Source organism: Panthera onca, chromosome D2, assembly GCF_046562875.1.
Source record: "Panthera onca isolate mPanOnc1 chromosome D2, mPanOnc1 haplotype 2, whole genome shotgun sequence".
Taxonomy (NCBI): domain Eukaryota; kingdom Metazoa; phylum Chordata; class Mammalia; order Carnivora; family Felidae; genus Panthera; species Panthera onca.
Window position 1 is genome coordinate 4,212,694 of NC_138349.1, and position 72,089 is coordinate 4,284,782.

Sequence of the window (72,089 nt, forward strand, 5' to 3'; positions counted from 1 at the left end):
GAGATGTCGCTTCATTCACGGTTTTTTCTTTAAAGGATTTTAGGTAACGGCTGCACGTCAAGGCTGTGAAATAATTTAATTGTTCCTGACGTCATTGATTTTCTTCTTAATAAATGAGGTTCCATGATTTATTCGGTGGTATCACATGTAATGGAAAACTTTGCAAAGGCTTTACTTGGACGGTAATGGTGTTTTTATTGTGTCCGTTCCCTTGAAGATCATTTTTCTTTGACAGCCAGCAGGAGGTCTGAGTTCTCCGAGTGAAGATTTTTCATTTCTTGAAAACATCACCAAAGTCTGGTGGCCGGGCTTCAGTGGAAAGGCAGCATCTTCCAGAAAGGATTTGGCGTTTGCGAAGTTCTAAGCCAGAGGGGGTTAAATTAGACAGTCACTTGCCCTTTTCAACAAAACAAAAGCCCAGGAGGTCTGCAAATGTAATCCATAGCCTCCCCATATGACCCTCTGCTTTCCTGCCAGAAGTGGATTGTCACAGAGAAGCACGGTCAGCCAGTGTCTTTGAGTCAAGAAATCGAGAAAGCTGGAACTAAAAATATTCTTCATCTGCTAAATGTCCAAAGGCAGCCTCTTCCCCCCACCTTGTTTTTTTTTTTTAATATTGTTTTGGCTGTTGTTGTGGGAGTTAGTCAATAAGGAAAAGAAATTACTGGTGAACTTGATCCTGAAAGTTTGGCCAGGCTGGTTGGATGGATAAGCAGGCTGGTGGCCAAGAAGACCAGTCCTCTGCAAACAGGGCGGATGTGGTTCTGACTGCCTGGGAAGTGGATTTGGATCCGTGGGAAGGTCGGTGTGTGGCCCCATCCGGCCATGCTGCTCCCATCCTGTGACCCCTCCCCTCACCAACATCTCCTTTCCCAAGACCCGGGTCTTCAGAGGTTCCATGCTGTGGGCGTTTCCTCCTGCAGACTTGACTGTCTCACAGTCTTGGGTGGAGTCAAGGCTGATGGGCACCAGCCCTGCTGACATGGAGACCTTTACCAGGCTCTGCTCTGTTGTCTCTTCCCCACCTGGAAGTTTCCTCCAGGTTAAGCATGCCCTTAAGAGACATTACTGCCATGGACACACCTGAGTTCCCCTTCAGACTCCCCTGGTCACAGGAGGGCCACTCTGTGACCCACCAGGTCTGCCTGATTGGGTCAGAGGATGTGTTTAACTTAAACCTGGCACCAGAGGGCCTCCCTGCCCTGGCTGCAGTGACACACGCCTGTCCATTGTCATAAGCTTTCAGCCCCATTTAATCTTCTCTTCTCCCCTGACCCCTGATTTTGCTTTGGCCAACCCAACTCCTTCCGCCTCCTTCCCCGAGATCTCCGCGTGGTGCAGGGCACCTTCGGTAGCAGGGCTGTTTCTGCCTGGGAAGCCTAATTAATCAGCCCACCAATTAGCGGCAAAAAAGCAAACCCCATAGTTCAGGTTTAGTTTATGTGTTTTCTTCTCATGTGACCGTGACTGGGAAAATCAGAGGCGTATGATCTGGTGGAGTCGCCCGAATGACAGGAACCTTTCCAGAAGGCTCTGGGCTACGTTACTCATGTTTCTGCTTGCTCATCACCCCCACAGCCATTAACGTTCCCTTCAAAAACACCGCCTCTGCACCCTGTGGCTGAACTTTTCACTCGTCTTTGATGAGGACAGTTCTGACCTATAGGCAATCACCGCCTTTGTTCCTCAGAATGTTTCTAAGGCCGTAGCCCGCTGTTAGGTTGGTTAGCCACTTTGTGCAAACACTGGTCTTGAGGGCATTCCTGGGTGAGTGGTGCTCTGCTCAGCCATGTGTGGCATGAGGCACACAGAGGGGACCCTCCAGGCTAACTGGGACCTGCCGTGGCCTCCACCAGGGCTGCGGTCCCAGAGAAGTCAGGAAACCTCATGCACGGGCCAGGGTCCGGGAGGAAGCTGAAGGCGTACTGTGTGGGTGGCTTTGGGGGAAACGTCCCCCTGTGGTCCCAAATATCCCACCATCCCAGGAAAGCTTCTAAATGGCAAGACTTCTCCAAAGCAAGACCAGGCAGTGTCACCTGCCTGACAGGGTCCACATGAGCTACGCATTGCTTTGTTTAAATGTGCTTTGTGGACACACAGGTCGCAGAGACTGTAGGAAGTTCAGGGCAGGAATTGGAAATATTCTCAATGTCTGCCTTAACAAAACGCTGGGCCTACAGGCCAATGGACACCCCGTTGCTATAATAAAAGCCAAGAACAAGCACCAGCCAGTTATAATTTGTTTGTAACAAAATAGGAATACAGCCCCCACCCCCCTCAATTCTTGGTGTCAGGTCAAGTTTGTTTCCGGAGTCCCACAGAAGAAATAGTAAACACTTTGTGAAACGTTTAGAAATCAGTAATAAACTTTGGAACAGCGGGTTGTTGATATATTACTCCCAAAGTTTTCCAGAGTTAAGGGACCAACTTGGGAAGAAGAAAATGACTTTCCTTAGAAGCTTTCCCCAGATGTTTCTCTCTGGGGATGACCAGGTCTAGGTCGGGCGAGCTGAGTGTCAGAAGCTGATTGTGACGATTGGATTCTGCAGGGAGAGAAGCCAAGTTATTGCAACTTTATATGCATTCAGATGAAAGCAGGTAATAATAATGGCTTACTGTAAAATGAAAACAACACTAATGATTGTATTCATTAGCAAAACGATATTTGCTGGACCAGCCGCAGCAGTCATTGAATTGCGGGCAATAATAGGAATGCGAAATTAATTTCATTGAAGGAATTGAAGAATGATTTATTTACAGTGAATATCCATTCTATTTGAAACTTCACTGACTCCATTAAAAAAAAATACAGCTGTATCCTTCTCAGAATGTGCAGCTCAAAACTAACATTCCACGATCTCGTTATTTTGTTTTTATTTTTTTAAGCCTACATAAATAAATCCCTACCATAGTGCCAACTGCACTTTCATATGAGGATGTTTTGCAAACATGTGAGAAATGATAGTTTAAGCTACGTGACTTTCCTCTGCTTTGATTGGTCCGGTAGCTGTGCGTTGACACTTGCACCCCACCGGGTGCAATTTACAGAGAAAAGTGAGCAACTCCCAAGGGTGGAGCACGATGGGTGGTTTTGCATGTGTGCCCCCGTGTAGCCACAACCCATGTACGGACCATGCATCATCCCAGGGAATTGCTCGCCCCTTGAGCAACACCTACCCCACGAAGGGCCACTATTTTCATTTCAGCAAAATGGATTTGTTTTGCCTGAGTTTAAGCTTTTTATAAATGGAATCATACCCTTTTGTATTCTTTTTGTTTCTGGCTCCCTTCCCTCCGCAAAGCAGTCCTGAGATGCATCAATGTGTTGTCATGTATGGGTAGCTCATTCTATTTTTATTGTCCCATTTCAGTTTTTACATCATTCGCTTTGATTCTGTACGTGATCGACTTTGTGACTAATTGCCATTGAGTAAATTGGCAGTGAACTTGTTCATCTCTGGTAAGAGCTGAGTATCGTGGCTGAAAGGAGCCGAAGACAGGAAGTCAGGCGACATCGCGCGCCAGGGGAACTGGGGTGATTCGCTTGACTTCTCTAACCTTGGCCCCTGTCTGTGTAGGGTGACCATGGATGCTGGTCCAACAACTTTGAAGGGTCCCCAGGCAGATGAATGATGAGGAGGCCCTGGGGACTGCCAGAGGCACCGAGGACGGAGCGTCGGACAGCAGGTTCTGGTGGGCCATCCAATTTCTAAGCTCTGCAATTGTGCCCTACACAAAATCATACTTACCGCTGATTTTTTTTTAAATCCGATCTGAGTTCTGGTCGCAAACCTTAACTTTCATTTCTTGCTACAAACATGCGTAATTGTCAGCCTCCATGTTGAGACACACCACACACACTCACAGAAAGACATCCTCTGCCCTGTTCATTGATGTAGTTCCGTGTCTCCTCAAAGAGCTTATTATTTTAGGGAAGTTCTCCTAGGGACATGGGCTCCAGCAGCCTGTCCTCTGTATTTATTCATTAATTAGTTAGTTGGCTGCATGGGACATCGTGCCCTTTTCTAATGCATTGTTTTTTAAGGACTTGAGCTGATTATCTAAATAAACAGTGCTCCTTAAATTTTCCCTCAAGTAGAATTGCTAATCCCACCTTCTGGTTTTGCTAAAATAGTGTACGACCCATCTCCCTCTGAAAAGTCGCACTTTTTCATTACTTCCTCAAGGACTGGCCGAGATTGGGCATGGATGAAACGCCCAAATCCAATCTCCTACCTCCAAGTGTCCCAGCGAGAAATTCAAGGGAAAAAAGAAAAGAAAACCTGCTTGCTCCACGGAGAATAGGTGCTCACAGATTTAAGGAAGTGCCCATCAGGTATTAGCTGCAATCCAGAACTACTTCTAGAACAGAAAATGCAACGTGAAAGTCTACTTGGCCAGTTAAACATCTTGAAGGGGAAATAACCCGCAGGTGTATCCCTGAACTTCTCTCTCAGGGGGGGAAGAGTCAGAGGTGATGAAATACTGTACATATCATCAAAATACAGCAAGGCCACGTAAGATAGACAGCGTTCTCTAACTCACGGTCGTAATAAAAACCAAAGGGGGAGAGAATCCACCCCCCCCAGACAAGATCATTTATGTTTGTTACAAAAAGAAGTGTGGCTCTGTCCCATGAGCATTTGGGCTGAACACTGATCTCAGACCTGTAGCCTCTAGGACTGCAAGAGAATACATTTCTGTCGTTTTGAGCCACCAAGTTCTTGGTAACTTGTTATGGAAGCCACAGGAAACCAATACACAGAATGCCCAGACCACAGGAAGAGCTCCAGTCAAACCCCAGAGACTCTCACGCAGGCGACATCAGCAGGGTGGCCCTGCACCCGGCCAGTGCCCTGTGCCCAGTGCAGACAGATTCTAATTCCTGACTGTGGCCTGCGGTGCTGGACAGCAAGTGGCAGAGGGGAACGTGCTGGGGACAGACAGAGCTCAGCGGTTATTATCAGCATGTGGACGCTACAAGCTGGAGTGCTCTCCCAAGTCCTAACAGGGGTGGGATAACTTCAGGTCACCAGTGTTGATGCAGGAAGCAGAGGACAATGAGCCAAGGATTCACCTTGAGGGCTAATGAGGAACAGACCTTATACTGGGTATTTGCCGTATGGATGTCACCACATTTCGTCCTCATGAAAAGCCCCAACGGGCCCTTTGCATCCACTCCTGGTTAGAGATGAGGGGGCTGAGCTTTACAGGGGAGATCATTGGCTAAGACGGCACCCACCCCCCGGCGTGAGGACAGGTCTCCTGCCCGACATGCCACATCGTGCCATGTCGGTCTGCCTCCGAGACCATCAGGAAGTAAGAGTCCCAGAGCTACCGCGTTGCCTTGTTAGTGTGGACTGACTTCCCGTGGATTGCATGGCAGTTCCAGTGAGAAAACTTTAGAGTGTGCCTTGAGCCTTCCTTCACCCTGGAGGGTGAAAGGTGGCAGCAAAGCCAGCCCAGAGAGAAACCCAGCTCTGGCACATCAGGGTGACTGTTGAAGCCCGTGAGCTGCTCCTGGATGCACACAAATACCTTTGTGAATCGGTCCTACCTGATCCCTGACATGTTCCTAAAGGGTCCACATAGGTTCAACATCACAGAATTCTGCTTCTAATAAAAAATTCTAAATAAAACTCTTGGATATAAAAAATTAAAAATAGAACTACCCTGCAACCCAGCAATTGTACTACTAGGTATTGATCCAAACGATACAAAAATGCTGATTCTAAGGGGCACATGCACCCCAATGTTTATAGCTGTGCTATCCACAATAGCCAAACTATGGAAAGAGCCCAAATGTCTACTGACTGAGGAATGGGTAAAGAAGATGTGGTTTAGATGTACAATGGAGTATTACTCGACATGAAGTCTTGCCATTGGCAACAACGTGGATGGAACTAGAATGTATTATGCTCAGTGAAATAAGTCAGTCAGAGAAAGATATTATGATTTCACTTATATGTGGAATTTGAGAAATTCAACAGATGGACACAGGGGAAGGGAAAGAAAAAGAAGATAAAAGCAGAGGAGTCAAACCACAAAAGACTCTTAAATACAGAGAACAATCGGAGGGGTGTTGGAGGGGAGGTGTGTGGGGGGATGGGCCAAATGGGGGATGGGCACAAAGGAGGGCACTTGTTGGCATGAGCACTGGGTCTTGTATGTAAGAGATGAATCACTTGGTTCTGCTCCTGAAGCCAAGACAACACTACACGTTAACTAACTTGAATTTTAAAAATAATAATAGTAATTAAAAAAAAAATAAACGTGAATTAGATTATAAAACAAACAAAACTCGTGAACACATTAATGAGTTTCCCCAAGAGTCAGCCTCATGTGTGACCCTCCATCCACTATATACAACGTCCAGGGACGGCAGGAAAGTAGCCTTGTCCACATACATGTGGTCACGCACTGGGACCACTGGTAACTTAAGACTGTTTGTGACAATTTCCACATATCTATTGACCGGATTGAAACATCTTATGCATTTCTAGGGGCTGATTTACATAATCCGGGTTTAAGAAAGGTGGACAAAGTTCAGGAAGAGAGAAAGCCAAGCCTGCATGTTCCCATCACGTGGGGGAGACTCTCCCAAATGGCTTGCCTGAGCCCCAGCACGGGACTTTGGCAAAACCGGCCTAAGAGAGTGCCGAACGTCGGTGTGACCGCAGCCGGGGTTGACCCCCGTGGGCCACAGAGGGACACACAGCTCAGATCAGGACACAGAAAACTTCAAAGGCAGGAAGGAAGACCAGCGTGAGTGAAACGCAGCTGGCTAACCACGTTGAGATATTGAATTCAACTGAGCAATGAGGGTAACCTGCACGGACACAAGTTAGGAAATAGAAATCAGCTGTGAGTGCTGCAAACACGTGGGGAAGGTGCCAGTAAAGGCGTGGAAACCAGATGTCTAAGTGACTTTGGTGGTCAGAAGATGACACCGTTGGACTTGCCTTTGTCATAACCTCAGGCAGGTATGGAGACAGGCTTGATAGAATCAGCTCAACCTTCTAGAACTTTCCACCAGTCACCCGTGTTATTCTCTCAAGAGTTGAATTGCTGGACTCATGAGGCACAGTATCCAAGATGAAAGGTGTTACTGATTAAATTTCCAAATAAATCAGTGCATTCCTATTTTTTAAAGGTTTATTTGTTTATTTTGAGAGTGAGTGTGTGTGTGTGTGTGTGTGTGTGAGAGAGAGAGAGATAGAGAGAGAGAGAGAGCAAATCCCAAGCAGACCCCATGCTGTCAGTGCAGAGCTCAACATGGGGCTCGATCCCATGAATTGTGAGAGCATGACCTGAGCCAAAATCAAGAGTCTGACGGTCAACCGACTGAGTCACCCAGGCGCCCCTGCATTCATACTTGATTAGTGAAGATTAAAATCTAAAACAACCTGAGCATACTGGATATGGCCATCTATCAGGCAATAAGATGATGAGAAACTACTGAGTTGCTACCAAATATTGAAACACAAAGTTTGTAATAACCTGAAATTCTTATAATAACTCCAAACAGTATGGATCTTGACATCTGACTTCCTTAAGAACAAAAGACATTGTCAAGCCCCAACCAAGATGGAGGGTCGGAAGAGGTGGCCCAGGGGCCTCCGTGAGGTTCGGCGAGCCCGGATCTTCTTCGCTTTGCAGGGCACGGTTCACAGGTCCAGCCGTCTTCAGCTGGAACAGGGTGCCGCTTGGTTTCCCAGGCTTCCCGGCCCTCCTGCGCTCTCTTTTACCCCCAAGGACCATCCCGGCAGCCATCGCCGGAAGTGATTTCTGAGCCTCTCCATCATCACTCCAGCAGGAAAACTCATTGCAATGAAATGAGAGCCGCTGGCCCGATTTTGCAGCTCCTGTCCCGACTTAGCCTCGTCCTTCCGAGGCCTGACCACATCTTCCTGTTCTTGCTGGCGGGATCCACCGGTACAGGTCTGCATTTCTCAGTGAAAGCTGGAAATGTGAGCAAAACACCAGCAGCTGGAGGCTAGCTTTGGTGTGCTTTCAGCCCGGCCAGCAGAGGAAATACTGTTTTGTTTTGTTTTGTTTTGTTTTACCAGAAACCCATCTTCGTGGCACTATGAAATCCAAGTCAGGAGCTGGACTTCTAAGGGTTTTAATAGACGGCCCTGTGGCATCAGAGTCCAGGGCATTTAGTAAACTCCAGGTCAGTCCTGGAGTCCCGAGGCATCCCTGCCCCCAAACGACAGAATTCATCATGCATTTGCACAGAGTTATAGGTACGGGTTTTATTCTTCGTAATGATATCATAAAATAGCAAAAAATACAGACTTTAAGCACAGTCTTGGGAACACATGCATTGCAGTGATGGCAGGGAAGCAGTCTTCTGTTTCTTGTGAAATGCTTTATCTTGAATTAAAAAACGAAAGACTCGAGTGTCCTTCTCTGCCAGTGCAACATTACACGTCATATTTAAGATATCGTAGGAATTTATTGGAAAAATAGGAAACCGCAGTTGTAGAACTTTCCGTAATTGGAGGCACCCAACCCCGCGTAGCCTCACAGCCTCGCGGTGCGCATCCGCTTGCTAAGAAGCCTCCGGGGGACCCTCTCCCTGGGACCCACTCGCTGCTGTCACTTTCCCTTTGCTCTTGTTGTCACTAACTTTGCTTAATGACCTTGTTCTCTGGGACGAGCCATTTCTCCAGCGGAGAAACAGGCCTAGGTCTCCGAGGTTGGAGTTGGGGGAATTTGCTCTCTGGCTGAGACCCCAGAGTGCAGGAGCTGAGCTCCACGTGGTGTGATGGGACCAAATGTTCAGTACACTTTTTTTTCTAAATGGATGTTCAATATTTTAAGTGGCACATCAGTTACTCTGGGGTACTCTTATCCAGTTCACTCCATCAGCTTCAATAAATGCCAAATTAAAAAGAAAAAAAAAGGAAAAAAGAAATAGCATGCATGTCAGTATGTGTATGTGGCAGAGAATTCAAACTTCTGAATGAAAAACAAAGGAAATTAACAAGGCAGTGGAACAGAAAACACCCAGAAACCAAAGTCAGCAGGGCTCTCCCCAAAAGCCCACACTTAACCACCTCCTTTGGCCACGTTGCTACCTCTGGTAATGCCCCCGCCTGCCCTTGGCTATGCCTTCATATTGTGGCACCTTTTTGGTAGGCAAAATAATGCCCCCCGAAGGTTTCCACGTTCTGTCCCTAAAACCTTACTTTACTCGGCCAGATGGAAGGGGTTTTGCAGACGTGACTAAGTGAAGGGTACTGAAGAGGGGAATTATCCTGGGTGACCCTGGCGGGCCCAGCATCATCACAATGGTCTTTGTAAGTGGAGAGGGGAGGCAGGAGGATCAGAGTCAGGGATGGAGACTGAAGCAGAGGTTGGAGTGATGCGGGCACCAGCCAAGGAAGACAGGCAGCTTCGAGAAGCTCAAAAAGGCAAGGAAAGATACTCCCCGAGAGCCTCCAGAAGGAACACAGCCCCGCCAACAGCTTGATTATAGGCATGTGGGACCAATTTCCTGGTTCTGACCTTCAGAACTATTCGTGTCCGTGTGGGCTGTTTCCAGCCCCTGCGCTGGTGGGAGCTGTTAGAGCAGCCACCGGTACGCCTACGGCCTCCTGTGCAGCCCATCTCAGAAACCTGCCCCCATCCATTTACTCACCATGAGTGCTACAGTGACCAGAGCTAACTCGGGTCATCACACGATGGAACCCGCGTGTGTCTGAGACCAGAGCTCCGTGGGGCAGTGCCCAGGTGAGGGTACAGCCTCTGTGTTGAGGCCCCTGAGTCCATACAGGGCACAACTAACTTACCTTGGCCAGCCTGGTGTCTACGCCGTTTCAGCTTGTGCAAGGTATGAAAGAAAGTTCTAGAACCACTGGTGCCCTCAGGGAACTTCCCATCCTGGCTGGAGAAAGAAGGCGGGGATGTGTGAATGAGGGCCAGCTGCTGGAAGGGGCAGAACACAGGAGCCAGGTTCCTGCTCTGGAAGGGAGCACGCAGACACTGATGGGGCTCAGAGCATGCTGGGGGAGGGGCAGGGCTGCGGGCAGTGCTCCTGCAGGACGGTTCTCTCCCCTCACTGGTCCTTAGAGAGAGGGGGTCCCCCTGGCTGGCTGCAGCACACACCCCGCCCAGCCTCTCTCTGCTTGGCATGAGCTGGAAAGGGAGCTCTCATTTCCAGAAACATCCCAATGGGCAGCCTCCGGGGCTGGGCTGCCCGGATGCCATCAGCCACGCAGGTCTTTCGGACTTTTCCAACGGGCGTCTCCGGGCAGGGAGGGCTTTCCCCCCAGCCAGGGCCACACAAGGTTTCCAAGAGCTACCTGCCACGTTTTCAGAGAAAGACCCACGACTGCAGAAAGAAACGGTGAGTCAATAGATTTCATCACGCGTGGGACCTCTTGGGGCTACAAGACGTGAGCAGGGTGCCTGTCGGTTGGAATCTGCATGCCAGAAGGACCAGCCCGGCCACGTCTCTTCACCTGGTAGCATTTTCCACCGGAAGGCAGAGAGGCGAGCTGTGGGAGAGGCAAGAACAGACCTCTGGTGGCCTCAGAGGACACTCTCCTTACCTCTGCTTAGGGCTGGTCCTCAGAAACACCCCAGGGAGCCAGTGTTTCCATAGCCCGGTCTGTTCCCTCCCCACCCCCACCCGGTGGTGCCCCCTGGAGGTGAATCTGATTGCCAGCGTCTAGCTGTGGGCTCTGAAGTTCAGCCCCCGTCATAGATTGTGTCTCCGTGGCCTGTTGGAGGAGGGGGGCAGGGCGGCTTCACGTGTGGGCTCCTGGTAATGCCGCAGCGTGGACGGGAAGTCCGTGTCCGCACCGCGAATGAGAAAGGGGGAGAGGCAGGGGGAGGCAGAGCAAGCTGGAGGAACCCTCGGCCGCTGTCGCCCAGGGTCCAGAGCGAGTGGTCTGCTTGAAAACAAACCGCGCCTGGTTTGTCCTCGAAGTAAAATAACAGCAACAAAAACGACGAATTCTTGTGCCGAAAGTGGGTCAAGAGTCAGGAAGGGACGGTCACGCCCCAAATTACCCGGCAAAAGAGACTCCGAAGCAACCGCCATTAGATTTCTCCTCTCGGATGCCCCCCCCCCCACCTGCCCCGAACTCTCAGGAGGCCGCCCCTGCACCCAGGATGTGAGCCTCAGCTTGGAAGCCACAGTGCGCCGTCTGAGCACGGAGCTGGGACTTTCCCAGGCCTCCAGGACCCTCGAGTCGCAGAAGCTCACTGGGCATTATAAGGTTTGCAAGAGGCAAGGCCGATCATCCAGGGGCACGTGCTACACACGGGGCGTCAGGAACGAACACTTAACGTTCAGCCTTTGATGTTTTCCAAACGGTCTACAAGGGGGCTGTCAGCGCAAAGACTTACTTTATTACGTTTTCAGATGTAACTGGGAAATCTCGTTCGGGGCCACCGTTTGGAGGTTAAAACAGCCCAGGCTGATTTTCTGTAACAGGGGAAACGAATTGATCCCAGCAAACCTGGCACAAGGAAGTGCTGTGAGCAGCCGCAGGGAAAGAAGGGAGAGCCGTCGGGGGCCCCTGGGTGCACTGGGGCCGCCCCACCCCGAGCCTGGTGCCCCCCTCCACACTGACGTGCGGGTGGGTCTCCTCCCTTGCCCGGGCCTCTCCTTGCTTGCAAAATGAGGGCTCCAGACTAGCGCTGGGCTCTAGAGGCAGAGGGAGAAGGATGTGTGGAGAACACAGAATCTTCTCCTCGCTGCGGTGAGCAAAAACTCGGGTTTCTATAGAGACAGGCAAATATTTGGATTCAAAGACAACCATGTTTAGCCCCCTGCAAGGTGTGGCCCAAGCATCCCATGTGTGGGGTCGTGTAAATTGTGGTGCACCTTCCTGGCTGGCTGATGATTTGAAATGGTCTGGAGAGAAAGCCTCTCTCCCTCCTCACACAGAGCTCAGGGTATTGTGGTATGAAGAGGCCAAGAATGGGGCTGGAGACTGGGCCATACCTGTGCATGCATGTGCGTGCGTGCGTGTGTGTGTGTGTGTGTGTGTGTGCAAGGTACATGTGTGTGACTGTGCTGATGCACATGTGTGTATGCGTGTACAGGTGTGGCTTCTATGTTTGCATCTGTGCGCACGTGTGTTTGCATGTGTCGGTACGTGTGTGTGCACGTGTGTGTTTACACACTCAGGTGTGTATGTGTACACACAAGCACTGTGTCCAGGGAGCGTCACCCCACCTCCAGCCTCTTCTTTGTTCTCAGGTCTCCCTGGAGGGGCAGCGCTCTCCACACAGACCCGGTGCTTCCTCAGTGGTCAGCGTCCAGCCCAGCCAGAGAGCCCTCCAAAGCCACCGTATTATTAAGAAGTCCACCAGCCGGGGGCACCCGGGTGGCTCTGTTTGTTGAGCGTCCGACTCTTGGTTTCAGCTCACGTCATGATCTTGTGGTTCATGAGTTTGAGCCCCGCATCAGGCTCTGTGCTGATGGCACCCAGCCTCCTTGAGATTCTCTCTCTCCTTCTTGCCCTGCCCCTCCCCTGCTTGTGCCCTCTTTCTCTCTCTCAAAATAAATAAATTAACTTACACAAAAATAAATCAACCAGCTCCTGCCACGTTCCCTTCAAGGAAGAGAAAAAAAGAACCTGGCTGGAGACTGCTCGGCTCCCCAGGATGAGACCCTGTTAGGGCACGCGTGAGTCCACCTTGCCACAGGCACCTGTTTTCACGTTGGCACACACATGAGGCTCAGACTAACAACGAGAGAAACCTAACCCTTGGCAAAGTCCACGTTGAAGGGTTGATGCAGAAAGTTCCCTCCAAGGGGTCGGGGGGCAACAGCCTTATTAGTCTCTACATGGAGGGAAAAGGGAAGCCGGACCACAAACACTCGTGCCCACTGCAGGGGGAAGGCAGGAGGCATCAGCCTTCTGGGGATCTGCGGGCTGCTGTGCACAATTGCAGGGATGGGGCAAGTGTCTAGGCGGGGGCTGACCTGGGGCAGAACGCAGGGCCTCACAGACTGCGGTTTGGACCTGACCCTGTAGGCAGGGAAGGGGCCTGACTTGGACGGACCCTGCGGGAGCCGGGCTGGGTCCGACGGCCAGCAGGGCCCTAACTGTGCCCTTGCTCACAGGGACCTGCCTGTGAGTCACTCCCTTCTCTGAGACTCAGTTTCCTTGTTGGTGAGGTGGAGATAAAAAACCGCAAGGAGTGGGAAGGATCCGACGGCGGGGATCCCCGAGAAACTTCCAGCAAGTCTCCTTCTGAGAAGGAACTATCCGCAAAGCCTGGCATTACGCTGGCACCAGAGCCGGGGGCCACCCTCAGGGCCTGTTTGAGGGGGAGCAGAGCCCAGCCCCATCCTGACCCCACGGCCCGCTCAGTTCCTGGAAAAGTCAGCCAGTGGAAAGAAACGTCAGAAATAGATTTGCCATCACGGGGGTGGGGAGACAGCTGGCCACGCTGGGGGATGAAATCATGCACCCTGCTCCTGGGCAGCGGCGGCCCGCTCACCTCGCCCACACTCTGTGCAGAGACACGCCCGAGGGGGGATGTGAAGAGGGTGAGGAGGAGGAACCTGACACCCTTTGGGGGGAGGAGCTCACACGTGGTACCGGACGGGATGGCACAGCATCTCCATGATGTGCCCCAAAGCCGTCTGTTCTTTGCTCCTCTAGAAACGCTTGCTACCTCTAAGTTTATCTCACTTTCTGCCTCCAAATTGCCGTCCTAAACACAATTCCTGAGAAACTTGATGAAGCTCTTGGGCAACCGTCAAAGAAGCAGGGAGACCGTCACCAAGAGCCGTGGGGCCCTGGGTGGGAGGCCGCCCCCCCGAATCAGAACTGCCGCAGAGGCCCGCACAGCCCCTCACCAGCAGGGACCCCCCGTGTCCAGAGCAGACAACACATTGGCTATGCCACCGGCCAGACCGTACGCACCTGCTGCACGTGCAGGGCCAGTCCGGGCCGAGCGAGACCTGTCAGCGGGCCGTTTCCCGCGGGGACAGAGAGAAGCAGGGCCCGCCCCTCCTCTGGGTCCTGCAGGGCAGGGGACCCTCCTGGACACGCACAGAATGCACCAGAATCCCGAGGAGCCTCGCTCACGTGCACGTGCAACATGACCGTCCAAGCAGCACCGGACAGCAGCACCTGAGCCTGACCTAACACAAAGAAGGATCTGGAAGACATTTAACAAACCCCATAGCCCCGAGGACGTTGTCTTAACCAACAGCTCAGCACAGAATGGGTTTCATCTCACTCCTCGAAGCCCAGGAGAGCAGAAACTTGCCGGCGAGGTCCTGAAGGGAAGAGGAAGGGATTTGTAAACCAGTAATTACCAGAGAGGGATATGCGCTCGGCATTTCGCTAAATTCACAATCGACTGGAAGAATCAAAAGAGTCGCCTGAGGTAAAAGTCTACGTTTGAGGTGTGAATTTGACAAAAATCAAATGGAAGATTATGGTGTGCAATTTAGTTGTGCCAGAGCTTAAATTTTCAAGGAAAGCTTTCTTTCTGAGGAAAAAAACAAAAAACAAAAAACAAAAAAACCACTAAGAGTCAAAGGGAGGTGGGGGTGCCTGGATGGCTCAGTCGGTGAAGCATCGGACTTCGGCTCAGGTCGTGATCTCACGGTTTGTGAGTTCAAGCCCCAGGTCGGGCTCTGTGCTGACCGCTCAGAGCCTGGAGCCTGTTTTGGATTCTGTGTCTCCCTCTCTCTCTCTGCCTGTCTCTCTCTTTCTCAAAAATGAATAAACATTAATATTTTTTTTAAAAAAAGACTCAAAGTGAGGTGAAGTAAGTGAACACACAGCCTCCCTGGTTCCTGCTCCTCTGGAGAAGGGTCTGCCGTTGCAGAGCGGGGCACGAAAGAAGGGGTCCCCACTCGAGAGCGCCTTTCAATATCGAATCGACGTCATGGACCGCCTTGACCAGAAGAAAATGTCTCGGGGAACCGTGAGCAAGACATCTTGATTCCGGTCTTGTCACGATGGCCCTGAAAGCTAGACATAAATCATCAAAACACCCTTTGAACGCTGGTCCATTAAGGGCTTCAAAGAGAATTTGGAATGCCACAGAAAAAGTGGGAAATCACCCAAGACCAAGACCCGTGACACGCAGGCTGGGCGCTTGCCTCGCTAGACTTCCCGCTTCATCGTGAGATCGCGCACTTAGCGCGGGGCGGGCGCGTCGCTCACACACCCAAGGAAGGGGTGTTCCGTGAACATCAGCCGGAGACACACCTCTACCCCCCTAGCAGCTCCCCTCGGTATCCCACCCACGTCCCCAAACAGCCGGAGGGGGTGCGTCTCCTCCCGATCCCAGACTCTGTTTCCAGCTCTTGGCACAAGCCGAACCCCACGTGGCTGGGCTCACCTGAGGCTCCCAGCAAATCTACATGAAATTGGCTATAGGTTGGTGGTCTTGCCCCCAGGCTGCTCTCCTGCATTCGGCGAGTTAGTCCCTTCTCTAGGAGAGAGGCACACACAGAGAGCAGGGCCACGAGAAAATCACAAGGAGACTGGCTTCTGTTCCTCCAGTTTCCTGCAGGGCTGCTGGGCTCAAGGGCTTAGGACAGTGCTCCTGGCAGTGGGGCCTCTCTGGAAAGGTGTTTGTGACCTCAGGACACGTCTGGGGCGCCGGGGACAAGGTGAGAGGCTCGGAAGCCGGAAGCAGAGTTGGCCTGGCAGACTCTGCTCGAGGAGAAGGAGCGGGAATGAGAGGCCTGATGGAAAATGTACAGAAATTAACAGATGCCTTCGCATGAGATTTTTGCCTCTGCTTTTCTCTCCTTGCCACTGGCAATGGGGAACAAGAGACCCGGTTCTGCTTGGCTGTCTGATGCCAGATGCACCGGACTGAAACCCAGAGCAGGCAGTCGGGGAGATGCCAGGAGGGGGGCGTCTAGCCTGGGAAGAGCCCAGCGCCGTGAAGCCAGACCCACATCGCGTCCTGCTCCCCAAGCCCATCCCCCTTCCGAATTGCCAAGTGGCTGACCCAAGTCAGAAACCCCGGCGGGTACGGTGACAGATCCCACGTGTCCACGCAGACATGCACAGGAGCTGTTACACCGTGCATCCAGGTCTTAATTTGATGGGAGATAAAGGAAGCAATGGGGAGGCATGGTCTCTAAACTCTCAGTCCATCACTGCCCACCAGCTACCCGCAGGTCTCAGAAAAATAACATCGAAGATGTGATCTGAATATTCACACGCATACAATAGGCAAATTGCCACCACCATCATCATCATCATCATTATCATCATCATCACCATCAACATTCTGCAAATTGTCTTTCCCCCCATATCCTGGGGTGTAGCTTGGAATAAAAGATAAATAATAATACAGTGACCTATTACCAGCGAGATCTACACATTGACTAGTTTCCAGCATTAATGAACTGGGAAGTTTAGGATTATTAAGCATCTAGTTAATACTGTGAGTGTTTCCACTCATGTATTAGAAAATGTTAAACTATGAGAATAAAATAAGCCTCCAGCAAACTGATACTGAATATAAGTGCACCGTTCAATGATTTAGAGAGCCATTCAAGACAGCTGTGGATTAAAAATAGAAAGAAAACCAGGGTCGGAGAGGATCGAGTAGATAAAAACCATTCTGGAAGCAACTAGGCAACGTGTCTGAGGGACTCAGAAATATCCTCACCTTTTGATCCAGTAATTTAATCTCTAAGAATCGTGCCTCCGGAAATAATAAAAATGCGTGAGCCAGGTTGCCCAAGGATGCTTGTGACAGCATCATTTAGAACAGTGGAAAGTCAGCAATAACTTGTGTCCAGCAATTAGGGAGACTTTTGTTATTTTTATTAAATGGAATACTATATCGCCATTAACAACCATGCTGTCAAAATATTTTTAGAATTACATTCATAATATATTTAAAAATGTGCTTACTATGTGTATAATGTAATCCCAGTGTTGTTACAGGGATAGTTTTTTTTTCTATGCGCCTGTGTGCCATATAGAGACTATGAGTTAGCATAGCTTTTTCCTTCTTCATCACAATTTTTGTATTTCTCAACTTGCCATGGTGATCATGTATTATTTCGGAAGAATAACTTATTTTGTTCATGGCATATTTTTTATTTTTAATTGTGAAATATTTAAAATCTATTTAAAAGGGAAAAAAAAAAGCAATAAAGATGCCCACACACTGACCTCCTTCCTAGTTTAACATAATATGATCCTATTTCTCCATATTTAATGCATGTAACATATTTGTACTGAAACATATTTGAAATAAATTTTTACAGCTTCAGCTGCAGCCACGCCCCAACCTGACCGTTACCGTGAAGTGAATGTGAGCCTCACATAGGCTTTTACGCTGTTACTACTATTTATTTTCCCATCAATCATGTGCACTTTTCGATGAGTCTTTTAACCATTTACATAAAAGTTATTATTTGTAGTTTTTAAAAAAATCACTTGATTTTTTTTTAAGCTTGATTTTGCGTGTTGCTTGTTCACACCGAGGCGTGTGAATCTGGTTCATTAATTTTTGACTCGTGTATGGTTTTCCTTCGTGTGCGCAAACCATGATTCGCTCCCTTGTTTCCCTGTGGATGGAGAGCCAGACTTTTTTGCTGATACAGCGATAAAAAAGAACACCCTTTCGATGTCTCCTTGGACACATGATGAGAGAGAGTTTCTTTGGAAAGCTGCCTGGAAGCAGAGGGGCTGGGCTGGATGGTGGAGACACCTGCACTTCCCCAGGTGTTACCGAATCACTCTGTCAAGTGCATGTACCAATTCACACTCTGTACTAAGCACAAAAGAGGCCTCCCAAAGACGTCCTCGTCCTAATCCACAAAACCTTCAAATGTGTTACGTTCCATGACAAGGGGGAATGAAGTTTGTTAATAAGCTGACTTTGATAAAAAAAAGAGATTGCACTGGGTTATCCAGGCGGGCCTGTGCAATCACCAGGGTCCTTTCAACACGGAAGATGGGGCCGGACAGTCAGTGGCAAAGTGATGTGATGTGAGAAAGAACCCGCGCGCCATTGCTGGCTTTGCAGGTGGAGGAAGGTGCCCGGGAGCAAAGGAATGTAGGGCTAGAAGCCGCGAGGGGCAACAGAGCCCATTCTCTCTTAGAGGCTCCTGCCCAGGCTGATCCTAGCGGGGTGAGACCCGCTCCGGACATCTGGCCCCCAGAAGTGTCAGATAACAATGCTGTGCGGTTGGAAGTCCCTAGGTGAGCGGTAACTCCTCTTGGCAGAGACGGGAAGCCCATCCCCTCCTTCACCCCAGCAATACTTGCTAGATCAATAGTTTTCCTATATACGGAAAATAATCAGATAGGAAATCTAATCCACTTTCCCCACATCCTTGCAAACACAGAGACATGTGCAACTTAGCAGCATTTTCCCCGCTAATGGGTAGGAAGACATCTCACTGCAGGCCTACGCTGCATCACATGGTCACCTGAGTCATTTTCCTCCGATATTCGTATTTTCCCAATTTATACTTTTTGCCCATTTTTCCATTGGGTGGTTCATCTTTTCCTTGTTAACTTTTAGGGTTTATTACTTTCTTTAATGTTTTTTAAAATGTGTATTTATTTTTGAGAGAGAGAGAGAGAGAGAGACACCCAGAGTGACTGGGAAAGGGACAGAGAGAGGAAGACACAGAATCCGAAGCAGGCTCCAGGTTCTGAGCCGTCAGCATAGAGCCCGACACGGGGCTCGAACTCACATACTGTGAGATCGTGACCTGAGCCAAAGTTGGACATTCAACCGACTGAGCCACCCAGGCGCCCCAGTTTGTGGGATGTCTTGATATGTCCCAGACACCGATCATTTGGAAAGTATACATTACTGTAATCATTTCCTAGGGCTGCCGTGACAAAACAATACAAACTTTGTGGCTTAAAACAACAGAAACTTGCCCTTACGGTCCCGGAGGCGACAAGTGCAAAGTCAAGGCTCAGGGCCACACTGCCTCCAAACCCTTCCCAGCCTCTGCAAGCTCTGGGCAGCTCCAGGTACCCCCTGCTTGTAACAGCATCACCACACAATCTCTGCCTCTGTCTTCACACGGCCTCTCCTCCTTGCATCTGTGTTCAAATCCCCCTCTGTTTACAAGGACCGCAGTCATATGGGATTAGAGCCCTGCCCTCCTCCAGTCTGAACTCAGCTTAACTAATGACATGTGAAAAGGCCTTATCTCCAGACAAAGTACATTCTGAGGTACTAGGGGGTTAGGGCTTGGACATCTCTGCTTCGGAGGGGACATGAGTCAACCCGTAACAGTTGCAAACACCTTTTACCAAATTATAGCTTATCTTTCACATTTTTTATGAAATCGTTTGTCGAACAAAAATTTCATTTTAACACACCCACATTTACCAATTTTCTTTCATTGTAAATTTTTTTGTATTTTTTTAATAAAACCCTTCTACCTTCCAGATGTCAAAAAAGAATTCGTCTATAACCATTTAAAAAAAAAAAAAAAAAAGCAGTGCCACAAATATGCCTCATATCACTCAAAAGAATGACAAAGGTCCAGAAGGTTTTACTTCTATAGTTCATAAGATCGGAAGGACAGGCAATTCATATCTTATTCAAAGTATTCTAGGAAACAGAAATAGAAAGAAAAATCTCAGCTCATTTATGAATAACCTTGAAACCAACATTAGCAAATAACACTCGAGGAGAAGAAAATTGAACTGTCTTGTTTATTAACAGACTCGAAATCCTAAGTACAGTATTAACCAATGAATACTGTAATGTATCAAAAACATGTCTTGGCTAAGTAGGATTTATCCCAGAAATATAAGATAAGAATGATTTAGTTTTATCAAAGTTGTTACTGTTATTCACCTCACAAACAAATCATAGAAGGAAAACCATATATATATATATATATATATATATATATATATATATTCATTTCACTAGAAGCTGGAAGCAGAACTTAGAAGTCAATAAAATTGCAAAGCCCTTCAAAATTCAAAACTACAAACTTGTAACAGATTAAGAACTGAATGCCAAACAGCCAACCAAAATCGTATGGCAAAATTAATGCTGAAGCCTGAGATGTTACCCCGCAATCATGCCTTGGCATTAACTTTATAAAGAATTCTTCTTTTGTAGTTTCTCTTCAACACCCTAAAAGAGATTAAGCAGCTTGAGCAGTTTCTTCATCAATAAAATAGAAAAGACAGCAATTTCCTTCTCTTGGACCTCCTGCACTTTTGCAAAATATCGCCTGCGATACATTTGGCAAAATAGAGATTCTGTCTCACCACTGCCAGGTCCCGGCACCCAGTACAGTGCCAGGCACACAGTAAGTACTCTGTACAACCGTTTTACTGGGGCCATCGATGCCTCCCGTGGCTGGGAAGCTGGTAGTCTTGATTTGCTCCTTATACACTGATTGAGTGTCACCTCTGGGCCAGACAATGTACCAAGCCCTGGGACACTTTTGTTTCCCACAAGCTTATTTGCTACTAAAAACAAAATCAGAGAGTCATGTCACATTGTTTTGAAAATATCAATGCAATAGAGAGGTAATAGACAAAAGACAGAAAGGAGAAGGTAAAGTTATGGTTATTTGCAAACAGTGACTATATACCCGAAAGAGCCAAGGCAAACAGCTGTTAAAACCAATAGAAGTAGGAAGAGAATTTAGTCCAGAGGCTAGTGAAAATTGCCATATAAAATCAATAGTTTTCCTATATATGGAAAATAACCAGATAGGAAATCAAATAGGGGAGGGGGAAACAGCTTCTTTGATATTAGCAAGTAAGTGACCAATAAAATAAAACACCATTTGAAAGACATACAAGAAGTCTTGAGCAAATTTAAACACATATTTGGTACTTGGCTATAGGAAGATTCAATACCATAAAGTTACAGTTATTGTGGGACGCCTGGGGGGCTCAGTCCGTTAAGCATCCGACTCTCGATTTCAACTCGGGTCATGATCTCACGTTTCATGAGTCTGAGCCCCACATCGGGCTCTGCACTGAGTGTGGAACCTGCTTGGGATTCTCTCTCTCTTTCTCTCTCTCTCTGCCCTTCCCCCCTGCTCCCTCTCTCAAAATAAATAAATACACTTTAAAAAAATCCTTAAAAAAATAAAGTTATCAGTTCTCACCAACTTAATCCATAAATGCCCAATAAGATATTTTGTGGGGAAGATAAGAAGTTATTCCAAAGTTCATTTAAAAAGACCAAAATACTATAAATAGTATAAAAGCCAGAGAAATTCTCAAAAAAATAAATCACTATATACTCATTGTAGCAGATATTAATGTGCATGTGAAAGCTTCAAAACTTCAGGTAGTTAAGTGCTGACTCAGAAGGAGACAGTGGAATTAAGAGGAGAAATTTTAAAAGGCCAAGTATAAACAAAATACATCTGGGAATTTTAAATGGGATAAAGGTGGAATTTTAAATCCATAAGGATGAGATCAGAGATCAGACATTTGGAATTTCTACCTCTCTTTCTTGACCAAAATTATTTCCAGATAAATCAGATAAATCTAAATGTAAAAATGGAAGTATAAAACCATTAGAAGAAAAAAACTGAGGGCCGTTTTATTTTTAGCATTACATTGAAGTGGGCAAGCCCTTAGCAAAACACAAAACCCAAGAAGCCAGAAAGGACATGTGTGATCTGGTTACGCACATATTTAATAACAAAAACTTTAAAACATTGTATCGTAAAACAAATAAAGAAAAAATGATGAGGCACAGATATTTAATTAAGAAAAAAATTTTGTAATGTGACTGGTAAAGTGCTGTACAAAATATCAGAATAAAAAATGGTTAGAACAGTGACAGGAGATCCAGATAGAAAAGAGAACTAATACACATGACCAGTAAAATCTGAGAAGACTCTCTCCTTACCTTGTAATGAAAGCAATGCAGATTGAAAAGGCCTTCAGAAAACAATCCTTACCTATCCAGGCCAGGAGGGTGGGAACCAGGTACCCGGCCCTGGGCTGCACTGATGGAATTTCAAGGGATTATGAAATAGGATTATTATTCTCAAATGATATTAACCGATCACTTCCACGTCAGGGAATTTGTTCTACAGATAAAGTTCACAAAGAGATGTATTCATGGATGCTCAAAGAGGCAAAAAAACTGGGAGAAGCCTGAATGCTGATGCATCCTGACAAATATCTACACTGTCCCCTCTAATGTCATAAAAAAAAAAAAAAAAAAAAAAAAAAAAAAAAAACACAGAGGAAGCTGCCAACATCCCCAGGTTATGACGTTCACAAACAATTCAAATTTCAAACGATACTGTGGCCCGATCACAGGCCTATGTTTCTCCGAAAAGGCGCAAAACAATCTCTGTGTGTGTTTGTGAAAGAAAACAAAGTTTCTGGGAGTTTACCTAAGAAACAAAACGCTGAAGAGTGATTACCCGTGCAGAGCAGGACTGGAGGTTGTTGAGAAGGCGTTTCTATTTTAATTTGGTTAGGGGGCGGGTTCCGGGTTGACTTTTTTAACCAGGTCTACGTATTGTGTTTATAATATAAAAGAGTAATGAAGCAATTTTAAAGCTGGAAGATAGAATAAAGAAAAGATTTATTAAAGCCTTGGAAAAAAGTGATCTTGGGGATACCATTTCTCTAATTAAAAGCATACTTTTTGTTCCTAACCCGTTAGCATTTCCTGTTCAGCTCAGATTCTTATTTTCAAATGTCTTTCTTTATCTAGCTGTGCCTTGAAGTGGACATTCTGCATGTTTCCTTTTGAGCACCCTGCAGTAGATTATGTTCCATTTCCTGATCCTCTTGAGATAGAGACCCTGTGCACAGAAGGGAAAGCAGTAAGGCAGGGAGGCCTCTGGGAGGACCCTCAACTGTGGACATTCATTCTCTCCCTGCCTTCGGACGCTTATCAGTGTTTCCAGATACGAACGTCTCTGGGAAATGTCTGCTCTCACCTTACCATTTCTGTCTCCAGTTTATTGACAGTAACCCACAACTGGTGCTGACTTATCCAAAACCCAGACAAATATGTGCAGAGAGAAAGAGAGAGCTCCCTAATGAATTTTCCCCAGAACGCTCCACTAGAAAATTTAGGAAGAAGCCGAGTTTATTTCAGCATACACGTATGTTTTGTGTTTTATGCTTTAGCGGTGTTTTTATTTTGAATTCTCGCTCCTAATTTTATCAAAATTGAGCATTGGAGGTTTTAGATCAGACCTGGCCTCAGTGTAGAAGAGGCTGTTATGTAGGTAAGGACCATTTGGTCATGGAGGTTTCTGTTTGGTCCAAAATCCTTTTTTACTCTGGTCACTGCTCTATCTCTGGAACAGTCTATGTTCTCTACATCATTCAGTTAATATTCATTGAGTCCTACCATATGTCAGTCACTGTGATACAAATAGGGCACTTTATGATAGATAAAAATGGTTTGTGTCTTCAAACTCCTTTTTTAAAAGAACACCCCAAAAAGCTATTTTCAGTTTGCCTCTTCTGCAAAATGAAGGTGCAGCTTCTTTCTATTAGCGGTTTGGCCTTAGATGAGGGTCCTTCCATGAGGTAATGAGTATACAAATGATCCAGAGTTCACTTGCAAATAATTCAGGGAGTAGCATATTAGTAGATTCCCAAGGTCAAATACAGCGTACTGTCTGGATGATAAAATGAAGGATTTGTGACTATTGATGAGCACGAGGAAAGCAACAAAATGTTTGTACTTCTTTGCTAGAATCCAGGCAAATGTAGACATGGGCTTAGCCTGAAATGTTTGCAGAATAATGCTTTCTAATGTCATTACCAAGATTACGGGATTGGGCTTCTCCAGGCTTTATCCCAAAAGGACTTTGCAGTCACCCAAAATTGCATTTCCCCCGCAATGAGCTCTTCACCAGCAGCTCTGAAGCTGCCTTTTTTTTTTTCCTTTTCACAACTATTGCAAGGATTTTTATGGTTTTCCCCATTTAGTTTAAAAAAAAAAAAAAAAAGGAGCGGCAGTGGGAAAGATCAAGCACTCTAAATTTTAGCATAAATGTCAAGGTGAAAAGAATGTCAAACCCTAAGAAACTCTCTGGGAAAGGCTGGGAAGATGCTTATTTTATTCAACGAGAACCTATGCTCCCAAACCAAGTTTCAGATCATAAACGATTGATGTCGTCTTAAATACGGGGTCGCTGAAACACATCGCCAGAGAGTGAAGCGTTCACAACATTTAATTTGGCCTCTAAACCCAAACAGCCTTTCTAAAGTTTCAGTTTAAGTGCAGAGTGCCGTGTTGCCCCTGCCAAGGACAGACGCACAGTAAAAGGCATTTTTAATTGATTCTTCGTTCTCTTTTTATTGTTATTTCAGAGGCTCCAGAAAAAGCAAGTCAGGTGATGTGGGAGGGAGAAAAACAGAGAAGCAGCTGGGAAGGCACAATGAGGTGTTCACGTTCCCTCTGTGTCTTCAAGTAGCCGGTTGGAAAGGCGTAAATTCTATTAATATCTTCTATATTTCTCACAATCTAAATGTTTGAAATCTCACAGTAAAAAACGCCGGGTGCTTAGCACCCAGAAACCCTCCAAGTCTTTGAAGCTCTGTGGATACAATTGTAACTTAAAATGCAGAGTTGTACACGGGGAAAGGGCCAGTAACCCAGACCCTGAATGGGAGGTTCGAATTAATCAAATGTATCTTGCTTATGTTGAGACTTGAACACAGTCCCTATCCGATGTTATTCTTTTATGTTTTTTAAGTGTTTATTTACTGAAAGAAAGAAAGAGAGCATGAGTGGGAGAGAGGCAGAGAGAGAGGAAGAGAATCCCAAGCAGGCTACATACTGTCAGTGTGGAGCCCAACATGGGGCTCAAACCCACCAACTGTGAGATCATGACCTGAGCCAAAATCAAGAGTCAGACGCTTAACTGACTGAGCCGCCCAGATGCCCCAGTTTCTTTTATATTTTTTTTTAATTTGTTGTTTTTACATTTATTTACTTTTGAGAGACAAGAGTAACAGCTCGGGGAGGGGCAGAGAGAGAGGGAGACACAGAATCCAAAGCAGGCTCCAGGCTCCGAGCTGTCAGCACAGAGCCCGACACGGGACTCGAACCCACAAGCTGTGAGATCATGACCTGAGCCAAAGACAGACGCTCAACCGACTGAGCCACCCAGGTGCCCCGAGCTCACTTTCTTTATTTCTACCTTCCTTCCCACCGCCTCTTCTAGAGGCTACAGTTGCAATTTTAATAATATATCTAAATTCTGAAAATTTAACTTGAGGTGATATCTATTGAACACTATTGTAGGAAAATCAGGATATTAGAATAGCATCACTTTTATCTATTTCCCTTTGTCCCAACCTCTGACTTTTGTTATTTTGTACATTGTCAATATTTCAATAATTGCACTCTGTCCTGTAACTATAATTGCTATGCATGATTTACTTATAATTATATTGGTCAAATTTTAGTGTACACAGAAAATAAGTTAAGACTTTTATTAAAAGATGCTGGTAGCCATATTGGAGTAACTGTACCAAACCAGTCCAGCAGCCATAACCATGAGGATGGACAAAAATAGATGAGGCAATTGTTTCCGGGTACTGAACAACTGAACACATCAGACCAGAATCCCTGGGAAATACAAATCGAAACCACACTGAGATATGACCTCACTCCAGTCAGAGTGGCTAAAAGGAACAACTCAGGAAACAACACATGTTGGCGACGATGTGGAGAAGCAGGAACCCTCTTGCACTGTTGGTGGGAATGCAAACTGGTGCAGCTGCTCTGGAAAACAGTGTGGACGTTCCTCAAAAAGTTAAAAATAGAATCACCCTACGACCCAGCAATAGCACTACTAGGAGTTTACCCAAGGGATACAGGAGTGCTGATGCATAGGGCCATGTGTACCCCAATAGCCAAATTATGGAAAGAGCCTAAATGCCCATCAACTGATGAATGGATAAAGAAGATGTGGTTTATATATACAACGGAATACTACTTGACAATGAGAAAGAATGAAATTATGCCATTTGCGGCAATGTGGATGGAACTGGAAGGTATTATGTTGAGTGAAATAAGTCACTCAGAGGACAGATATCATATGTTTTCACTCATATGTGGATCCTGAGAAACTTAACAGAAGGCCATGGGGGAAGGGAAGGGAGAAAAAAATACAGACAGAGAGGGGGGAAGGCAAACCATAAGAGACTCTTAAATACAGAGAACAAACTGAGGGTAGATGGAGGGGTAGGGGAGAGGGGGAAATGGGGGATGGGCATTGAGGAGGGCACTTGTCGGGATGAGCACTGGGTGTTGTATGTAAGCGATGACCCACGGGAATCTACTCCAAAAACCAAGAGCACACTTTACACACTGTATGTTAGCCAATTTGACAATAGATTATATTTAAAGAGAGAGAGAGAAAAGAATCCCTGAGAGAAACGATCATGATGTGAGCCCCACAATTTTCTTTTTTTTTCCCCCAAAGGACAGTTGTCATCCATGATCCAGAGTTTAACAATCCCACTGAGTTTAGGAAACATTCACCAAAGTTCAGGGCAGCTCAAGTGACTCAAATCTATAGAGCGGGAAATAGTACCAGAGGAGAAGTAACAGAAGGAACCCCAGCATCCATGTTGGAAACCCTTGCAAGTCTGAGGCTAGGGCTGTGCTATGCACTTGAGGGGCAAGACTACCTGAGCCCACCAAATAGCAAATGAAACAGGGCTGAACACCGCACAGAAATACGAGAGGTCAAGCACCGGGGAGAGGACAGCAGTACTGAGGACACCAGAGTGGGGCCCTGCCTCAGTGGACAGGCTCCACGGATACCTCTTGAATGCCATAGGCATGCAACTGAATGCTCACTGAGGCCTCACCCTAGGAGTAAAGACTGCATCCTAGAATAAGAGTTGTTGTAGAAAGCCCTAACAAAGAGTGAAAACAAACTCAGATATTATCTGCAAGGAGACAGTGTTTCGATACTCAATTCTGTTAGCCTGGTTTGGGAAACACTTCAGGCTCCACGGTCCTGCACAGACACAACATAAAACCAAGCCTACAAAAGTCAACACGATCAGCCTATATTTGAACTTCCTGCTAAAAACAAGAACCAAGTTTCTTCGGGGATAGATAACAGAATCCAGAGTCACTGTAACAAATAATTTCCAGTGTCCAGCTTTCAAAAAAAAAAAAACAAAAAAAACCCAGCAGATGTATGAATAGGTAGGAACATTTGAATTCAGTCAATAGAAACTAACTTGAGATAGCCCATATGTTAATTTCAGGCAATAAAATCTTTAAAACAGCTAGTATATATATATATATACATATATATATATATATATATGTATATATATATATATACATATATATGTATATATATGTGTATATATATGTATATATACACATATATATATGTGTATATATATGTTCAAAGAATCAAATTTAAAAAACAGTCAGCTAATGAAAAAAATGCTATCTTCATGATTGAAAGAATAACTATAGGCAGATAAATGGAAACTATAAAAAGGAGCCAAATGGAAATTATACACCTTAAAAGTAAATACTGAAATGAAAAACTCACTGGCTAGGCCTGACAGAAGCTCGGAGATAGTAGAGGAAAGAGTCAGTGAGTATGTGGTACAATCAGTAGAAATACCCAGTCTGAACCACAGAAAGAGAAAACATATTGAAGAAAAATAAACAGACTCTTAGAGATCTTCGGGACGACATTAGATGCCCTCAGTGCCCGAGAAAGAGAAGAGAGTATGAATGAGGCAGAAAAAAAAAAATAGTTGAAGGTATAATGGCTGGAAATTCCAGAAATTTCACAAAAGAGCCTTCATTTACATATTTAAGTTCGGTGAACTTCAAGCAGGATAAATATGGAGAAAACTACAATAAGATAGATCATAGTTATACGGCTAAAAATTAAAGACGAAGAAAAAATATTGAAAACAACCACAGAAAAGTAGCTTATATACAGCAGAACAAGGGTAAGAAAAATAACTGATTTCCCACAGGAAACAATGGAGGCCAAAAGACAATGAGATAAAATGGCTTCGAGAACTGAAGTAAACACAGGAGAGCTTGGGTGGCTCAGGCGGTTGAGCGCCGACCTCTTAATTTCAGCTCAGGTCACGATTTCAAGGTTCATGAGTTTAAGTGCTATGCCAGGCTCTGTGCTGACAGTGCAGAACCTGCTTAGGATTCTCTGTCTCCCTCTCTCACTGCCCCTCCTCTACTCACTCTCTTTCAAAAATAAATAAGTAAACATTAAGAAAAAAAAAGAATTGAGGTAAACATTGTTAACCTCTACTACATCTACTGAAAATATCCTTCAAAACCAAAAATGAAATAGCAGTGTGTTCGTTCAGATAAACAAAATCTGAAAGAATTCGTCCTCAGCAATCTGTCCTACAATACACACTAAAAGATCTTTAGGCCAAAGGAGCCAGGTGGAAGGTTGGATCTACAGGAAAGAAACAAGAAGACAAAAATGCTAAACAGATGGGTGAATATTTAAAACGTATGCTTCCTTACTTCTTACAATCTTCTTAAAAGCAGAATGAACACTTAAGTCCCAAATAAAAATATTGTAAGATGAAGCCATAATGTATATATCAATAAAAGATATGACAGAAATTTCACAAAGTGTGGGGGTAGGGTAGAATTATGCTATTAGGCAGTGGTTCCATTTGTAAACTGTAAAGTATGAAGGTTGTAGCAGGAAGTAGCAAGTGTCAGGTGTCTCATGAAATGATAGAAATGTAAAGTGGGAAATAAGACATGTCAGATGTTAAGGATGAAATGTGACATGTGAAGAAGTACAGTCGTAGATTCTAAATAGATAAGTTTAGCAGGTGTGTTACTAGTAACACACATACGAAGAAGAAGAAGAAGAAGAAGAAGAAGAAGAAGAAGAAGAAGAAGAAGAAGAAGAAGAAGGAGGAGGAGGAGGAGGAGGACGAGGAGGAGGAGGAGAAGGAGGAGGAGGAGGAGGAGGAGAAAAAGGAGAACTATAGCTAAGAAGCCAATAAGGAAATAAAATTAAATAATAAAAAATAGTTGATTTACACAAAAGAAGGCGTAAAAGGAACAAAAAATGAACAACAATCACAACAAAAAGAAAACAAAGGAAGATGATAGACTTAGCTGAAACCACATCAATAATTACATTAAAATTAAGTGAACTAAAAACCTCTAATTAAAAGGCAGAGGTTATAGGGGCACCTGGGTGGCTCAGTTGGTTAAGCATCTGACTCTTGATTTTGGCTCAGCTCATGATCTCATGGTTTGTGAATTTGAGCCCCTCTTGGAGCTCCACACTGACGACACGGAGCCTAATTGGGCTTCTATCTCTCTTCCCCTCCCCTACTTGTTCTCTCTCTCTCTCTCTCTCTCTCTCTCTCTCAAAATAAATAAACTCAAAAAAAGATAAAGAAAGGCATTACACAATAAAAAGGAGACGATGCTCAGTTTCTTCATCTGCAAGACACAAAAATCCCAAATATGTTGCAACTAAGAACAAAACATTAAAATTCATAAATGAAAGGGCAGAAATAAAGGGAGAAATACACAAGTCCCATTCATAATCAGAGAGTACGTGTCCCTGAATTCCTACTACTTAAAGAAAACCAAGCCATGGATTATCTTTAACTGTATTTTAGGGGTCACTTCATTGATGTTCCCTAATATTTCATTATATACCACCTTATATTTCATTAGTAGTTCTCTAGTAGTTTATTTTCCTCAACAAATGTCTGCAGCCAGGACTATGGCACATGGGATGGAAGAGAGTTCATTCACGGACTCAGGCCAAACATTTCTTTGTGACGCACGATTCTGGGGACAAAAGGTAGCTGCTTGCATCGGTCATGACACTTGAAGGAGCTGTTGTTGATGAGATTGAAGTCTAAATCTGATGACTGACAACCTGGGTTTTGATGTGTCATTTTTCTCTAAGCCTTGTTTGTTTGCTTCCAGAAATGTCTGAAAAAGAGCGGATGACACGTTTTTACACAGTAAATGAAGTGCCTTGAATTACTTCATGTGATAAAATGATGGCATTTCTCAAAGCAGTTCCAAGGGGTGACCTCTGTCAGGCATGCTCTCCCTCTGCAAACTTTGTCCCACGGCTGGTGATGGCGCCCTTCTATGATGTTCTACTCTCAGAAATGCGAATGGTCATAGTAATTAGAATGTGGCCCTAGCGTTCCAGACTCACACATACTTCCTCATCTTTCGTTGTTTCTCAGGTCTTTTTTAACTGATGGACTAGCCATTAGCACATAGGCGGCCTTATTTATTACAGTATCCTGTGCTGTGAACGGGTATAACACAGGTGACCCAGACATTTTCAGCTGCTTATCTTTGCCACCATCTCCAGATGTCTCAGTATGACATACATTTCAACGGTGAAAAACCTGACAAAACATTTTCCCCTCACCCAACCCATTCACCTCTCTGGTCGCCTCTACCTGGCAATCGTATATACATTAAACAAACAATTTAAATACGTATTTAAGTTCCCATCGAAATGTCTGGTATAAATTTGTACCAAGAACCGTATAAAGAACTTTAAAGTTGTTTCTTCGACTTGTTTTTTTTCATCAACATTTATAATTTATACCTTCGGGCCAGTTTGTGTTATTATTTTGTGGTATTAATTTTATCATGCCTTGTCCTAAAATCCCCTTGACTGCCTGCATTTAAAGGTGTGCAGAAAATATAATAAAGGTTGTCTTTCTAAGGAACTTAAAAGGCAAAACACTTTTTAAATCATGCTATGAGGAGACACACAGAGAAAGGCTCTGATTAAATCCACTTTCAGCTGAAAATTTCTAAGCATTATATTAATGACCTTGAAGATTGTCCAGCAGAAATATCTTGTGGGTATGAATTTCTTCAAAGGTTGAAATATAGGTCAGAACTCTCCAGAGGCTCCTGTGATATCAAATAAAAAGCTTAATCAATTTGTAGAAGCAAAAGGGTGGACATGCTTTAGAGCACCAGAAATTGATACTCTGAAATCTACAATTATTGGAACTGAAAGTAACTAACTTACGGTCTGATAAGATTTCTTTCTACCTGTGTCTCCCCAGCTTGAGCAGACATGAAAGGAAAAACAAATTTCAGTGGATGTGAAATCAACAAGACTTTGTAAATGCATCAGAATTTCCATGCTGTAAACGCATCATCTTAGCTGGCCAAAGGTTGAATTCCTTACCCTGATAAGTGCATTGGCATAGAATTTCTTTCAGCTATCATCGACTATTGGCTCCTGCAATGTGACTTTAAAGCTTAGACCTAAATGGAACCGGAGTTGGGTCTACAGCCTAGAGGTCTATAAACCTAAGTCTGGATAGCGAGCACACGCCCAGGCGTCCACCTCTATGCGATGCATGTATGTTGCTCACTGTTGTAATTGGTCAGGTATCTTCAGACAAAGAAAAACGGTTTCCCAGACTAAAGAAACACCTACATTTGTCTATGTATTCCTCATTTTCATTATGGCACAGGAGGGTACCACCAGCACACAGCCACCAGGACTGACACCTGCTTCGGCCGCCAGGTGAGTAACGGTATTTGTTGAATTCTACTCTGTGGGATTCAGCAATGAGGCTCATAAGAATGGAGACTGTGTGCCTAATGAGCAGAAGACAAGGGTGTAGATCAATGGGCTCCTGATGATCTTGAAAGTTTACAGAATCATTTGAGAAGTATCCCATGTCTTATGATGACAGGCTAAGCTTTGTACCTCCCAGGCAAAGCTCCAAATTGAAAGAGTAGATTTGAACTGATGTCAAAGCCCTTAACTGAAAGCATGGCTTCACTTTGCTTTCTTTTGTTTTTTTCCCAAAGCCCTGTGAGCATGTTCTGTCCAGATAGTCTTGCTGACTCAGTCCTGATTGAAAATGTCGGGCAGTGGAGCCTCAAGGAGATTGGGAGGGACTTCTAGTGGGACCAAGGTTCTGGGGGTGGTTTTAGGGAGATACACCCTGTCCTCTAGAGAAGTTGCATTCGTTAAACTACGGCTGTCCTAGGAAGACAAAAGCAGCTTCCCAGTAACCCCGTGTGGTCCAGGACAAGGTCAGCAAGCCCATTCTTCTGCCCTCCTCCACGTTGGAAAATACTGAGACCACAATGATGCCACCTGAAATTACAGTATCCCTTTGGTATGAACTCAGGTCAGTGACGAAACTGGAGACGATGTAAGCAGAAAGCATGCAATCAGAAAACAAAATGCAAAGTAGGATCATTTTTTTCCTAAAATTAGGGCAGAGACCATTTTCTGATTGGCAACTCCCGGTTGCCCAAATCGAAAACATTTAAGATCCACCTAAACAATTTGTGTCTGTAACCATCGTTTACAGCCACTGATGTTTATACAATATATATTATTTATGTCCACCGGATTTTATGTTGTTAGTGTTTTTTTTTAATTTTAATATATTTCCAATTGTCCTAATTATTCTCATGCCCCAAGCTGGAATACCAAAAGCACAATAATCAAAACAAGACAAAAAAAAAAAAAAAAAAAACGAACAGTTAGATTTTGAAGAAAAATACTTCAAGCAACTCTTTTGGAAGTCGCCAATAATATAAAGAGTTGAAACAGTAATAATGAGAATGGAATTTTTGTTAATTTTTTCCTGATTAACAACTTAAGAAACTATTTTTTAATGTTTATTTATTTTGAGAGAGAGAGAGAGAGAGCATACGTGCAAGTGGAGGAGGGGCAGAAAGAGAGGGAGAGAGGGAATCCCAAGAGGGTTCCTAACTGTCAGCACCAAGCCTGACTCAGGACTCCATGTCATGAACTGTGAGATCATGACCTGAGCCAAAATCAAGATTCGGACCCTCAACCAACTGAGTTACCCAGGCGCCCCAGAAACTAATTTTTAAGCTTATCTCCTAAGAGAGAATTGTCTTCGTTTTTGGAGATCAAAGCTATCTGAAAGATCTGATTCAGCCAAAACATATACACATTACCAAGAGATGTATTTCTTGAGTCTGTTTCATAACTAGCAAAGATGAAAAGAAACATCTTCTAGAAAGAGGACTGACATTGTGTGGATGAGGGCATATTTGAGAAAAAGACATCAAGTTGTAAAGAGTATCGTTTGCTTCAGTGAAGCAAATCTCCTGTTGGCTCACCCACTATTCCTCTGTAGATGTGGAAACAGTCATTACGTTGAGATGCTTCTGTTTGTGGTAGCTCACCCAAACATCGTTCCTTTTCAACTCCAGTGACGGTTGGTTGGCCCATAGGATGCTTTATTAAAAGAAACTGATGTTTCCAGGTTGTGGTCACTTTTTCATGCTGTCGACTCAGAAAGAGTTAAATGAAATTTCGCTTTCCTTGCCCTGCTCCCAAGCCCGCTGGGGAGAGCAGACAGGTTTCATTTTCTGGGCACAGTTCTCAAACTGTCTCTGGTAAAGTAGAGTAAACGAAAAATGAATTACTAGATAAAAATTTTAAAAGCAGAGATATGGAATATATGAAACCATAATTTTAATTATGAAAGTCCATGAGCTTTAATAATTCGGCTTCCAAACACTGCTTCCCAATTTCTGGACTTTCTTCTTTGTGGACCAGAGACAAACATCCCATGAGCTGCCCCCTGTTCTCAGACACTGCTCTGGAAGTCAGGATCCCTTCGGCCAAGGTGACAGCCAAAGCTTTTCTGTCTTTCAGGACCACACTGAAGACAGCCCTTAACCAGGCACTGATCTGGATGGCCAAGGCCATTGGCAGAAACAGTCAGATAACTCTAGTGGTGAAAGAAAGGGATGCATTTTCTTTCTAGACAAATGAGTTAGAAAGTTTTCACCCTCCATTGGCTTCCCCACAGCTGCAAACTGGAGCACAGGGTTTGGGATTCTCGCAGACTTTGAGCTCCAGAAGCTTGTGTGAGAGAGGGAAAACCCAGGAAGATGCAGGGGAATGGGTGGGTGAGAAGGGCAAGGCTCGGCATGTCAGAACGACTCCCAGAGGACACCACTGCTGTCCACGGGCACTATGGAGCCCACTCACGGGAAAGGTCACAGTCAGGAGTGGCGTGGGCTCTCAGAGGCCAAGCACTGGTGAGAACTGACTGCTATAATGAAGGGCTTCTCCTGGCTTTCCTTGGACTGTCCTAATACAGTCCATGGCCAAAGGGGTCAACAAAAACATTTCCAGATTATCCGTTAACATCATGGATGAGATGTGAGCAGGACTTAATATTTAGATTAAGAAAAACATGGGGCGCCTGGGTGGCGCAGTCGGTTAAGCGTCCGACTTCAGCCAGGTCACGATCTCGCGGTCCGTGAGTTCGAGCCCCGCGTCAGGCTCTGGGCTGATGGCTCGGAGCCTGGAGCCTGTTTCCGATTCTGTGTCTCCCTCTCTCTCTGCCCCTCCCCTGTTCATGCTCTGTCTCTCTCTGTCCCAAAAATAAATAAAAAACGTTGAAAAAAAAAAAAAAAAAGAAAAACATTAATGTTTTTAATTAGTTTTCTACAAAACTAAAATTGTAGGATATTTCATACGCACACGGTCACTTTGGACCATCAAAGGGAAGCTGCTTCATTTGCTGTAGCCTGTCAAAAGCTTTAGATAATTAAAATGCAAAATGCCTATCCAGCTTCTTTTTACAAACCAGCTTTTAAAGAATATTTGCTGAGTGATTGAACCGATCCCATACATTTAATGTTCAGATGTTCAAAGGCATATAAAAATGGGAAAAAGTCTGTCCATGACGGAAGAGAGGAAAGGATACCATGCACACCCTAGAGACTTTGAGGAATTTCTGTGAGGTGTGGTTCAGGGTCTGGGGAGGAAGCAGAGGGCATCGTTCCTCCAGCCTGACCCTCTGACAAGTGTGGACACTTGAAATATGGTGGCCTCCAGGTCTCCAGAACCCACACAGTCCCTTGAGGTGACAACAGGGAGGTGACAGACCAGAATCTGTGGCGGCTCTAACTTTCAGGGCAGGGACCCGCTACCATGGTCCTAATAAGAGAAACTGCACAGTTAGCTGGGCCACATCCCTATTTTCCAACCCCAGGCTACCCAAGAAACAGGGAAAAGAGGTTCTTGGGAATGGTGAAGGGGAAGTAATTCTGGAGCGAAAGCTTCCAGTTGATCAAAGTTCTGGTCCTTCTTGCTGGCAAAGCTGAACATCAGTACATCTAAGAAATGCTCATTACTGTTTACCTGGGCCTCCAATACATTCATAGGGTCCAGCACTAAAACAACATGCAGTGAACAATCTACTGGGTACATGAAAAGATGGTGAATTTCAAAAGAAATAGACCCGTCTGAAAAATCATCACAAACATTTGCCTGCGAAACTGAGATACTCAGGAAATAGCAGGATAGTTGAGAGAACATCATTTTTCTCTTGCCGGGTAACGAATCACTACAAATTTAGTGGCCTAAAAGAGTGCACACTTATTATCTCCAGGTTTCTGTGGATCAGGAGTCTGAGCACAGCCTAACGGGGTCCTCTGCCCAGGGTCTCCAGAGGCTGCGAACCCCATGCTGTCCCGGGACGTATTCTCATCCGGAGACCCAACTGGTACAAAATCTGCTTCCATCCTCACTAGGCTTATCGACCGAGATCATTCCCATGTGGCTTAATTGAGGGTTTCATGTCTTCCTAGCCGTGGCTCCAAGATTTCCAGTAACTCCCTGCTTTATAGCCCTTTTTCAATGGCTGTTAACCATGTGGCTGACTGCTGCTTAGGGTCAGCAGTGAGAATCTCTCTCATGCACGTGAACATGAGAAATATGTACACGCACACGCACATGCTCACACACAAGCACTCGGGAGTAGCATCTCTTCTCCTTGACCATGTGACGTAACCCAATCATGACAGTGACATCCCATCTCCTTTGACATATTCTATAGTAGAAGCAGGTCATAGTTCCTGCCCACATTCAAAGGGAAGTGATTTTATGGGGGGTGAACGTGGGGCATCCTGGGGTCTGTCCAACACAGAGTGTCTAGTTCCTTCTCACTGCTGAGAAGAACATGAATCTATGAAAAGGGAATGAAGAAAAGGCATGTGTGTGTGTGTGTGTGTGTGTGTGTGTGTGTGATGTTTTTAAATAAAGGAACTAACAAAGAACACACTGGAAAATCCAGAAAACACTCTATGATTTATTCACTGTTTTTATTTTCCCAGATTCCAAGGCTAGATACAAAGTAGGAATGTGGTGGGTGAACAGAAAGATGGCACACAGAGGAAGTCTCTGGAGACTTTGCCATGTATGTTTAGGAATCCCAGAAGCGCACACAGAAAGACTTATTAGTAAAGAGTTTCTCTTTGCTGAAGAACATTTTCTTTCCCTTAACTGTACGTTTTTATAGATAATGAACTCCCCAGCACCAAAATAATAATTATAATAGCAATCCATGATCCACATAGATGTACTAATTATGAATATTTTAAATATTCCTGTCATCTACACGGGGGGGGGGGGGGGGAGGGAGAAAATTACTTACACTGCTATCATTTCTAATAATAAATCAATCTCATGCCGAAAGACACTAAATGCTAGAACAAACAGAGCATCATCTACAAAGTTTTGAGGGAAATTATGTTGGTACCTAAACCACCCTTTAAATGACTTATCAGTTATATATACCCCTATGTGCCTGTTCTAAAGGAGAATCACTCAGAGTTGAACTTCAGCCAGCCAAAAAATAAATCAAAATCATCATTTCAGGAAAAGGGAATTCATTGTGAAAAAACCAGTAGGGAGGAAGAAAACCACAAAAATTCAAGAGTTGATGTCCAAATTCGTTTTTAACATGACAATGAAACTAAATGCACATGTCAAAAATGTCTTAGAGGTGGAAAACCCATATTAAGTAATGTAATAACAATGACAGAGGTAATTATCTGCGTGAAAAAGTCCAACTATTTTAACAAAAATGGAGGGGTTGGTAGACAAAAGGCGTAAAGGGAAGTGTGATAGGTTTTTTTATCCCATGGGTTGGAGACAAGTGTCAAGACATGCTGTTCACAACCAAAGAAACAAAATAACTAAGAATCAGTAAGAAATTTGTGAAATCTGTGCTGTGTTCCTGTATAAGAGACTCAGAACACTAAATAAATCAACCCTTCCTCCAAATTAATCTATAAATTTTAGGTAATTCTAATAAAATTCCCAACAGGAATATATTGAAAGTGATAAAATAATCCTAAAGTGCACTTGAAAAAAATAATTCTATTAAGGGTAATAAGAAGAATGAGGGGCCTTGCCTAGACAAACATCAGTGACCATTAAATGACAACATTTTACTCGCACATAGAGAGACAGATACACAGAACGGAAGAGAACATCTTGAAACAGACCAAAGAATACAGTAGTGACACCTCAAATCAAGATGAAATAAATCGTACTGGAGGAAATGAGTATTCATTTAGGAAAAGTAAATAAATTAGATTCGGGCCTCAGATAAATTCCAAAGGGATTTAAATTTATCATAAAATCAAAAATAGAAGAAAGTACATTATAAAAACACCTGTACCATATATGGATGGGAGAACCTGTGTGAGGATGACACCAGGAAAGAAAGAAAGAAAGAAAGAAAGAAAGAAAGAAAGAAAGAAGAAAGAAAGAAAGAAAGAAAGAAAGAAAGAAAGAAAGAAACTAGAGAGGAAAATATTGGTACGTTAACTGTAATTGTTGGTATCAGAAAGTGTTGAGAAAGATTAAAATGCTAACAGTAAATTGAGAAAATTTGGATGCTACAATATACAAGCAGAGCTTTTACAAATTGATACCAAAAAAATAAAAAAATAAAAAAAAATAAAAGCCCCAGTGGAGAAATGGGACAAGAGAAGAGGGCATTTGCCAAGATGAAACATAACTCCCAAATAAACCCACAATATTCAAAACTGGAAATTTTAACACAGTGAAACATTCACCACCACTGTCACCTCCTCGATGAACAAATGTTCACAACAGTTAGAAGGATGAATGGATGGATGGACATGGGGACAGACAGACCCCTGGTGAGGATGAGGACAACAACATTCACATGCACTGCCATTGGCAGGGTGAATCGATACGACCTTTGTGGAAGACATTTTGGCAAGAAAAATACAAAGCAATTTCACTCCTGGCAATTTACCCCGTGCAAAAAATCACGGACATACACACATAGATGTAGTCAAAGTGATTTTCCTCAAAGGGATATTTGTAAGAACGAACATGTCCTGGTTAAGAAAAAACCCAAACGATCAAACAATATGGGGATTGCTTAAGGAAAGACATCGGGAGCCTCACACACGAGACAAATGTCATAAGGCAGGCATGCAATCTATCTTCTTGGAAAATCAAAAAGTGTATCTACATAGAAAAACACGGTATATGTTTAACTCGTTTCAGCGAGCACCGCGTATCTTCTCCTTGAAAGGCCGTTAAGTGTCTAAGTCTCACCAATGTGTTAAGGAAAACAGCCGGAGGGGGAGAGAGTGCACCACTCTGTCTCCCTCCATAACTGAGAGAGCAGCTCCGGAGTTTTGGTCTTTGGTGAATATCGCTCGCTGCCTTTTGCAATCAACATTCTGAACACGTGGGTGAACTTGCAACGAGCAGGAAAGATCCTGGGTGTGCTCAGGAAATCCGGAGTGACCTACCCCTCTAATTCACGGGAGTGCCACCTGGACGTTAATCCAACCTCGCTCTGATTTTTCAGCATATGGCTAAACTATTACAAAGACGTGGTGACCAAGAAAAAGCACAGTTTGTGAATGTTGCACGGATGGGTCATGCTTGGCTGGTAACACCAACTGGCAGAATGAGTGCAATTTTTAAAATATGAAATACAAATTTTTATCAAAGGAGAAGTAAAACATTATAGCTTTGGGTTCATTAAACCCGGCTCACATTCTGGGATTCCAAAAATAAAGCCCTGGCTATTTAAAATTGCAGTTTGACGAAATTACTCTAGAGCAAGCCCTGGAGACCGGGGTAGAAGGTGGATGCAGGGCTGTTCCCTCCGCCGTGCTCCAGTGGGGTCCAGATGAAGGCTCCTTCGTCCTCCCCACCCCAGGGAAACAGACAGGGGGGCTGGCCCCTTCCCCTTGCCCGCCCTGGGACCCCCCACCCTACCACTCAGGATTCTGCCCCGTTCTCCCAGCTGGAAATGAGTAACTGGGATGTGCTTGGGTCATAGCCTGAGTGACCTTCGGGTGTAGGTGACCCATCCACCAGGTCCACACTGCCTCTTTGGGATTTGCACTTTGGGCAGCCCCTGCCTGGGGCGCGGGCCGGTGTGGACTCCAGCGGCAGATGTGACCACAGGATGTGGCCCTTGCCAGCTGGGGGTGTGCAGGTGGGTGCTGTCTCTCCTGAACCTCACTACCGTCAGGATTAGGTGGCCATTAGAGCAGTCCCTTTCTCACAGGGCTGCTTGAATTTGTCACTCAGCACAAGTGCTTGGCCCAGAATTAGGGGGACCGGGGGTGGGAACCATGATTATTACAAGCTGCTGTAGATGCTGAAAAGAGGAAGCTGTAATGCTCAAAAAAGGACAAGAGCCGTGCCATTCAGGGTGGGCTCCCTCCCTCCTTCCTTTTCCCTATCTTCCTGGAATCTTTCCGGAGAGGTGTTTTCCCCTGCTCCGTCAACTGTCCCGTCGACTGCCATATTGTCCCTTGTCTGCTTCTGCTTCCCTCGCTCCTTTCCCTCTTCTGATACACGCTTTGAGGGCTCCCCAGCTCAGAGTGAACACAGCCTACACTTTTGGCTCTTGACTTTCCTTCACCACCAAAGCCCTGGAGGGGCCCTTTCACCCCGGCCTCCCCACAAGCCACCACGTCTAGATGCCCCCAGAGTCACCCGGACCTCGCTCTCCCAGAAGTCTCTCCCGAGTGCTTTCCGAATGTATCTTTTTAACTCTGCGTTAATACAAAGAAAATGAAGGTCGCTTTAAAGATTCATTAAAAAATAAAAGGATATATTTTGCTTTAAGTATAGAGTTTAGCTGTAGATATTGATCAAATTCATGGGCGAAATGAACATTATATTTGTCCTACTCACCCCATATTCATTATTTTTTATTGATCAATAGAATTCAGTTTTCTACGAGATAGAAAATTACATCACCAATAAAATCGGAATAGCCACATTTAAAATTAGCCTTGTGAATAAAGAGAAACATGTTGCCAAATAACAAAAATTATTTTTATTATTCTGCTCTCCTTTAGGTGGGTGCTGGTGACAGCGAATGACATCAGCCTTCCTTTGGATTCTCCAGCCCCCAATTCTTACTCCCCACTCTTTGTGTGAAATCAGACAACTGGCTATTTTTAGACCAAGTTTCTCTCCTTTTCTTTTTGGTGGGAGATGGGGCTACGATTAAATAAAAAATAAAATTAGCCGAATGGTACAAGGCAAGCTTTGCACCACCGTGTTCTAGGAGCAATAAAAGATTTCTCCACTGAGAACAAGTTCTTATTCACCTAGAACTGATCTTATAATTCAAACACACTCTGGCTGTGAAATCATGCCAACAAAGTCCTTACGAGCGATATCATCTTAAATGCAGGCAGTGAAAACCAGGAAGATATTGCTAATAACGGCACTGCATTAATTAATTGCTATAAAAATTTGCAAAATAAAAAGAACATTGGGAACAAAGCGATATAATATTTACCAGTGCTGAAAATTAGAAATAAATATTCAACATGCCCTTTTTGAGTCATACAAGCAAGCAGTTTTGAATAATAAGGCAGGACAAAGTCTTTTACACAGGAAAAGCTAATGATTTCTGCATTTTGCTGCTGGTAAGGAATTGAAGGATGGCTGATTTGAATCTTCCTTCAATCTCCCATCAATAAAACACAGACAAGGCAGAGGCGAAAGCTGATCTGGGGGAGTCATGCTTTTATAATTGCTTTTTACCCTCAGGCATTTGAAATCCAGAGGGTCATGAGTCCTTGGGAGAAAGCGGAGTGTAGCCCAGAGCCCAGTCAAAACCCTGAGAAACAAATTAATTTGTTTGTGGGGCTCAGGTCTAATTTGTGGAAAGAGAACGCCGCGTGGCACTTTATAATGTTATAGCCTAATTAAAGATGGATCTATCTAAAATATTTATGCAAACTTTACCAAACCCAAAGATTTTAATCTCATTTGAGAGGTTAGCTGACTTGTGGGACCGAAAACAATTCCTAAAACAAGCTTCTGGACCAGGAATCTGGAAGGCAAACTATTAAAAAAAAAAAAAAAAAAAAAAAAAGATAGGTATCACAAATTTTAACTCGTTTTGGTACCTATCAGTCCTTTTAATTAAGGAGACCTAATCTCATGCCACATTTTCTGACTCAGCTTGGTTACTGGATAAGTCCAGATTTCTTTATTCAAATGTACTATAACCTCCTTTTTTTTTTTTTTTTTTTTTAATTCTACTTTACTCCATGATGGGAAATAGAAGTGAAAATTTGCATTTCTTAGGATTTTGCAATCTGCCAGTATAAGCCTACCTGGGACTGGTTCAGCCCGGAGCCCTGCCGTGGAGGCCTCTAATAAGCGGATAGCAGGGGAAGCTGGAAGGAAGGCACACAGCCAGGAAAAAAACAGTGAACAAAACATAGTATGACCAGAGCGCTGTGGTTTGGGGGCTCGTCCTCCCTCAATGCATTACTATCATATTGCAAATGAATATTTCACTGGGACTCCAGATGAGGCCGTTCAGATAAAACCTTTCCGGGGCTGCCTTAACTCTCATCATTTTACCAATTAAAGAAATAAAGAGATCGAAATCAAAGTAAACACAGCCACAACAGAAATGTGCTTTCAAATAGCTATTATTTGCTGAACCCACCCTCACAGAAGCATTCCTAACCTGGGCGGGATGTACTATCCTTTTCGAGCGTGGCTTCCATGGGCACGTTCACGGACAAGATCCCTCTCCGTCCAGGGGGGCCCACCCACCCTGCCCGGTCGGCTCATTTTGGCAGAAGCCGCTCTTTCCCAAGATGGGTTCACAGACCCCAGCTGCACCTGCTGCGCCTGCTGGCCTCGGGGCCTGACATAGACTTGAGAAGCACTTCCTGCTGAGTCCGGAGAGCCCTGGCCAGCTCTGAGCCTGGAGTGGGTGTGGCCATGATCCCAGGACAGACTTCCCGGAGCAGGAGAGGCTCTGGGGCCGGGGATAGTTCCACAAACTTCGGGCCTTTGTGGCCAGGACCTCAGAGCTCCTCCTGGACAGAAATTTTTAGACTCTTTAATTTTTTATATATTTGGCAAAAATAAATAGAACACGAAATTTGCCATCGTAAGTGTACCATCTGTGACATTCATCCCATTCACAATGTTGTGCAACCATTCCCACGATCTATTCCCAACACCCTTCCACTGCCCCCATCAGAAACTACCACCAGGGAGGAATCACTCCAGATTCCTTCCATCTCAGCCCCTGGCAGCCTCCAATCTACTTTCTGTCTCTGCGAATTCTGGGTACACCCTTTTCATGCCTCAAGTTTCTTCTTCCAGAATTTGCTTGTCAAGGAGAGGGAGGGAGGGTAGTTGAGAGGGCACCCATCACAAAGGAGAGGGTAGAGAAGGAGTTGGAGTGGGGGTGCCTGGTATCTGGGACCTCTCTGGACCACCGGAGGAAGGGACTGCCCACGGCTACCATGGCTCAAACAGACGGACAGAGGTCTCCAACCTCAAAAGCCAAGCTGGGAAGGACCTGGTAAGGGTGTGAATGTAGCGGCGGAAGAGGGAATTCTGAGATATTTCCGTCTTTCTAGAAACTTCGGTAACGCATGATGCAAGTATCCCGCCGAAGCCACGCAGGGGCAGTCACCTGGCAGGTGAGTCCCAAATGTGGGTAAGGGAAGAGCTGCCCACACACAGCAAGGTCCTCCCCGTGCCAGGCTTGCAGCTGAAGAAAGCAGTTTCTGCATATCTGGCAGCAGGTTCCAAGGGCTGTGTCTTTCCGTTGGTGACCTGGAAATTCAGTCTACCTCTGCTTAGAAGATTGGCTCTGAAAGCGAATGAGGAAAGTTTTCAAGGAAAGAAGGAATAAATGAATTAATTTCCATTAAGTTCACACTTAGACTCTAGGCAGGCAAGTACCAAAGGCCACCTGGGTCCATGTCCAGAGCAGCACCTGCGCGACCTCTCTTAGCTTTAGAAGCACCTGACCCCTTCCTGCCCGGGAAGTGCCACCCGTGTAATTAGGTGACGTTTTCCAGGCAAAGTAGACTTTCCTGTTGGGCTCTGTATCCTGAAGCTGGATGTGTAAGAAAACGGCTACAATATGTAGTTCTTGTTTGAGAACTACATCTGACCCATTCTAGGGGTCCCCGGTGCTCCATAAAATGTTCGCCTCCTAAGGAAGAACTTAATGAAAGTCAGCCGTAAATCACCATATTTAACATTTACATTTGTTTACTCTGCACCTGACTTAAAACTGTTGGTTGACCTTGTTTGACACGTGCTGAGGTTGGCGGGGCTTACTTCGTGTCGCCCAGGACGCCAACAGATCACTCCCACTCTTACTTTGGAAGACCCCCTCACCCCCAACCCCAGTCCCATCCGAGAGGCAAGGTTGGACTCTCCCAACGAGCCTCTCTAACCAGATGTTGTATTTGCTCTGCTCTTTTCCCCGGGGCAAATGAAATGAAGTCCAAGGAACCAAATTTAGATCCCTGCCTTATTTTTCTAATAGCAACCCAAAGCAAGAAACCAAAGTAAAGCAGATGAGAATATGCCTTCCCAGATTTTCCATACATGTTCTTAAAAAGGGGGGATGTACCCCTGGAGCTTTCGTTTTCCTGGGTGGTTTGTCTGAGACAATCCTTCATATGTGACCACAGAACAAGATGGCCTTACTATACGAGAAGAAGACATGTGGGTGGCAATTCTGATGGCATCTGGCCCTGTTTGTAAATTCACTCTGTCGGGAAGGCCCCGTGGGTGCCCCGCAAAGCTGGGGTGTGCGGGGGCCAGGTCCCCAGCATCCTCCCTGTCGGTGGGGGTGAGATCTGCCAGTCACTGTCGAAACCACGCCCCTCCTGTCTCCAAGGAAGAATTCCTCCAGTGACTTGTGGATTTCAGCTCTGGTCTAAAAAAAGCTATGTCACTGGCCATTTCGGGCACCTCTTTCATGTGAATCAGGAGGGTCACATTTTGAATATTGTTTGAAGGGAAAAACAGGAGGCCGTGCAGCCTGGAGACACAGCCCGTGGACGGGCACCAGGGGGAAAGAGGCTTCCCAGATCACTCACGGCAGCAGATTACACAGTCTCAACCTCCACGGGCAAAGAGGAGCCCATCGTGGGGTGATTTTCATTTTTCCTAACTACAGCGTGCCTTCCAAAAATGACCATCTACACCAACAGTAACTGTGTAAACGGTCCAGTGTCCAGAGTGACCCTGACCGAGGCTGAGGGCCATGCCCCTTCCCCTTTCAAAGCGGTCTGCCAAAGAAAGGGCCCCGCTGTGGGGCAGGGTTAAAGAAAGCGTCCAGTCTCAGCCGTGGGACTTCACAGGGCTTGTCCCGCACGTGTGTGCCCCGTGCATCCCGGTGGGGGGGCTCCTCAGACCCCCCCCCCCCACCGAACCGGCTGGACCCTAAGTGACAAGCTTCTCTCCCTGCTTCTGAAATCGGGGCGTCCACTTGAAGCAGAGTCAGAGGACGCTTCTCAGAGCGGCAAAGTGTCACAATTTTTATTGCCAGAAAGCGTTAGACAGCGGTCTCTGTAGCAAGAGCAGAGCCGCCAGTAAATCTGCGCTTGGTTTCTACCAGCACTGGCCTCCTGATTTTCACATTTCTCCATTATTAAAGATGCGCTCCGGGGCAGAAGTTAAAACATGAGGCGGATACTCAAAAATGTAGTATGAGCAGCTGATAAAGCTTTCTGTGTTCATCAGTGCGGGGGGTTAAGAAGAGATTTTGCTGCGAAGAAACGTGTATTCATGATCCTGGAATGAATTACTCCAAAGCGTGCTTACATTCAACTTAGTGACTCACCCTCAGACTCAGTGTGTGAGCAAGAGAAGGAAACATAATCAACGTTCAGAGACGAGGCCAGAAGGAGGGGCGAGAAGCAAATGGAAAAATGCACAAACAAGGGAAGTTGGGTGCCCCAGGAAAAAAGCTGTCTCGAAGAAAAGCTTTTTAAGTAAAAGTAATGTTATTTACACTACTGTCTTCAAATAAGAAGCCCGATATAGGAATCAAGGATTTTTGTTGCTGTCTCCGCTTGGGAGACTATTTTCAATAGCGTCGTGTCTAAGGTTCTATTTTAAAAATGTGAATGTACGACGCAAATAACACCCTGCTGTCCATTAAAAAATAAATCACAGCCAGCTGCTGATTGGTACCCATATCAGACCTGGCAAAACTTTACAGGAGACCTCGGGGGAAAAAACCCAGCCAACCAAGCCAAATAAAAACAAAAACAACTTACTTATGCATTGACAAGATCCATAGAATATATAAAATTCACTTAAAGCCTTCTTATACCACCATGAAAACATTATGTCTCCAGGAAAGGAGTTAATCAATGCTGCTATTAAGATTGGACTTGGATATAGGTTATAGAGATTAATACTCTAAAAAATAATCAAAACTAAACAGAAATTCCTAGAGGAGAGATGCATATTTCCTGACTATTCAGATGCGATGAGATTTTGGAAAAAAATAGGACCTTTCACAAAGTGATTATTATACCAGGGCCGTAACATTTTACTAACACGAATTCATAAGGTGACCCTGGAGATCAACAATAAAACAGAATTTTATAATGGGCTTCAATAGCCAGAAAGCTTCCACGTCCGTGTTGTTTAGCCAAATAGCTTCCCCTTGGCTCTGTGGCTTTGGGGATGTGTCCCTGGACGGGCTCGGTTCGGAGCCCCTTAAAGAGGACACGTCACCCGAGTCGCTCCGAACCACGTCGCGTTCCTGATGGAGGAGATGATACGCGTGCCCTTTCGCAACTGCCGTGGCTGTCACACGGGCCCTCTCGGCCGCCCTCCCGGTCGGTGAAAGGCAGGTAAATGACACCGATTATGAACTACGCAGGAGTTGAAACACTTTGCCAGATCTGAGTGCCAGCTTTCCGAAGCCTGGCCGGCCCGCCTTCGCGCGGTGGGCTGCCGGCCCGCTGTCTCCTCCCGCATCGGAGCGTGTCTGGAGACAGCTCTGCAGATGGCCCCGTAGCTTTTACAGGAAATATTACTTAAACACTGAGAAGGATCGCGTTTCTCCTGTTAGGAGTTACAAATCTGGATTTCATTTTCTCTCCTGCATTTTTTCCCCCTGCAAACCCTGGGAAAAAATGTAACTGTTCTATATGACATGCAGAAAGCAGTGGGGAATTTTTGTTTTTTAATACGCCCCAGCCCCTGCTCGTTCGCTTACCCCTTCCACATATTTACACACATGCCTATAAAATACATTTACATACCGAATATACGGTCACACAGATTCACTCTCGTGTCATTGCATGTATTAACACAATTGCACAGGAGAGAGGAGCTGGTGAAAATTTGAAGGTGTGTCTTTTCTCTTTTACTCCTTATTTTTTTTAATTTTCTAGAGCGAAAGAAAAAATCTGGCACTCAACTCACTCGGATAAGTAAACGTGAACTGCTTCTCTCTCACGGACCTCTCTGTTTTATGTGGCTTCGCGAAGCGGGGCCGGGTGGGGGGGGGGCGGTCCCTATTGTTCAGGCAATGATTAGCATCAGTAAACAATTAAAATAGTAGTGAGGGATGTGAGTCCGACAGAAGCGGGCCCGTTTCGCGGGGCGTTTTCCACTCGCCTCATGATCTGGGAACAGGAGGAAAGCATTCTGCGGGGAAAGTCAGTCTGGAGCCTCCCTTTACATGCCCGCCGCCCAATTTTGAAATCATCTCCCTGGAAGGGAGGTTTGCCGACATCCACCCAGCCCCAGCTGACCTGGGAATGTCAACGGGACATCAGGAACAAAGGCTGTGCGTCCTCCCTCTGCGCTCAGGGGCCCCTGGAGGTCCTGTCCCCTCCCCGCCCCCCTCGGCCACCCGCTGCAGGTGGCCTCAGAAGGACTCGGCCGTCACTTGCGCTCACAAACCTGCTGCGAAGGTTTGCATGTTAATATCTCTCACACGGACCCAGACAGAGAAAGTCACCCTGCCACAGGGCTACGTGGTCCCCTTTACCACAAGAGCCGGGGGCATCCCTAAGGGTGGCACCAGGCTACACGGGTGTCGTTCTCTATGCCCGGCCGTAAATGTGGTGCCGGAGGAAGGCAGGGTCAATGTCAGGCTCTGATGAGACTTTCAGCCGTTCCCTGAAGTTGCCAGGACATGGTCCCGAGGACGCCAGCACTTTGGTGTCCACACTGCCCGGCTGTAGGGTTTTACCTCCGGGTTGAAACAAGTTGCCACGCAGCAGCCCAGCGAGGTCCTGGCTTCCTGACCTCCAGCCCCTTGTCCTGAGGGACCCAGAGGCCGCTTCTCCGGCCATCACCCGGCCCTGTCTGGCCTGTGCCCACCACTGCCCGCCCCACAGCCTCTCACCTCCGCGGCACAGACGCCTCTCCAGCCATCTGGAACCGCCTTCCCATGTCTCCACCTCATTAATTCCCCATCTCATTTCATACTTCCTCAGAAAATGTCTCTTTTCTCCTCTGTCTCTGTGCACCCTGGCCTAAAATACCTGTTTGCCTTAGCAACTATACAGGTTCGGGAGGGCCCGCAAGACCCCAGATCCCAGAGACGCTGGAAGGCCCAGACCCCAGGGGCTGGTCTTCCTGGGCACCCCCACACTGCCGCCTCTGCCCTTCCGTCTGCTCTGGGTTGCCCCAGGTCCCTCTGACCACGTGGGACCGCCCCTGCCGAGAGAGGCAGGTGCGATCAAGGAAGGACCCCAGCAGAGCACTGGCGGGCGACAGCATAGACCCGGCAGCTGCAGGGGAAGGTGAGTAGCTACCCCGGGGGCATCGCTTCTGCTGTGGGGGCGCCCCTCCCGGCCCCCACTCCCTGCCCTGTTAGAGAGACAGATGGCAATCCCAGTGACATTCTCAGAGAGAGCTCCCCGAGGGTAGAGACCACTCCTGCGCCAGCCTGGCTCTTAGTCTAGATGCTGTGACAATAATCGGAAGGAGGAGAAGAGAGGCTTGACCCAGATGCCCGGGAGGCAAAGTGGGGGGGGGGGGGCGGGCCCCAAATAGGGGACTGGGGAAGCTGAGTCATAGCTCCTGTGCTGTTGGGACCCCAGCCTCCCAGGCCAGGCCCTGGGACTGACTGCCCCGCTTCAGGCAGAGGCCACGTCTCTGGAAACCCATTCTAAGCTATGATGTACAAGCCACCCCCTCCTAGGATCAAGCAGCGCAGACATGAAGGTTGAAGACAGGGTGCACCAGGGGACCCTCGCCCAGGTGAGGAAGAGGGCAGAAAGGCATGGCCACCCCGACTGAAAGTGAGGGGGCGTCCTAAGTCACACCAGCACCCACGATGCAGCTATCGTTGGCGTCGACGCTCGAACTCCATCCCAGAGCAAGCACCTGGACGTCTCCCCTCTGGAAGTGACGGGCCCTGGGGAAGCCATGGCCAACCCCCGTGGCTGCAGCGTGGACCCGACCCATCTCGTGGGGGATCCCTGACAAGCCTCCACAGCCATGGCCGCAGGAAGGGAGAGTGTGCCCACCGCTCGGCAGATAGACAGAAACACGTTCAGGTGTCAGATCCTGAGGTTTAAAGCAATTACAGGGGGGAGGCGGAAGGTCACTGTTAGAAGTAAAATATTTGGGACTTTTTAAAAGAAAGCTACAGGGGCGCCTGGGTGGCCCAGTCGGTTAAGCATCCGACTTCGGCTCAGGTCATGATCTCGCGGTCCGTGAGTTCGAGCCCCGCGTCGGGCTCTGTGCTGACAGCTCAGAGCCTGGAGCCTGTTTCTGATTCTGTGTCTCCCTCTCTCTCTGCCCCTCCCCCCCGTTCATGCTGTCTCTCCCTGTCTCAAAAATAAATAAACGTTAAAAAAAATTAAAAAAAATAAAAATAAAAAAATAAATAAAAGAAAGCTACAGGCTTAGAAGCCCTCGAGATTTTCAACACGCCTTTGTTCACACACCAAAATGATAGATTTGGGGAAGTGAGCCACGTCTGCACCTAAACATGATAAATGCTGATTGAAAAATCTCCAAGAACCACTGCGCATGCAATAATTGCCATTATATGTATTTAAATATATTTATCCATGTATCTGGCACACGCTAGATGCTAAATAAATATTTCTTGAATGAATGAATAACAGAATGAATGAACGTCTGTCTGCAACAGTGTCATTCAGGGTTTGATGTGGAGCTCACTGCTTTGTGTCCGTTCCCTGCTTGCCTTTTTTCCTCCTCCTGGTCTCCAGAACTTCCCTCTGGAACTTGTAGGTTCATGGCATTTGCATAGAATGAAGGCGGGGCTGGCCAGGTTCTTCCCAGAGTGGGACTCCACAGGCTTGGGGTGTAGAGGGGGCCTAGGAAGGAGAAAGTAATCCCCTGGGTAGCCAGCTGGCACCTGCACTTCACAGAGCCCGCCCCCCCCCCCCACTTGAGCACGAGCCCCCCCCCCCTTCGTGTGTTTATCTTGGGAGGAAAGAGTACAGCGGCAAGCCAGCGGGCAGTGAGTTAAGGTCAGACCCCACTCTTAACCGCAGACACCCTTGATTGTGTCTGTGCCCCAACCTCAGCATCGTTTCTGGAACTTGACTGTAAATTCAGGGAGGGACAGCAGAGGAAGCAGGAATAAACCCAGCCCGGATTAGCAGTCAAGGCGGGGGGCGGGGGGGAGTACTCTTCACCAAAGAGGCTTGTCTAAAATATAAAGGGATCCCAGAGACGGAGCCTCTGGCATTAACTGCCCAGCCCCTGAGAGCCATCACCACGCAAATTTAGGGTCAGCCCAGAGGGTCTTCTGCAGAATATTTCCATCTTGAAGCAGACTCTTCCTCCCAAAGTTGAAAATGCTCCCTTACGCTCCTAACCGTGGATGTGTCCCAAGATCAGGCAAATTTACCCAGAGCAGATCTGATCTGACGAGCAGAGCAACTCCCATCACACCCTCTCCAGAAAGCAGGTGCCCACGGCCCCCGAGCATTTCCAGCAGTCCCCGTCCTGCTGTTCTCAGTCTGCACGGAAAGCATGAATTTTGCACAAAGACAGTAAGACTATCCTAGCTTGAAGTGGATGCGGCCGAGAGCCCAGGTGGAGACAGGGATCGGAAAGGGGGCAAAATCGGACTCAGAAACATCTCAAAGAAACGCTGTGTGACCAGGAAAGGAGGCAGCCTAGTGCCAACCTTCTGGATTGTTCTTTGTTGCTCATTGTAACAGGTCCGCTCGCCCGGCTCTGAGACTCTTGTTTGTAAGCGTGATACTTGCAGAGGGAGTCCCCCACCTCCCCTCCCTGGGTGCCAAGCGCACGGCACGCGGCCCCACGAGGAGGCTCAGAGAGGAACCCGGCCCGGCGTCTCACGTGGACCCACACCCTGAGACAGACTCGAGGTGCGCCTGCCGAGGGGGGCGGACTTGTCTTCACGACACGGCCACCCCCTCCTGATGGCACGGGCTTTTCTGCCAGCCCGCAGCTCTGCTGTGCTCTGGGCCATGCGCCTCCAGGAGACACGAACCAAAGCTCCCACAAAGACGGAATGGCACTCAGGACACGGGTCCTTCCTGGCCTTTTGCAGATGCAGGTGACAAGTTCCTGGGGTTTGTCTAGACTTCTGGCCGTCGGAAGACAAAACTCCCACCAGCTGCTCGAAGGCATTCCTGCTGGGTGCCCGGTGGGGGTGTGTCCGGGAAACCGCCCACGGCCCACGGCCCACGGAGGCAAGAAGGGCAAGATCACCGCCAGGAAAAACTCAGGGGGCCACGTCCCTGCGTGGAGGCAGATTAGAACGCAGACAACACTTGGTCTGCAGCGTTCGCATTCAGAGAAAAGAGGAGTTCCAATAGATTGGAAATAGTTTTGCTTGGTTCTGTGAGAGCCTCTCTCTCGAAAACGAACCCTCAGCTGGCAGTTCGATCAGCATGGTCGTTTCTCCGCAAGTGTTTGGACGGGAAATTCCATCGTATAAGATAATTTATTGAAAAGAAGGCGAACACTATTATTCACTGTAGAGTGCTTGTCTTTGGGAAGAGAAAAATCTATTTTGGTCGCATCATTTTTACATCCTTCCCAGGCCCCCTGAGTTCTTTTAAATAACAAACAAAAAAAAAATGCTAATCAGCCTCATTAATAATAATAGGAGACAATTGTAGAATATTCTCTAATAATGATCATTAGCTCCTCTGTGCTTTTTGTCAATCTGATATTAATGTGGATTTGGGATTAGCAAGGCTTTCAATTTTTAAATAAGCCAAACAAATTTGAAGAAAAGAAAAAAAAAACACAAAACTTTTGAAAGCATCGAAGTGAGGGTATTCAACGCCGCAGGGTGGCGGGGAGGCCGGGGGCGGCGCAGCCAGGCGGGCGGCTTTGAGGGACTTGTCTTTGCGCGTGTAACACGCTCCTGGCACCGGCTGCCGCAGGCTCGACCGGCTGCCTTGTGCCGTGCCCACCTGGGGGACCACAAGGTGGCCCACCCCGGGGTCACCACAGGGACACTGCCCCTCACTCCTCCCCCACCGCCTGCCTCCTCTGTGCCCCAAAATACTTTTGTCCCTCAACAGAGCCCCGGTCCTCCCAGCTTGCTGTGGAAGAATGCGGCCTGCCCCCCGCCCCGCCCCCCCCCAAACCCCACACTCAGCTATCTGCTTGGCACAGGCCGTGCTCAGCTGGGACTTCGCTAAGAATCTCGCTTTCCTGGGCAAACACAGCTTCACCTGCCCTCCAAATCCCTCTCTCCTCCTCCTCCGCCAGCCCTCCCAGCTGAGCTATGTTAATCAGGTGGGGGACACAAGGTAACATTGAAGTAATTCAGCCAATTAGGCCCTGAATTGTTTGCATCCAACAGCATTTTGTATTTCTGCAAATGTGTGAAATGCAAAATGTGCCCTCCAGCAAAAACGACAGCAGCCATGTACTGGCGGCATGTCAACAGATCCTGGGAGCGGGGGCCCTGACGGCTAATGGCGATGCATGCATATGCTTGGGAAGGCTGGCCTTCTTTATGCGCACGCCTCTCTGCGAGGGGAGGCAGAGCCGGGGTCTTGGTGGCAGATGGGCAAGGGTAACAGGGATTGGCTAATCCCAGATCTGCATTCTCTTCTCCTCGTAGCAACTGGGGAAAGATGGGGCCAGCTGTCAAATAGAAGACTTTCATGGTCCCTTGCACACAACAGCTGCACACGCCCTGCCTGCTTGGTTCTAAATTATTAAACATCTTTTTAGTCTGTTCCAGCTGCAGGCATCAGTGTGTTTATGCAGCCTTTGTGCATTTTACATATGATTCCTTCTCCCCTCCTCTCATCAAAATGCTGTTTGTAAAAGTCATTATCCCATCTGTGCCCCAGTTTGGCCAAACAGCCTAAGACAAATCCGCTGCCATTCTCCTTCCAGGACAATTTGGGAGTTGAGGAGGATGGCTGTGACTCGACACTTCAGGGGTTTGCCGTGAGCTCTCTGCCACCCGTAAGTGGTGGCAGCTTAAGGGGACCGAGGCATCATGGGGTCTCTGCGAGTAAGATTTCATTGTCGCGCGTTTATGGCTTTAGAGAAAACACACACGCGGAGAAAACGAAACGCGGCCCCTCCATCTGCAGAGGGTGTGTGCGGGGAGGGCGCTTTCGCGGAGAGAGGGGTACGGGGAGCCTGCTTTAAATCACGGCTCCCCGGCAGCTCCCGTCCCCGAAGGCCTCCACAACAATCACACCCTTCTTCTTTTCTGTCCGCATGAATATGCACACGCAGGTATAGAGTGCGGCTGCTTCAACGGGCCCGTTTGGCAAAGGAGCCGCCGACGCCGGCCTCCCGGACCGCCCGGCCCTGTCTGGGAAGCGATAATGTCATAAACGCGCCCCGGCAGGCCCGAGCCTGACCTGATGTGTTAATTCCGTCCCCTCCCGAACCCAGAAATGGCTCGTGGGAAGTGGTTGCTTCCCGCAGGGTACTGCGGCGGCCGCCAGATTCTGCTCCAAGTAAAAGTCACCAGCAACAGTTGCTTTGTCTGTAACCGACACTGACTCGGTGGCCCGAAGCGTGGGCAGCAGGGGGTGGGGTGGCCTGGCTCCTGCGTCCCGTACGTCCGCTGCCGGGGAGCCCAGAGCCAAGGCCGCCGGCCTCTGCCCGTGGGGCGGCTCCTTCCCGAGCCAGGTCCCGGTCCTTCCTTGCCCCCCGCCCACCTGTAGCCTCGCTCCTGGCACGGCTAGGTTGCCACTGCTTTATTTTTAATGTAATGACACACGCTCCGGATAGGTTTCATAACGGCATCTGAATATTGGATTTCCCAGAGAGTCTCTATCAGTAATTGCCCACAGCCTTCCTCCCCTGCTAGATCCCGGGTACAAACAGAAAAGTGCCAAGCACAGCTCTCCTTTCCGGGCCAATAGGTAGCTTCCCCAGAGCCTCCAAATTGCCATCAGACACACCTCCAAACTGGGGAGTGGGGAGAGACCCGCCAGACTTGGAATCTTCCCAGACCCAGGCAATACTTGCTAAAGAGATGCCAGGAATTGGTAAAGAGAGGCCAGAGGGAAAAGCCCTCGCTGCTCAGGGCTGGGGGTGGCCTACGCCTCCAATGCCTGGGGACTCGTGGCAAAGAAAGACCACAGGACCACCCCCACCCTCACCCCCCGCCCCCGCAAGGGATGCAGTTAGAAACAGGGCAGGTGTGGACGACTGCAGGATTTCTGAGTACCCTGAAACGCCATCTCTCCCCGCCTTCAGAAACATCCCGGACGCCGAGGCCTCATCAGAAGGCACAAGGCCCACGGTCCCTGAGCAGCGTTGCCCTCTCCCCGGAGGAGAGGACCTGCTTAAACACAGCACCTACTTCAGTCTTCATTCCGTTTTCCTTACAAGGCAAGATGGCCCCTTTGGCCTTTATCGGGACGGGGCCAGGCTCGAAGGACAGAGCCACCTTCGTCCGCGTCTATAAAGCGTCATTTAGCAGGGGATGGGATTTGCGCAGAAATGTCTTAATGAAGTCCTAAGCATTTATCGAACTTCACTTACTTTAACTGCAGCTGGTGAGAGTCTCCAAGGACAACGAGGAGACCAAAATTTCCAGGGAATGTACGTTCCAGCTTTGGCTCATTTTGAGGACGATGGTTTGTCTCCTTTACGAGGATGCATAATGAGGCCGTCCCCGGCCTCCGCGGGGCCAGGCTCCAGCGGGAGGCAGGGGGGCGGCGGGAGCAGGGGTGCCACATCCGCAGGGCTGGGGAGCTCAGAAAGAGCTGAGTGGCTCCACACAACACAAATGCCTCTTCTGTTTTACTACGTTTTTAACTCGCCTCCTTTTTAATGACCTAAGTTAGTAAGTGTCCAAAGGTGCAAAACATAGCGTGGATTGATTTTTAAAGTAGGAAGTTGCTCTTAATCTCTAAGGCCCTGGGTGAGTCTTGGCCACAGAGGCCGAGGCTTCAATAGACTTCATCACCCTGGACCAGGGTCCCCACGCACCCCTGGCTACCCGCACTGTGGGTAACGCAGAGACGCTCAGGTGGGTGGGGGGCCAGGGTACCGTCCAGGGCCGGCCCCCACTGCCCCACACCCCTGGCCAGCTCCCCCTGGGTTCCTCTGGCAGCCCCAAATGAGTTAACCAGGGGCACCATCCTCGAAGCTGCCCATATTGGAAGCAGGCAACAGCCAATGGGGTGTTGGGCAGCTTTGCCCCGGAAGCCCAGGGAACAGGGCACAACGCCAGGCGATGAGCCAGGTCTGACCTGCAGCATTGATGTCAGAGTTTCCTTTTCCCCCTTCTACCATTCCACTGCCACTTGGTCCCCCCACCCCACCCCCCAAGCATTTCCTTTGTTTCCTCCACCAGCCTCAAGGTGCAGGAGGGACCCAGAATCACATAGCAGGAAGGGCAGAGAGTGGGGGGCAACCTCAGGCACTCAGACTTTGTAGCTTGTGTCCTCCCGGGTGCAAGAGCTGTCTGAGCATGTGTACCTTGCGCGCGCGTGTGTGTGTGCACGAGTGCACACACGCACACACGTGTTCCCAGCACTGGCTGCTGGTGGGGCCCTAAAGACACGCTCTACTTTGCATGCATATGAGCCCCACTCCATTAGGCTGCTGTAGCAAAAAGCTACCACCAAGGGGGTAAGAAACATCTCTGGAGAGCGGCGGAACAAGGACTCACTTTCCATTCTCTCGGACTGAGACGCTGCAGGTGTGGGAGAGGCAGCTGCCGTGCAGGAAGGCCCAGGTTGCCTCGCCGAGGAGAGCAGCAGTATTAATTTTGCGGCATTTATAAATAGTCCCCAGGGGCCAGACTCCAACCGCGGTGCTCACATTTGTTTACGATCAAATGGAGGGAATAAACAGGAGTGGGCGGAGGTGAAGAGCTGACACAGAGGCCGAGACCACAAAACCACTGGACGGAAACATACCATCCATCACACAAGCCCACGTTCAATGTTCCTTTCCTGGTACGATAAAATCACACAAACGCTGAACGTCGGACGAGAGTCTACGCTGACCCAGTTATTCCGTCCCTCAAAGACATTGGGGAAAACTTGGAGGCACCAAGGAAATGTGTTTGCAGGGTCCGGGCTGGATGGGCAAAGTGGATTCCTGAGGTCGTTTGTAACAACCGAGCACAGGAACAGGGTTCTACCTCCACAGAGTGCCTGGCAAACTCCCATAGCATTAGGAAGTGCTCAAATGCATTCCATCTTTTATTTAGAAAGTCAAGATGAGAAGTTTTGAGTGGCCCATAGGATTCCATTGTGATGGGTTTTGGGGAGACGTAGTAAAATGCATTTCTAAATATCTATCAATAAATAAAAACAGGTTTGTGGCTTTGGTTTGTGGGCACAGGTAATTTCCATAAAAATTAATATTCCTGACTTTACTGGAACTAAATAATTAAGGAGGAAAGTATATCACAATAATAAAATTATCAACAGAGTTTTGACAAGCAGTCACGTGCTTGTAAATGAAATTTACTTAGGTGCCACTCAAAGCATTGTAATTAAGAGGTACAGAACGCCTTACCAGATGGTTCCTGTTTAGTATCTATTGCCTTTGGAGAACAAGGGGGTTAGAAGGAGCACTGACTAGCACCCGAAATACCCAGTCACCCCAAGCTGCCGGATCAGCACCCCCAGGTGACGCTCATAGACTATCATGCCTGCACTGTGAAAATGGCTTGCTGAAAACGTGTATCAGTGATCACCAGCTAGAAGTAAACAAAAGCATGGAGAGATACTGGTCGTGAAAATATCAGGGTTTTAGAACCAGAACTTAAGAAATAAGTTAATAAAAACTCAATTTTATGTAGCGGTTACTAAATTTTTCCACTATGCCTCATAGTCACCGAGCAGCTCCACTTAGTGAATGAGATAGCACATAGCTGGTCAAGACACTATGATCTCTTGGTTCCTTTACTGTAAGGACAATGACCGGCTTATTTCCCTGGGATTCTTGTTATGAAAGTGGTCACCCTCAGAGGCATAAGACAGGAGAGGCACGGGGCGCCTGGGTGGCTCAGTCATTTAAGCATCCCACTCTTGATTTCAGCTCAGGTCATAATCTCACAGTCCATGGGTTGGAGCCCTGTGTCAGGCTCTGTGCTGAAAGCCTGGAGCCTGCTTGGGATTCTGTCTCTCTCCCTCTCTCTCTGCCCCTCCCCTCCCCTCCCCTCCCCTTACACACCCACTGTCTCTCTCAAAATAAATAAATATTTAAAAAGAGATAGGAGAGTCAGAGTGAACTAAGATTCTTTCACCCAGACTTCTCTGAGCCTCAGAGACATTGATTGAGTTGCCCAAGGTCACACAGGGGTTGGGTGATATAGTTGATTTGCTTGAGCTGCTTTAACAAAGTACCATAGACCGGGTGGTTAAACAAAAGAATTATTTTCTCATAGTTCTGGAGGCCAGAAATCTGAGACCAAGATATAAGTGGGATTGGTTTCTCTCCTTGGCTTGCAGACAGCTGCCTTCTCCCTTGGTCCTTGCCTGGTCTTCCCTCTGTACATTCCTATGTCCCAATCTCCTTTTAAGAGGACATCAGTTACATTGGATTAGAACCCATCCTAATGACCTCATTTTACCTTAATTGCTTCTTTAAAGGTTCTGTCTCCAAATACAGTCACATTCTGAGGTACTGGGCATTAGTTCCCAAATGTTGGGGGTGACACAATTCAGTCCATATGAGGTGGCATCCTCGGCTGTCTGGGCCACCCAATATTTTGCTTTGTCTTCTGTATCCTCTGATTTGAAGGATGCCCAGAAGGCCCCCAACTGAAAAGACCTTTGGTAAAACTCAGTTGTTCTTATTATGGTAGGCAGGTCTATATAAACACCTGTTTCATGCAGGGCACAGGCCCAGTAGCCACTGGTGATTCAATGAGCTCCTTCCCTCTTGCGGTGGGGTGGGGAGACGTGAGGAGGGATTTGGAGGCTGCGGTCTGGGAAGGAGTTTAGTGCTACTGGTGGGAGGGCACGGGCAGTGGGAGTGCAGCTGACTGAGTACTGGGGCAGCAGGTAGGAGGGCTGGGAGGTGGGAAAACAGCATCCCAGGCAGGTGAGAGGGAGCACTGGCCAGGGGCCGATTTAGGAGTGTCCAATTGGGATGGTAGTCTAGCAAGGTGAAGAAATTAGCTGCCATAGAGAGGACTGAGAAAATATGAAAATACATTAAGGATAATGGGAGCCCGGTTTTCACGGTCCAAAAAGGCAAAAACAATTATGAAAAGGGGAAAACTCGAGTGAATGCCGAGGCTGGGTTAGAATTTGAAGTATTGAAGTATTGACGTAAACATGTGGTTTTCATAGATAGGTACGAAAATAAGCGTAGATGTCAATGCGTGTGCCTGTGTGGACATGCACACGTTTCCTAACTCTGTCCACTGGGGGCTAGAAGCAGCATCACCCCAGTCACAATGAGCACACCTAGTGCCGGATCTTGGTTTCTAAATACCATTCTCTCTTACAAGGAACTTGGGCCTCTTGAAAAAATGGCTGGTTCCAAGGTCAGGTGGGGAGAAGAACAGGTTATCCTATAACATCTTTTAGTGCCAAAGAATAAAGAAGAGCTTACAGAGTGAGGAGGGTGTGTCTAAAGGCCAAAAGAGTAATTCCAAGGACTCTCGATGGCCACAACTCGACAATTTGAGCAGCAAAATATATAAATAATAATAGTGATGGATTATAACCCTTCGAATGAAATAGGAATCTGGGAATGCACACTGAAAGAAACAAGTAGAGAGAAAAGAAAACAGTCCCTTACCTTACATTCGAATGTCCATTAATAAATGTAGAGTGACAGAGGCAGAAAAGCATCCCTTGGAAAACATCATAGTAATCGTTCACATAGGAAGGAAATATGAATGGATGCTAAGTAAGTAAAAATAGGATAAGGAACAGTGCTTTGCATGGTCACCAAAATGCCTCTAAATATTTATCCACGAGAAAGGTGGAGAAGTAACTTTACAAAGGGGAGGCTGAGGACTTGCATCTCAGCCAAGTAACCAAAGAGAATGCCACTAGAAATGACACACGCTGACATTGTGCCCATAGTGGTGAGAACATAGCATCACTTCCGGGACATTCTGGCAAAAATAAAAAAATAAAAAACACAAAGCACAGGTGTAATCGTGAGAAAACATGGAGTTAACATCTATTGAAGGATATTCTCCACGATGACTGTCCCATAATTTCCTAAACCATCGTGAAGGCCAGAGATCAAGGAAGTGTTCAAGACTGAAGGAGGTTACACAGGCTTGAGTACAAGACGCAGCCTGGCCCAGACCGTTTGGCCCCAGAGGACCCCATTCAAGGAGAAACGCAAAAGAGGGGAGAAGGATGCGACAGAGTTCTTTGTGCTTCCCTTGCAAATGTTTTAAAATTTTTGAAAACGTTTTAAACGTGTTTGAAAACATTTTAAAATGAAAAGTTAAACAAAAAAAGCAGCAAAATGAAGCGATTTGGCATCTAAACGATGGAAATAAACCATTATCTAACCTCTCCAGAGGGTGTGCCAGTGAAAGAGAAACTCCTAACTATCAGAACACAGAGGGTTAGGGAGATTAAAAGTTCCAGACACAAAAGGATATTAAGTCATAGTCTTCCCTACAAGCCAGATGTGTGTGTGTGTATACATGTATGTGTATATACATATATATATATCTTTTTTCAAGAGATACCTGTAGACTTAAAATATTTTTTTAAGTTTTATTTATTTTTATTTAAGAGAGAGAGAGACAGAGCACAAGCAGGGGAGGGGCAGAGAGAAAGGGAGACAACAGAATCCGAAGCAGGTTCCAGGCTCTGAGCTGTCAGCACAGAGCCTGACGTGGGGTTCGAACCCACAAACCATGAGATCATGACCTGAGCCCAAGTCTGGCACTTAACCAACTGAGCCACCCAGGCACCCCTAAAATATTTTTTTTATTTGACCTGACAATTCCATTTCTAGGAATCTGTCTTATGGAAATCATCTGAAATTCAGAAAGAAAAGGTTTATGTCCAAACATATTCATTGCAGAGTTATTTATAAAAGCAAAAGTTTAGAATCAGCCTAACCATTCAACCATAGGGAAATGGATTCATAAATTTGGAATATCTACCCAGTGGAATGATACAAAGCTACTAAAAGCAATGCTTATAAGGAGTTAATGATGTGGGAAAATTCCAACATTTGTTTAAAAAAAAAAGACAAGACGGGGCGCCTGGGTGGCGCAGTCGGTTAAGCGTCCGACTTCAGCCAGGTCACGATCTCACGGTCCATGAGTTCGAGCCCCGCGTCAGGCTCTGGGCTGATGGCTCGGAGCCTGGAGCCTGTTTCCGATTCTGTGTCTCCCTCTCTCTCTGCCCCTCCCCCGTTCATGCTATGTCTCTCTCTGTCCCAAAAATAAATAAAAAACGTTGAAAAAAAAAAAAAATTTTTAAAAAAAATAAAAAAAAAAGACAAGAAATACAACCTCAGAGACAAGATGATTGAATTCATACTGTATACAAAAAAGTGTATTTTTTTAAATCTAGCCTTTAAAGACTAGAAAAAAAATAACAAGGTAAAATTGCAAGATGGATGAAATATTAGCATTTTTCCCCCTCTTCTTTCTATTTTCTGGAAACCTGATTAATATATGTGTTTTACCTTTTTACCAGACAAACAAGATATATATATATATATATATATATATATATATATATATATATATGGCAAAGGACTAGAACTATTAAATTGTTTAAATGCCAGGAGGAAAAAGTCAAAAAAGTAAAAACAAAGGTAAAAAGTCAAACTGAAGCAGCTTCAGAGAGGATGGAATCCAAAGCTAATTTCACTCACAGTACCATGAGGGCTGTGAGCTTGGGCTAGAGCAGAGAATATCCATGGGGGAGAGAAGGAGACAGAGGCCGGAAGGCAGGTGTCACATGTGTGAAGATCCTGGGTGGGCAGTGGAGGGCGGGAAGAAAGGTATGGTGGAGAAAGGCGGTCAGGTGGCAGAGAGGAGAGAGGAAAACCGTGGCCCTGCCTTCAGGCCTCAGCCCAACCTGGCTTTTCAGCATCTCAAAAGCCTTCAAAGGCTCCTGCTCACCTGGCAGATACAATGGCATGGAAGCAACGGGAAGGGAATGGAGGGCCGGGGCACCGATGGGGAAGGATCCCCAGAGGCAAGAGAATGAAGAATCCAGGTTGAACACAGAGAAAGGCAGCAGGGTGTCCCGGGGAGAGGGCCCCAGGAAGCGGGTCCCTCGAGGACAAGCAAAGGATAGGAACAGCTGGGGAGGAATGGAGCTCTGAGAAGCGTAGAGCACCATCCAGCCCGAGAGAGGACACCAGGGGCCTATGGGCTGGGTATGTTCCTAGGGCATTTGGTCTTTAAAGGAGTCATTTCAGATCGCAAGGTTAATTTTCACACAGAGTTAACAAAATTATGCTAGGGGAACCTGCAATTTCACCATTGATAGGAAACACCCATTTGGTCATTCAGATGACCAAAGTACTTTTCTCAGATACATTTGGTCCTCATGCACGGCTCTGAAAATGCTTTAGAACCATCAAGGTGAAGGTGCCCGTTGGGCTCCACCCAAGGTGGGGCTGCTGGTCAGGGGGAACCAACCAGGTGATTCGAGGGGTAGAAATTTCAGTCCCTACTCTCTGATCTCCAGGAAGGGGAGTGGGGGTGGGGGTTGAGTCATCCAAGGGCCAATGACTTAATCAGCCATCACTATTCAATGAAGACTCCATAAAAACCCAGAGGGCAGCTTTTTGGCCTTTCTTTTCAGACAGCTTCCATGCTTGGAGAAGCAGAACACCTCCAAGTGATGCTGAGTTGGGTCCCAGGCCCCGCAAGGACCGAGGCTGCTCTGTTTGGGACCTCACTCTATGTGTTTCTTCATCCACCTTTATCATATACTTAAATAAACTTGTAACTCTAAGTGTTGCCCTGCGTTCTATGAGCCGCTCTAGCAAATTAATTGAACCTAAAAATGTCATTGGAATCTTCAAGCTATAGTTGGTTGGTCAGAAGCACAGGGAACCACCTGGGGGTTTCAACTGGCCTGTTAATTGGGACTTTGGGATGTCAGTTTGTAGGTCCGAGCCCTTGGCTATGCCTTCTGATGATCTCTCCATGTAGACAGTATCAGGATTGAGTGGGATTGAGTTGAATTCTTGTAGGCCCTCCTGATGTCCGAGAGTTGCTTGGTATTATGTTGGGGTGGGGAGCCACCCCCATGCTGGAATTGGGTCTGAGAACCCTAAGGGAGATCCTAAGCTTGGCTTCCTTACTGTAAAAGGGGACACACATCTCTCTTAGCCAAATATTTCAACCTCATTTTCTCATTTTTATGAGTGAGTACTGAAATTATGTTCAACTGGCTTATAGGGAGTAAAATATATCAGTGGCATCTATGAAATTTCCTTGTAGAAACAGGTAACAGAAAGTAAAGAATTGGAGGGGCCCCTGGGTGGCTCAGTCGGTTAGGCGTCCGACTTTTGATTTTGGCTGTTGATCAAGTCATGACCTCAACGCTGTGGGATCGAGCCCCTCATGGCTATTAGCTGAGTATGGAGCCTGCTCGGGATTCTCTCTCTCCCTCTTGCTGTCCTCCCCGCTCAATAAATAAATAAATAAATAAATAAATAAATAAACTTGAAAAAAAAACAGAAAAGAAAGAACTGGAAACTACTAATAATTACACGTATTTGCAACTGAGTGATTTTAATACTATATGTGCAGCCACCCTGAATAGGGACAGCTTGTTGAAAAGATTCTCTATACATGTAAACATAGCGACCATTATTACATAGCGTTGAACACCTGCTCAAATTGTGTTATTTATCCTAGAAATTACATTTCTCTATATCCAATTGCCAATTACATCATTTGTTCTTGAAGAAATAGTATGGTCTGGGGGTGAGGCTATTATAGGGGGTGCCAGTGAGACGGTTTGAGGAGACCACCCTGGGGAAAGTCTCTACTTGATTTTCTGGGTCGCTTGACCTAGTGGTAATCCCGGGGACAGGATGTGGCCAAGCTGCCTGTCAAAGCAATTTTTGAAAAGCTTCCAATCTCCTTTAAGGTAACTTCGTTAATAAATTTTCTCTCCACACATCCAGCTTTAGGTGCAAGACATTTGCTACTTTTCATCCATTTATAAAATGATTTTTACTGTTTTGCACCAGCACATTCTAAAGGTCTTTTTTTTTTTAATTTTTCTTAATGTTTATTTATTTTAGAGACAGAGAGACAGAGCATAAGTGGGGGAGGGGCAGAGAGCGAGCCGGAGACAGAATCCGAAGCAGGCTCCAGGCTCCGAGATGCCAGCACAGAGCTCGACGCGGGGCTCGAACCCAGGAACCGTGAGATCATGACCTGAGCCGAAGTCGGACACTTAACCGGCTGAGCCGCCCGGGGGCCCCGCACATTCTAAAGGTCTTAATGGCATAGTGCTTAGGCCAACATGGGGTTCCAGAACTCACAGCTTCTCACTCCCCGACTCTGTTCCCTTGGAGAGCACAAACCTTTGAAGTCCTTTCTGGGCGTGGAGGTAAATTCTTTAACCGCCCCCTGCCCATGTCACAGAGGCGCGTTCATCTGCTCAAGGAGCACCTTAGATGGTACATTTCCCGCGTGTCCCCACGGCAAGGGAGGGCCCTGCTGTCACCACCCACAGGTGTGCCACAGCCCACCTGTCTTTACCCCCAGCCTGTCACCTCCTCTTCTCTGCCAGCCCTGCATGCCACTGCATGTGCCAGAAGCTTGTGACATTTTTGCAAACACGTCCTTGTCGCTTTTTAAGTCCCAGCAAATTCCAATTTATTGTCCTCATTCCATCAAATTCTATCCAGTACAAGCATGTCAGCTGATGTCCTAACTTTCTTCTCTGGGCACTCAACGTAATTGACTCACAGCTTCATTTGAGACCAATTATTTACATATTAATCTTTTTTTTTTTTTACATTTATTTATTTTTGAGAGACAGAGTGCAAGTGGGGGAGGGGCAGAGAGCGAGGGAGGCACAGAATCCGCGGCAGGCTCCAGGTTCCAGGCTGTCAGCGCAGAGCCCCACGCGGGGCTCGAACCCACGAACCGCGAGATCATGACCTGAGCTGAAGTCGGACGCTTAACCGACTGAGCCACCCAGGCGCCCCTACATATTAATCTTTCTCCACTAAGGATGTGGCAGTCCTGAGCCACCCAGGGACCCCCCGTAGCAAGTCTTTGCACACGGTGTCCAAGCACGCGTGCAGGATGACCATGGGCTGGCCCTCCCTAAGTGTTGTGGGTCAGGGGGATCCTTCTGAGGGGTGCACGCGTGAAGCTGTGGCGGTCAGAGAGGTGGGCATCCCCGGGAGGAGCAAGGGGCTTTGCGTGACCTGACAGACGGGGCCTGTCCCTGAAACCGGCCACAGACCCCTCCGTATTCTGGCCACCTCCCTCCAATAAGGCCGGAAATTGTCCATCCGGAGTCTCGCCTGTCCGCGTCTGCTCCCCAGTCGGCACCTCCAGCTCACATGAAACAGCCCATCAGAGGCCACCTCATCTTGGTAAACAAGGGAAGAAAAGATGTTTCCAGAAGCCACCGTCTGAACTCCTTTCTGGAAATCAGTTTATTAGCTGCGGCTCCCTCCTTAAAGCCAGCGCTGCCTCCAACACAATGACGAGAGAGGTCAGAGAGCGCCAGTTATGCATGGAAGATGTGAAAATTTACTGCAAATGAGACAAGAGCCGTAAATTCATTTTTATTCAAATTACTGTCATCGTACATTACCACGTCCCCTGTAAACATTGTGCTTCAGACAGGCTGACAGCATATTATTATTTGTGAGATTACACTATTATTAAGCTATTACCGTGTCACCCCCTGCTTGAAACAATGACTCAGCTCGGTTCTGCATAATAGGACAAGTGAGGGAGACAAGCGGAGGTGACAGAAAGGTTAGTTTTCAGAAGGCAGGCCGCGCGGAGAGTGACAGGTAGCACCCACGGGCCCACGTAATGAGGGGCCTGTGCCCTTTTGTTTGGGGACCTTCGTAGTCATACCATTACACCAAAGACGTCGTTTTGTCTCCCTCAAAACGTGTGTTTGCCCAAACGTCATTAACGGGTCTACTTGCCGACTCCAAGCCCGGCAGGAAGAGGAGCTGAGCCGAAGGGGATCCGCCCCGGTTACCTGCCCTGGTCTGGAGAGGCTTCCTCCTCCTGGACGTCAGGCTAATTTTGAGCCTTCGTGCTGCTGGTGGGGCACAGGCCTGGTCGGGCTGGGCGTTTGGCCCCACCGAAGGCACAGCACCTGACACGGGAGCCCCCTGCCCAGCCCTGTCCTGTTCTTAAGTCCCTGCAGGAGAAGGTCTCAGAGCTGCTGTCTCCTGTCCTCCAGGGCCCGCTGAGGATTAACATGTTATTTATAGGTCACAGGCTTCCAAGAGGAAGCCACCGGTGTAGTGTCACTGTCCAAAGTTATGGGACACAAGGATCCCACTGGGCCTCCCTCTTACCTTCGGGGCCGGCTGGTGACCATCGTCTTATTGGAACTAAGTAATTCACACAGTTGAAAGAGTTTGACATGTGGGACTTTTCCTACTTCTGCTATAGCTACTCCACGTCAGTGGAGACAGAGGCCTGACCGGATTGCCTGCAGTGGCTGTTGCCGGAGGTTCCCGATGCCCCCATGGTCCTGTCCAGCCTAGAGCCCGCGCCCAGAGCCGGCCCAGGGAGAGCAGAGCGCCCGGCTCCCGACAGCCGCGTGCCTGCCATTTGGTTGGCCTGTATCTTGGGCTCAGCTCTCCACCAGCCCTGTGCTGTGAGGTGGCTGTTGGTTAAACGGAAAGATGTTTAGTGGGGAAAGGATCTTATGAAGTAGAACAAATTTAGGAACACATCAATGTGTTACTAATGATCACATTTAAAGCTTGGTGAAAAAAAAATTAATAAAATAGAGGAGCAGCTCAGAAGGTTTTTCAGCCTCGAAGGCTGTGTCTTTGTGTGGAGAACGCCAGACACTCCCGGGCTGGCCCGGCTGTTAGAAGTGCCTTTTTTAAAGACAGAATCCTGCTCTTTTCAGAAGATGCCTTTGATCTCGTGAAAGCTCTGAGTTGCACGTACTATTCTGATAAGTTGTCCTCAAACAGCTAAGGAGGTGAGCAATTGGAAAATTGAAATCATCAACAGGTTCTGAGCTAGATCCTTCCCCACGTGTAAGACTGTTTTCATTCTCCCAAACTTCCCTCAGCTTCTGGAATGGCAAAGCCATTTGTCACCTGTCCCCCCGTGATCGGTGCTCCCCTCCCTCATCTGCCCCTCTCTCTTCAAGGAACACTTTCTCATGTCCCGTGGCCAAGGGTCACCCAGCCTCAAGGACGCATAGTCCCGAATGGTCTCCTCTTAGCGGTTAACACAACACTTGACAATACACCTCTCAGTCAGTCGGGAGCCTGCCTCCAGCGATGTTGTGGGCACGCACCCCAGCCCCCAGCTCCACTGGCCACAGTGACGAGCGTCTCCATCTTTTGTCAAAAGGAGCAATTTAACTCCTGGCCGTTAATCTTTCCCCACCTCTCCCGGGCACAACCCCTCAACAGACTAAACTCCCTTCCCCAGGATCCGCTCTCAACTTTCTCTGGCCTCGACGGAGTTCTGGACAAGGGACTGAATACACCATTTTTCTTTCACATCTGTTTTGTGTCAAAATGTAGCCATAATTCTGAAAGGAGAAAGTTGAAAGAGTTTGCTAGATTTAATTAGAGGAGGGTCCACTAAGACACTGCACATGCCTCTTTTCACAGTTGACATGTTAGAAAAAGTGTCCACAGATCATCTGGTCCTATGTCCTCAAGAGGTAGACTTTCCCATCCTTGAGGAGACATGACCAAGACCAGGACAGATGAAACGTGATGGGTAATTTCGTTCAGGGACGTACCCATGTGAGCTTGGCTAGTAAGGGTAGAGCATAGATCGAAACCGGGTCTGCTTGTCAGCTTTATGTGTCCTCCCTCCGTCACCTTGAAACGGAAGGTCTGGGCCCACGCAGCTGACGTTCCAAGCACAGCTCAGGCCAGAGCTAGCACTTTCTTGGGAGGCTGAGATAAACCAATGTCATTGGGCATCACTGTGCCACATCCAAAACCGAGTAACAAGAGATTTGTAGAGAGGAGCAAATAAATGTTAAACGGGGGAGCAAAAGAGGTCACTTAAATCTGTCCTTTTTCTTCCGGTATCGGGATGAACGCCATTGCAAAGCGCGTGTGTCTGGCCCACGGAGTGGGTTTTGTTCAGTGGCCAAAGCCTGCCCTTCTTGCCCTTGACAAAATGGTGACATCCTCAAGGAAAAGAGTGACTCCTACACTCTCGGGCAGTGCGGCCTCCACCAGCCAGTGTCGTCCATCTGTCGGTCCACAAAGAAATCCGTCGGTGTCATTCAAGGTGGGCGTACACAGAAGAAGAGGAGGGATGTCGTCAATGATCTCGCTGGCTCTTCCTCTGGCAGCATCTCTTGAATCTTCACCCATTGCCATGTCCCTGTCACCTGCACAGCTATGGGCAGCCATGAGTGGAGAGCCCGAGCCCGCTCATTCTACACCGTGTCCAGCCCGGACGCACAGGTTGGTTAGGGACTCTCCAGGCCCAGCCCACACACACCCGAGTGAGGAAATCTGGCCACAGATTACACCACACCCAACCTTAGCAAGGGAAGCTTTCAAGAGAAGTTAGGTCTTCCCATAAACAGGGAGGGTATTGGGAGTGAGATCAGAAACGTGCCCATGAATCCGGGCAGCTTGCTCAGCCTGTAGGCACAGGGGTGAGTTCTGAAGTCAGGATGCTAGATTTGAACACAGGGTCGGCCACACGTGACCCTTCTCTACCCTAGTTTCCATATCTGGAAAGAGGGGGAGGGGTAAGACCAGCCCCTGTTGCATGGAATTAAGCCTGGATTGAGGGTCAGATGACCACACACACAGTCACCGGTGTCCAGAGCCTCTTGGGAACAAGGCAACCCATCAGACGCAGTCTTCTCGTGCAGGGACTTCCCAGGCTTCCCTGCACCTGTCCATCGGGCCCCTCAATAGGTGCCCCTTGCCTGGCGCAGACGGATGATCAATTGAGGAAGAAATGGAGACGCGAGTGTAGCCTTCCCTGCAGGCACACTGCCAGACACAGCAGATTCAAAGATGAGGCTACAGCTGCCCTCAGGTTTGTCACAGTCCAGCCTAGGATGGCCATCCTGCAGCACGTGGGAAGCCACAGGGCTGTCCCCGGACCCAGAGACCCCCAGCGCATCAGTCCTCAGGCCAGCAAAACGGAAGGCAGCCGCTCACGCTCCCTGGCACCACATTTCCTCATCTGAGTCAGCACACGGACCTCCCTTGTTGGGCGGCCCGTGTTTGTCCTTTCCTCTGCAGGAGGAAGAGAAGGACCGGGGCTGCCTGAGCAGGGCAGACACTTGGCTTTGACTTGCTGAAGGAACGCTGCTTGAAGATGCAAAACCCTGGCTGAAGAAGACACGGAGAAGGAATCAAGGGCCTCGGTGCCCTTACTTTGGGTAATTTGGCAGCTTCTGGCTGGTTCCTCTACCGGGGGATCTGGGAACGACCAAGCCAATGCCACCAGAGGCCCACCCATGCCTTACCGATGGTGGCTGCATGGACACGTGTCTGGGAATTGACTGGAAAGGAGTGGACAGTGAGCCAGCTCTGTGTGGGAACCTTACCACCACCACCACCATACCTTTAGCAGAGGCTCACACATACAACGGCTTCCTGGGAGGCGTACTCTGGGAAAACCAAAGAGTCTCCAGAGGATCAGCGGCAAACCTGGTCAGCAAGCATGGCCATAGAGTGTGGACAGCATCCACAGGGGATCCCGGAGCCCGGTGTGATGGGTGGAATTAGCAGCAGCACCATCAACCAAAATCACAGGCCACGGGCCCCAGACTCCCTGCAGAGTGGGTGGGGGTCTGCCAGTTCTATGGGTGATGGAGGCTGGCAACCTTGTTAATTAAAGAATGGGGCCCCAAATCTACAGGTGTCAGGGAGAACAGTGAAATCCATCACTGACTAGAATAGGTACCTCCCAACAAGTGATGAATGTAGTGAGAGCAGCTACTGTGCTCACGTGTTTTTGTGACTGGATCTCCAGTACCTACCAAGCATCTGGTACGTAGTAAGTACTCAACACAAATTTGCTCACTCAACAAATTGCCATGTATCTTTCTTTCCCATTAGGCTGGGAACGCTTGGAGGCCATGGGCCATATTTCAATTCTGTATCCTCAAAAACTAACACATGCCCAGCTTGTCATAATTGACTTAATAAAGGATTATTAAAGGAATGAATGAAGGCAGCTGTGGAGCTAAGAAAACGATGTGTAGGTATTGGGCGCCAGCATGAAGAAATGCTGGTTTTCTGGGCTGCCCTCTTGAATCTGCCCACACGGCCCCTTCCATCCCCATGGCCAGAGGCTTGGGGCCTCAGTGCTCCCCATAGTCTCCATCCACCTCTCCCTCACCATGACGACTCCAAAACTATCCTTGAAAGCCATGTGCTTGCTTTGCAAACGCATCTTCAATCGAGGGAGTCCCCTCCCTCTTCAAATTGGACTCCTACCTCTGAGGTCCCTTTCCTGGGACCCTGGAGCCCCCTGCCCCACCCCAGTCCTATCTCCTGCAGTAGCCCTCCCCCTGAGGACCTGACCATGTTTCTGTCATGTTTTACACTCAGTGCTGCAGAGTGGCAGCCTCAATGGCAACTGTCGACCTAAACATGGACCTTCTCAAGTCCATTCACCATCCAGCATCGAGGTTGGGGCGTGTTGTTGTGTTTGCCTCAAAACAGCGCAACCATAAGTTTGTTCGCTGGAAAACTCCATGGGAAAAATTTGTGTAACAACACTTCAATGCAGTTGAAGAATCAATATTCACTCTCAATTCGATTTGTGAAGGCACACAGATGACTCTATTAAGAGTGTTGTAGACAAACCAGCAAATTATGTGATAACTCTTTGAGGCAGATTATATTCTTGGAATGACCTGAAAATTATCAGCTTTATCCATTCTTCCTCCTAACATGAAATGGGGCTTTTCCCTTCATTGTGCGTATGACAACCAGAGTTCAATGAGGACTTCAATGAGATCGTGCAGCAGAGTTTGGCCCAGCGCCTTAAGTGGTAGCGACATTATTGGATCACTAACAATGCCTTCAATACTAACTTTCACAACGGGGGCTTGTAAAGCTGAACAGAGTAAGATGCAAAATGGAAGCATTTAAGATCAATGGGACACACATCTCTGGGAGCAATGAAAATCACCCTGGAAACAGGATTTATGCTGACCTAGACCAGCCCGAGACCAATGGCAAAACCCTATACAAGGCTCTGTGTGTGTGTTTTGGGGAGGGGGGGGGGAGGTAGAAATAATAAGATACTAAGTCAGGAGTCAGAAAACTATGGCCTGCAGGCCAAATCTGGCTTCTGCCTGGTTTTGTGAATAAAGTTTTATTGGAACAGTTACGCCCATTCACTTACCCACTGTGCTCTTGGTGCTACAAGGGTGCTCCCAGGCTACAAGGGTAGAGTTGAATACTTGCAACAGAGACCATACGGCCCATGAAGTAGAAAATTTACTATCTGGCCCTCTACAGAAGAAAATCACGGACCTTGGTACGAAATGAATAAACTAACAACTAGCATTTATAGAGGATTTCTTATTCGCAGGAATTGTACTGAGTCCCTTGCATGCTTTAGCGCAACTACCCTTCTAATAACCCTTTTGTAGGAGTTACCTTTGTCCCCATCTTCTGCACGAGGAAACTGAGGTTCTACAGAAAGACAGGACTGGCTCAGGCTCCAGTGGAGAGTGAGTGGGCAGAAGAACCAGACTGGACCCAGGCCTGCATCCAGTTCGGTGTGGTCGCTGAGAACAACCACCACTCTTTCTGGAAAGGCCCTCCGTCATCTCAGCCACATCAGGGGAGAAACCGCTTTGCTATTTCCAGCTAACCTCGCGCAAGCTGCTCTTCAGAATTAGATTTAATTCCCAGGCACTGCAGTCAAATACCTTCCTGGAGGAAATAAACTCTCAGGGATTCCACGAGACCAAAGCAAGGCTACAAGCATCATTCCTGATGCCCTGCAAATCTATGCCTATAGTTTAAGAATCATATTTCAAGGGGCACCCTGGTGGCTCAGTGGGTTAAGCATCCGACTTTGGTCACAATCTCGTGGGTTTGAGCCCTGTGTCGGGCTCTGTGCTCATAGCTCAGAGCCTGGAGCCTGCTTTGGATTCTATGTCTCCCTCTCTCTCTCTGTCCCTCCCTGCTCATGCTCTGTCTCTCTCTGTCTCTCAAAAATGACTAAACATTTAAAAAATAAAAAAAAGAATCGTATTTGAAGCTTCCACTGATGTACGCAACAGAAGCTCTAGAAACGTGGTTCACAATGTGGTAAAGATAGTGGGTCATGAGCAGGCTTCCAGGTAGGTCTTTCTTTGTGGGAGATGAGGGTATTTCTAGAAGTGTGGCCTTCACACCATTGCTAAGGCTCCCAGAAGCTCAGTCAGTGATCTTATTAGCTAAGAAAAGAGTGGGGGACAGATGTGCTGTGGACAGATAATCTTTTAATTCCAGTGGTCTCTGATCCCTCAAATCTATGTGCAGCTCATAGGGGATCTCTGCCTAAAGAACTGTGTTGAGTTCAAATAAGGGATCTTCTACCTTCGCCTACTCAAATGTGGAACGTTTTATTTTTAATTAAACGCTATATACTTTTTAGCTATTTTGCCAACTGAGTTGGCAAAAGAGTAAATGGGGACAGAGCTATGGCTTTAGAACAAACAGAGATCATTTCAAACCATTGGAGAGAAGGAAGCATTGGTGAGAGGTCATGTTGTTAAGCACTTTGATGTACTTTAGCTTGCATGTTCTTCCTGCCTTTCTTTCTTTCTGCCTGTCCGGGTCCTTTCTTTCCTCATGGTACAAAGTAAGGAGTAATCAAGTGTGCATGATACGCATACAGAACCGAAGAAGTCTGTTTGCACGAGAGAAGCGGGAGCCCCCGGTAATCCGGCACCTGTGAATAATGCGAGGGTGAGTTCAGTAGGCTTGGACTTGGAACCCACAACTTTTCTGTCAGCATCGATCGCCACCTTCCTCGTTATTCCAGGCTCAGAATGCTTCTCGCATGAGCTCTCTTTCCTGTAACGCAGAGGCGGGGGTAGCCAACAGCGGGCTACACGTCAGCGGGGAGACAGATAAGGAATAAATGGTGTCTGTGTTAATAACGTACCCAAGGTCTAATCCGCAGGCAGATCACCCTCATAGCCACCATGGAGAAGATGCCCAATGCTGCAGACACTGGGGCCCCCCCAAAAGATGTCCGTATGCAAAACTGAAGCCTGAAATCCTGGGCTGTCACGTTGCCGGCAAGGACTGTGAGGCCGATAAACAGAGCTCCAGCCCCCACAGTGCAGCCGGGCCCCTCACCTGCTCCACCTTGACCTGTCTGCTGTCCCCGCCCTCGGAGAACTATGTGCATCTCCTGAGCTCCTTCTCCGATCTGCTCCCTGAACTGGCATCTACATTTCAACCTGGACGGTGCTGAAGAGGCCTCTTCTGGATGCCAGTAGGG